Source organism: Micromys minutus, assembly GCF_963924665.1.
Source record: "Micromys minutus genome assembly, chromosome: 21".
In the NCBI taxonomy this organism is placed as follows: domain Eukaryota; kingdom Metazoa; phylum Chordata; class Mammalia; order Rodentia; family Muridae; genus Micromys; species Micromys minutus.
Genome location: NC_137956.1, coordinates 22028098 through 22100186, shown reverse-complemented (window position 1 = coordinate 22100186; position 72089 = coordinate 22028098). Strand labels below are relative to the sequence as shown.

The following is a 72089-nucleotide window of genomic DNA, read 5'->3' as shown; positions in this document are numbered from 1 at the left end:
GTCTTTGTGGTCAGGTTGTGGGTCCTGATGGCAGTGGGATTGCTATAGTTCTCTCTGTCACATATTATAAAGAAGGTGTCAAAACACAATGAAAAGAAACAATATTAAAAAATGATTCCACTTACAAAGTCAAAACATAAGAGCAGATCTTTTGTAAGCAACATGAAAAGCCTAGAAAACATGGAATGATGTGTTTTAGCTGAAAATAAATAGCTGCCAACTATGATGGCTGTATTCAACAAATCTCTTTCAAAGCTGATAAAAATAAGGATTCTATAAGCAACTACAGAGTGAGTCAGCCTGTGACCATCAAGTAAGCCCTAAAGAAGATATTTAAAGCAATGCTTCATATAGGGGAAAAAGAAGGACAACCTCAATCCAAATAGCATAGAATAGAATAAAATTTGGAGTGTGTTAGATGAACAAATTATGACCAAAGTGAGAGAGAGAGAAAGAGAGAGAGAGAGAGAGAGAGAGAGAGAGAGAGAGAGAGAGAGAGAGAGAGAAAGAGAGAGAGAGAGAGAGAGGAAACCCCTCAACTTATAATTCTAATAGGAAAGAACAAAACAATAAACTAATCCAAGGCAAATAGAAGCATTATTAATAAAATATTTCTATCTGTATATATTAAATGTATATATTTTGCAAACTTCTCTTGTTAGTAAACTTAAATGTAAATGGCCTCAAGTCACCAATAAATTGATGTAGACTTTCTGAATAGATTTAAAAGCATGATATGGTTTAGCAGTTAAGAGTACAAACTGCTCATCCAGAGGACTAAATTTTTGTTCCCAGCACCCATCTAATATGGCTTATGTCTACTGACAATGCTAGTTTTAGGGGGTCTGTTGCCTTTCTTCTGGTCTCTGTGAGTACCTGCAGTCATGTATAGATACATACATATACACACACACACTCTCTCTCTTTAAAAATAAAATAAAAATTTTAATAAAGTCCAAGATCTAGCTGTCTATTGCCTTCAGGAAACAAATCTCATTGGCAAAGACACCCACAGGCTGACAGTCACAAGATAAAAGTAAATCTGTTAAGTTAATAGAAGCTGAAAATAAGCTGGCATAGCTATTTTGATATTTGATAAAGTATACTTTGAATCAAAATTAGTTAGGAAAGAGAAAATCACTACATACTAATAAAAGCAACAGTTTATAAATAAGGAAAAGCAATTATAAAAATGCATCGAACATATGTTTAGACTTGTAGTTTGGTAAAACATACACTGTTGGGTGTAGTATGTCAGGTCTGATAAAGAATAGTGGATAACCTAAATACCTCACTTCATCTTTAGAAAATTCATACCAACTAAAATCCAACAAAGAAGCTTCAGGGTTATACTTTACTAAAGATGATTGAACTTGACAGATAACTTTAAAATATTCCATTTGAGATATACTGAATACCATTCTCATCAACCTATAGAACTTTCTCTAAAACAGATGACAGTTTAGACTACAAGTAAAGTCTTAACAAATACAAGCCATCAAAATAACCTCTGGTATATCTTATCAGACCATATTAGAATAAAATGTCAAGTCAATACCAAGAGAAACTACACAATACAAAGATTTGAATGGCCAGTGAATATTAATAAAATCAGGGGGATTTAAATCCCCCCAATTCAACAGATATTAGAGAACAATTTGTAAAAAGTGTTGAGGATACAAGTCAGTTCTAAGTAAAAATTGTGTGGCATTCAGAGATTACATTAAAAATTCAGTGACAGGAGAGATGTATAACTCAGCTGCTGTGACCAAAAGTACTTCCTGCATAAACCTGACAACCTGAGTTTGAACCTTGAATCCTATGGTGGAAGGAGGGTACTTTCAAGTTGTCTTCTGACCTGCACACACACATGTGGCATACTCACACATACACACATGAACACGCATGCACACACACACACAGTGAGAGAGATGCATGAGCATCTCTAAAGTATGTAAGTAAATAAATAATTTATTTAATTCAGAGATATCTCAAACAAATAACCTAATGATGCATTAGAAGAATAAGACAAGCCCAAAGTCATGGAAAACAATAAATAACAAATAGGAAATAATAAATATCATTATATTTATATTATATATTATAAAGTAAGTTAATGAAATGGAGACACAAATAATAATATATAGAGTCAGTCAAACAAAGAGTCGGTTCTTTGAAAAAGAAAAACCTAGCCAAAATAGTGAAAAAAATATGACAAGACTCAAATTAATAAAATTAGAGATGAAGAAAGGGAGTTCTAATATGGTCCAGTGTAATCTAGATGATCATTAAGCAATATTTTAGGAATTTGTATTTTCCTAAACTAGAAAATCTAACATGCATGGATTCCTAGATGCATATGATCTATCAAAACCAAATGAATAGAATCTAAACAACCTAGATAGATCCACAGCAAGCAACATTTCTGGAAATAGTAACGAAAGGACCAGCTAGATTCACTGAAAAATTCTACCAAACCTCTAAAGAAGAGCCACTGCCAACATTCCCCCAATTGTTTCATGGAATACAAGGAGAAGGAACTCTCCAAATTTCTACCAAACTTGCATTACACTGATGCTCAAGCTAAATAAGAACATAACAAAAATGAAAACTACAATTTAACTTCCCAATGAACAAAAATGCAAACATTTTAAAGAAAATTCTTGGAAACATGTTAAGAAGATTATGTACCATGACAAAATTTCTTCCTTCCAAGGATGGAAGAATATTGAATATATATAAATCAATAAAAGCAATATAACACACAAATAGACTCAAAGACAGAAATCACATGACAGTCCTAAAACACAGAAGAGGTTTCTGGCAAAGTTCTTTATTCTTTCACATTGACAGTCTAAAGGAAACAAAGACTAGAAGAAACATATTTTGACATAATAAAAATTAGGCACAAGAAACTTATAAGCAAGATTGTAGTAGCTGGGGAAAAAAAACTGAAACAATTTTCTCTAAAATCAAGAATAAGACAAGAGTATGTTGAGTCTCTCCATTCTTGTTTAGTTTTCTCAAAATCTTAGAAGAACAAGAAGAAAAATAAACAAGAAGGATACAAATAGGAAATGACAACATGAAATTATCTCTGCTGGTAGATTATTCTACACTCAAACTATCCTGATAATTCCATCAGAAAATCTATAGATTTAATAAACAATTTGAGTAAAATATCAGGATTCAAAATCAACATACAAAAATTAAAGCACACTGGAGAGATGGCTCAGTGCTTGAGAGCACTGAATTTCCAGCATCCTCATGGATGCTCATAATCCTTGGGGAATGGAGAAGAGAAAGCAGTAGCAGCAGCAGTAGCAGCAAAGTCAACAGCTTTTCTGAATTTCAGTATTGAACATACTAAGAAAGACATCAAGAAAATGACACTATTCAAAACACCCTTCTTATCTAGGAATTGGGCCAGGGAGCTGGCTTAGGGAGTAGGACACTTAATGCCAAGTCTGACATCCTGAGTTCATCCCCAGATCCTCATGGTAGAATGAGAGAACACGTTTCTGCAAGTTATTCTCTGGCATCTACATGTGCTAAACAAATATACATATAGAATAAATAAATGTTTAAAATGTTACATAAGAATGAGATCTATAATACACCTTTAAGACAATGAAGAAATTAGAGAAGACCCTAGAAGACACGACGACTTTCCTTTATCTTGGGGTGGCAGAATTCATACTGTTGTGTAGCTGTATTATTTAAAGAAGTCTGTAGATTTGTTGAAACTCTAATGGCATCTGACAAAGCAGTCTCAAAGTTCATAGTGAAACACCTCAAATAGCCAAGACAATCCTAAACAGAAAGAGTAGTGAGAGATACATCGCAATACCTATTCACCAATTATATTACAGAGCCACAGTAAACATCATGGCACAAAACTAGATGCATATAAAAGTGGAATAAGATGATGGCCAGAAATAAACCTATGCAGCCACGGGCACCTAATCCTGGAGAAAAGAGTTGAAACAGCATAGGAAAAAGATGTAACAAATTGTGTTGGAAAAAGAAGAACATCCACATAGAAAGGTATGAGGTACAATGTAGATCTTTCATCCTGCATAAATGTCAATTCAAAGTGTCTTCTAAAACCTGAAATTATAAAACTTCTAGAGGAAAGCAGGCATGACATATCAAGATATAGGCACAGTCTATAGGGCTCAAAGAGCACACAGTGGGGAAAATATAAGAATTGATAGGCCTACTAGTCTAATGGTTTTGGCTGGATGGAACCAGCAATATGTATTATTAAATTTTTATTGCTTTTATTAGTAATTAATTTTGAAACATTGTTGTTGCTGTTGTAATTAATCAAGTGAGTCCAGTACAAAGGGTTCATGTATAAGGAAGTGGCTGAATTATTTACTGACAAGCAGACTTAGAGTAAGTAGTTTGCAAAGAGTCTTTGCTTCCACTTGTTGATTCTTAATCTTAGAGCATAAGTCACTGGTGTTCTGATCAGGAAATTTTCCCCTCTGCCTATGTGTTCTAAGCTCTTCCCCCACTTTCTCTTCTATCAGTTTCAGTGTACCTGGTTTTATGTAAAGACCTTTGATCCACTTGGACTTGAGCTTTGTACAAGGAGATAAGAAAGATCCATTTTCATTCTTCTGCATGCTGATTGCCAGTTGAACCAACACCATTTGTTGAAAAGGCTGTCCTTTTTCCATTGAATGTTTTTAGCTCCTTTGTCAAAAATCAAGTGACCATAACCATGTGGGTTTATTTCTGGATATTCAATTCTATTCTATTGATCTACCTGCCTATCTCTGTACCAATATCACAATTGATTTGTAACATAGTTTGAGGTCAGGAATGGTGATTCCCCAAAAGTTCTTTTATTGTTGAGAATAGTTTTTACTATACTAGGTTTTTTTGTTATTCCAGATGAATTTGCAAATTGCTCTTTCCAACACTATGAAGAATTGAGTTGGAATTTTGATGGGGATTGTACTGAATCTGTAGATTGCTTTTGGCAAGATGGCCATTTTTACAATGTTGATTTTTCAAATCCATGAGCATGGGAGATCTTTCTATCTTCTGAGATTTTCTTCAATTCTTTCTTCAGAGAGTTAAAGTTCTTGTCATACAGATCTTTTACTTACTTGGTTAGGGTCACACTAAGGTATTTTATATTGTTTGTGACTATTGTGACAGGTGTCTTTTCCCTAATTGCTTTCTTAGCATGTATATCTTTTGAGTAGAGGAATGCTACTGATTTATTTGAGTTAATTTTATAACCAGCCACTTTGCTGAAGTTGTTTATCAGCTGTAGAAGTTATCTGGTAGAATTTTTGGGGTCACTTAAGTATACTATCATATCATCTGCAAATAGTGATATTTTGACTTTTGCCTTTTGGACTTGTATCCCTTTGACTTCTTTTTGTTGTCTAATTGTTCTGGCCAGGTCTTCCAGTACTATATTGAATAGGTAGGGGGATAGTGGACAGCCTTGTCTAGTCCCTGATTTTAGTGGGAATGCTTCAAGTTTCTCACCATTTAGTTTGATGTTGTCTACCAGCTTTGTATGTTGCTTTTACTATGTGTAGGTATGGGCTTTGAATTCCTGATCTTTCCAAGACTTTTAACATGAAGGAATGTTGCATTTTGTCAAATGCTTTTTCAACATCTAATGAGATGATCAACTGATTTTTTTTCTTTTTTTGATTTTTTTCTTTAAGTTTGTTTATATAATTGCAAAGTTTCTGAAAGGCTAAAGACACTGTCAAAAAGACAAAATGGTAGCCAACAGATTGGGAAAGGATCTTTACTAATCCTACATCTGATAGAAGGCTAATATCCAATATATACCAAGAACTCAAGAACTTAGACTACAGAGAATCAAACAATCCTATTAAAGAATTATCAACTGAGAAATACCAGATGGTTGAGAAGCACCTAAAGAAATGCTCAATATCCCTAGTCATCAGGGAAATGCTGGGATTGAAGAAAAGATCATTCAGAGGCTGCTTCACTTTGAGATCCACCCCATATGCAGCTACTAAACTCAAGCACTATTACTGATGCCAAGAAGTACTTATTGGCAGGAACCAAATAGAGATGCCTCCTCAGGGTCTCTGCCAGAGCCATATAGATACAGCTGAGCATGCTTGCAGCTAACCATTGTACTGAACATGGGGAGCCCAATGAATGTGCTAAAGAAAGGACTGTAGGAGCTGAAAGGGTTTGCAACCTCATGGGAAGAACAACATTATCAACCAACCAAACCCTCCCTGGCTCCCATGGACTAAAACACCAGCCATTGAGCACACATTGAGAGACCTATGGCTCCAGCTGCATATGTGGCAGAGGATGGCAGTGTCCGATGAGGGTGTGATATAATGCCAGATGCCAATGTGGTCCAGTGAGGGCACGTTTTCCCAGTATATTGGAATGCCAAAGCACTGAGGTGGAGAGGGTGATTATGAGGGAGTGCACCTTTGTGGAGACAAGTGGAGCAGGAGGAGGGATGGGAATGGGGTTGGGGAAGGGAGTAATACTACATATGTAAATACAGAGAGTATCTAATAAAAAGATCCTTTGCTTCATACTGACACATATGACATTGACAGCAGAGAAGAACCTACATACATACACATGTGTGTGGGAAGACAGACAGAGAGAGACTCTTAGAAAGATGGGAAATATAGGAGTGACTAAACATACGTTTATGGGGGGGATGGGATTCTATAAACAGAACTCAATATCTTCAGCAGGTACTGTAAAAGCAGACAATATATTTGTATTTTTCATAGCTGAATCTGAGCATCCCAAAGAGGGCAAATGAGGTCACTATATCCCAGATTCAATAATTTTTTTGCAAGAAAAATCTTTCAAATATGCTGGGATACTATTTTTAAATTTTTATTTTAAAATATGAATAGATTAAATTCTAACATAAATACTATTAGATACATAAATGCAGTAATTTACCCTGTTTTATACAACAGGAAACTGGGGCATGAAGAAGTTCAGTGTTTTGTGTTTTTTTTTTTTTTTTCACCAGAGATCTCATTGTCGGTAAGAATAGAACTGGGATTCAGATGAAGGCACTTTGTCTCCTTGATATGTGCTCTAAATCAATAGGCCAATGCCTTAAGGTGCATAACAAAAATATAAAGGATAACATAAAATGCTACTTTTTCATTGACACTTAGGGAAAATGCTTATTGAACATTATTGAAATGATCACATAAGTTGACTATAAAATGGAAACTATGTAAGTCATACAATTCAACAACAGTCAAATAACATTAGTTACAAGTAGCAAAGATTAGTAATGATGAAAAGGGACAAAAGATTCAGTTCAAAGATGAGTAACAACTTGTGACTAAAACTAAAATTTGAAAATATGAAAGACATGGTCTATCTTTCCTAAGCAAATACACACTACTCAAAATTGACTCAGTCAAGGTAAAAATAAGAATCATCTGTCCTTTAAAAACCCACGAAGGACAGATGGTTTTTGAGGGTCACCTAAGGAACTCACAATGAATAGATAACCATGTCAATAATTGAAATATCTCTAAGGGGAAAACTATGTTGGCAAAATGATCCTTTTAGGTAGGTATCTCTCAGTGAATGACCAGCTATCTCTAACAGACACTGTTTTATTATTATTAGGAGTGGAATAAACTGCCCTTACATAAATAAACAACCTGAATGCAGCAGTATGTTTGCACAGTAAGAACAGACAAGGAGAGTCTGCAGACCCTAGTCCCAACCCCTAACCCTACAGCAGCACTGTCAGAGGTAGGGTTTTAAATCAGGGGATAGAGGAATAGATTTTTCAGACGTGGTGTGGAACAGTTGGCTTCTAACCTCTGGTTCATCTTCCTTGCCTTACTCCTTTGCACAAATATAATAGCTAAAAAACATGGACACATTTCGGGAAAGAAACATTGTTGAGATTCTGTGGATAGAAAGCCTTTCTTAGTAAGACAAGAAATGTAGGAGTGACCATGCAGACTTTTGCTGCGGTGGAGGGGACTCCATAAACAGAACTCAAGTCATTAAAACTCATGGGGGCTGAATGGAAACTTCCACATGTGGTACTATGGAACTACCGACTAATAATGGCACAGTAAGAAATAATATTGATACATTTTAAAAATTGATAGCCACTTAGTAAAAATAAGTAAAAGAGAAGTGATAGAAAATGCCAACAGAAAGTATTGGAAAGCAAACAGGATTTTCTTGTAACAGTGTCATAGACATCCATCCATTCATTCATCCTTCCATCCATCCATCCACCCATCCACCCATACATCCATCCATATATACATACATACATACATACATACATACATACATACATACATACATACATACATACAAACAAACTAAAAATGGTAAGGCAACACTTTGAAACTTTGTGCTGGAACATTGAACATATAAATGAGACAATTTTCAAAGAATATAGAAACTACTAAAATTGACTCAAGAAGTAGGACATTTTTGGGATAGGATAAATAAATGCTATGTGTGCATGTATATTTAGAAGAAAATTCAACTTACCTCTGGGAAGCTGACTAGTGAGAAAGGACGCTACAGGGCTCAGAGGAAGGAGGCACCAACTTCCTGAAAAGGCACTCTGCTCTCAATGATATTCAGAGGCCATGGATTAATTTAGTTAACAGATAACAAAAATTGTTAGTGATGACTTCACGGAAAGTCATAGGAGTGGGAGGTGGGTAAAGGATTGGAGTCGATGCAATCCAGAAGTAGCCATGTGGGAGCCATCATAAAAAAATCAGATTCTCACATTGTGGACTGCTATCCTGAGATCTCGAGGAGTTAATTAAGGAAATCTGAAATAGGCAGAGCCACAGGAAAAGCAAAACAGGAGAGTTTGAATCCCTACCAGTGGCAGACTTTGGAAAGGTCTGTTCAAGTCTCCAGACCTCAAGGTCTACACCCCCACTTGAACAAGTACACCAGGGGGCTCTAAGGCTTCTGCCAAGTTGTTGAGCAAGTCGGCTTCCAACTAGAACTGCAACAAGGGGGCGGGGCAGTGGCTCCTTTCCCCACAGGGGCAGGTAGGCACCTCCCCCACCTCCACTGCCCCCCTCCTTCCAGCTTCCTTGCTCACACCCACCCACACAGCCCTCTCTGTTCCCGGCTGGAGAGCCTTTCTCGGGCGCCAGCGGGCAGCAGTGGAGCCAGGCAGCAGAAGCCAAGCTGCAGGACTGGGCTGCGCAGAACCTCTGCAGCTAGAAGCTGCAAGCTGGGGAGCATTCTCACGTTTCTTTAATATTTCGTTCTCTTATTAAACACGTCTCTCTTTTTGGCCGCCGCAAGTTGGAAGAGCAGGGTGATTCGAATAATTGGTACAGAGGTTTGATCTGTGGCCCTTGAAGAAGTTCGGAGCAAGTCATTCAAAGGCAGAGCTAGTTTAGCTTCTGGCTCTGCTTCAGACAGGCAGAGCCCTTTTGGAGCCAACCTGAAGCCGCAGGAGGAGGTGCTGTGGAAGTGATGGCACTATCCAAGTCCTGGACCAAGGTAGCATCTCTGGGTAAGCAGGTAAGCATCCCCACTGGGTAAGTGCATCTCAAGGGTTTTCTGCTGGTCACCTAGGTGAGGCTAGAGTCTCCCCAGAAGTAAGTCTGCCTTTTCTAGCCAGGGCAGGAGGCGGGGCTGGTAGGAGAGAGCCTGCTTTTATCACAGGAAATTGTGGGAGACTGGAATGGAAGGATTTAATTTAAAAATATATATATTTGCATTAACGCGTGGGGATGACATGTATAGGAGCCAGGGACTTTTGTAGGAAATGGTTGCAAACTGGGACTGGCTTTTGGGCGTCTGGATTTTTTTACAGGAACTAAAACTAGAGCAAAGCCTTACGTTTTTGACAAGGTGTGATTCTAAAAATGTGCACAAAATCGTAAAGTGTATGTGTCTGAGAATTTCTGAGAAATGTCGGGAAGACCATTTACAGCTCTGACTTCAAGTAAGTCCCCCACCCCCACATATATTCAGTCCTCAGGAAGGTGCCCAAAGTCACCAATAGCAATGGACGCCCATACACCAGGCGCAGCCGCACCCCGGATTTCAGCACTTCGGACAGAGCCCTTTCCCACCTCTATCCCCGCAGCTTAGAGCTCCGTTCAGCTCCTCCGCAGCTACCTCTCTGTCCTGGTGGGCGGTGACTCCCTGGGTTTGGTGAGACAGGGCTCTTGAACGGCAAAGAAAAATATTTGTGAAGTTCAGTGTTTTAATTGGCTTCCGACTGCTTCCTGTGACTACAGAAGGAAGGGGCGGAGTGCAAAGGTATCCTTTTAAGGTTCTGCAAAGACTGCAGCTCTGAAGTGGCCTCCTCAGTTGGGGGAGGTGGGTGTATCCAAACTTTCCCAAGTGCTTATCTTTTGTAAGTCGCTTGCCACGTGCCAACACCCGGTGCCAAACGCTCTGTATAGATTGTATAATTTTATATACCATGATAGTTCTATTTGTATGTTATTTTTATTCCCATTTTTCAGACGAGAAAAACTGAAGCCAGAGTAAGTGAGAAGCTTGTCCAAGTTTATAGAAACAAGGACTGTTACAGCAGACTGAATCTTAAACTCCACCCTAACCTGAATACGTGGAACCACAAGCCTGAGCCTAACTCCCTTTGTGAAACAGCTTTGAACTGGGGGCTAGAGGAGACAGAACAGGATCAGAGTTGTAGCACTATGCCTTTGGACAAAGTTACGGCATGGGTTTGAATTAAGGATCAGGGTTTGGGGCTGCAGCTCAGTTGGTAGGATGTTTGCCCAGGATGCTGAAAGCCCTGGGTAAGACCCTCAGAATCTGTAAAACTAGGCACGGAGGCAGCATGACTTTGATTTAATACTCTAGAGGGGAAGGCAGGAGGACCAGAAGTTCAAGGCCACCCTCCATTACATGTGATTTTGAGGATACATTGAGATATATAAGATCCTTTTTTAAAAATACATAAATAATGAATTTAAAATGTTAACATTATGATAATGCTTCACTGGCAGAAACTCTTTCTCCCCCCCCCCCGTGTGTATATGTACACATTTGTTGAGCTTTAGTTGTGGTTGGTGTAATTAGTGAGAAAGGAGCAGGTAGGTATAAAAGCTATAAGGCAGTCATGCACAGTACTGTTATACTTGGGTTCAAAGCAGGGCAGAGCCCCATGGAGGAGATGCTAGACAAAAATAATTCAGTGTAATAACCATTTAGAATTTTTAAAGCAGAATTTCTTACAGGACATCCACATATTGCCTATAATTTGATCCTAAACAATATTGTGAAGTAGGCAGGGCTTGGGGTTATTCTACTCATTTGGCAGAAGGATTTTCAATTCCTTATTTACCTACCTAGCAACAGAGCTGAAATTCTAAACAGCTCTTTGGCATCTTTGTTTTGCAGCCCTCCTGCCTTGGACTGGCACTGCCTTGGAAGCTTGGACTTTGGCAATTTTAGCACTGAACATATTTAGGTAGATAGCATTAACATGTGACTTCTAAACTACCTTTGGATCAACTTAATAAATGAGTATTAATTATATTTTCTTTGTTCAAATGATCTCAAAACAATCTTTAAAAAGTCACTAGATACCAGGTTTATTATATTCAGTAGTAGTTGAAAAAGTAGAGGGGAAACAAGATGAAACTTATCCAGAAACAAAAGATTATAAAATGTTTATTAGAAAGTCCTAGAAGCATGCTTTGGGTAAGTAAGAGCAAAATCTACCTAAGCCTTTTCAGTAAGGCGTTGATAAGTGTGACGATATTCACAATAGACCTTTCTCTTTTGTATAATAATGTCTTTCAGATTATTGAAATATCTGCTTATGTGACAAATGAGAAATGTTAACTGAAAATGTGTTGAACCTGAGACTGAAGAGAGTAGCCATAAAGTAAATGATATTATGACATTTCATCTTTACCAAAGTAGTTGCTACTTACATAATTTATGATAGGTCACGTGACCACAGGCACGTTAAAGTTTCTGGGAAAGAAAGCCTCTACACGTATTGTTTTATTTGAGAATTCTAACAACTTTGAAGTGGTCAGCAGTAGGAAGAGAGAGAAATGGCAAAGCAACTGCATGAAGGCTTTTTGCTTTTGTGCAAACCCCTGACCCTATATGACCCAGATAAGTAACAAATATATGAATGACGCTAGTTGTAAGACTGTAGAGAATGATAGGGTTTTCTCATGCTGAGCAATGAGTAATCCTCCTTAACATATTCAAGTACAATAACCAAAATATGCTGAAGAGATGGCTCAGCAGTTAAGAACACATTTTCGTGCAGAAGACCCAGGTTTTATTCTCAGACCTTATATGCCAGCTCATACCCATTCCACACCGTCTTCTAACCTTCTTAGGTGCCTGGTACACAAATGGTATAAAGGCATATATTTAAGCAAAATATTCATGCACAGAATATAAACAAATCTAAATACATTTCAAATGATCTGCCAGTCAAACTGGGCATGACTGTGGTCTACGTGGTTCTCAGGCCTTTAATTTGTGGACATGGTCTGAAATACTCAAACCAAAGATTTGGAAAGATGTGGTAATGAAAATAAAATGGCTCAAAGACTGTCATTTTTAGTTCCTACTTTTAAAACCTGAAGACTGAACAAGATGACACTTACAAAGGATATAAAACTTCTATAGTTTTAAGGACAACAAAACAAAATGGCTTCAAGACAAAGATGGTGCAATGAAATAACAGAAAAACTTCAAGACAAGGATGGTGCACACTATTCCTCTGTTCTGCCAATCAAAAAGTACATGATTTAACTTTTGGATGTCGGTGGTATTTAGTCTTCAGCATTTATTTTGTAGCCCTGGTGCCTTGAAAGTCATGTTAGTCATCATTATTTTTATGGTAAATACATTTCAATCTAAAGGATCATTGAGAGGTGTGTGTGGTGGGCAAGTCAAGAGATAGCATCTGTCTTTGGCCTGAAACTCCTGAAATGGGCTAGCCTGGATGTTCTGGGAGCACCAGAGATCTTCCTGTCTCTGCCTCCCCAGCACTGGGTTGCTAAGTGTGTTCTGCTACACCCTTTCTTTTCCCAGGCATTTTGGGTCTCAAATTCAGGTCTTCATTTTTGCAGGGCAAGTGATTTACTGACCCAGCATGGGGTGAAGTTTTAAAGATAAAATAATGACCCATAGAGCAGTCAAGGTGGTAGGATTTCAAATTCAGATGCATCAGCTGTTTCCAGTGAGAGATGCAAGTTTAGAGACCACAGTAAGGTATCCCATCTTTTCAGCATTATGTCTGCTTAGCATTCCCATTGGGGGGCACAATGGAAGACAAATTTAAAATAAAAAAATACCCTAGGTTTTGGTTGAGTCTACCATCCAATGCATCACTGGCCAGTTCTGCATTCCTGACCTTTCCCCAGCTTCACTCATCCTCAGCCTCTGTACGGTGGTAACCCTCAATTCCCTTTAGTTCCACAGGCTCTTACAGGGCCCCCTGGCTTCCAATCCATTCCTACCCCCCACCAGTGACTATGTCATCTTCTCACCTTTTCCTTTACATCTCTCCACTCTTTGACGTTTCCACATACCAGCATCCACTTTCAGGACAACAGTCTAAAGGGTGTTGCTGGTCCCACTAGTTAGCTCACCAACAATGCCTGTGTCCCTTTATTTCTGACCATCTGCCACAAAGCTCTCTAAGTTTCTGTGCTATGCTACCCTTTCCTTTATAACTCTAGGTGTAATGTCTTCCATATTTTGGTTCCAGAAAAATTTACCCCCCGACTTTTCAAGGGTTATCCCAATTGTGTGCTCATGAACAGTCCTTTCTTAATCTTTACCTTTATTTCCTCACGGTATTCATCTCCCCCTGCTGTACATTCGTCCTCTAGTCTTGGAATTACTATATCAAACTAATTGTTTTACACAGAGGCCGAGAACATGGACTGTGAACCGAGACTGCCAGATTCTAATTCTAACTCTGCAACCCGCTACTTGGCTGATTTTAGACAAGTAGCTTTCTCTCTGAGATGATGCCCAGTTTAAAACTCAACTTAAGAAAGGAATAATATATATCACTGTCCATCTCATGTTTATGTTGTAAGGATTGAGTGGCAATGATGTTAAAATTATTATCACCTTTCTTCTGCATTGTAAATGCCTGCATTTCATAATCTCTTTATCTTCATTCCTGAAATGAGTACATAGACTATGTCTGATGATGAATAAACAAATAAGCAGATATCTCTGACACTTTAGTCAGAAACTTAATTATAAACACCGGAAATTTTAACTCACACAATTAGAGGCAAAATCATACTAATTAACCAAAGGTCTTCCAAGAGTGCCTTTTATTGTACTTTAAAGACCAAAAGCAAAAAAAAAAAAAACTTCAGAAGAGATAATTCTTTCTCCGACTCTCCTCCTAGCTTATTGGTTGACTTACTCAGTTGCAATTATCTGGGAGGAAGTTGTAGTTAGACAGAAGAAATGGTCTCATCTACCCTCAAGAAGTTAGCTGAAGGTCTTATCTGACCTTTCTGGTAGGATATCCCAATCTTCCTCATAAAGCAGCTGAGTTCCCAGGGAACTATACAGGGACTATGAAGGCTTTGCTCAGAAGTGACAGTGTTATTTTGCCCATTTTACTGGACAACTCTTCACACATATACCAGGACAAGAGAATTTTGTAGCTATGATTTATTGTTTACTACAAGTATCAACCTAGGCATGGGATGGCTGGGTGAGAATGTAAGTTTTAACTTAGTATAGTGGTAGCTACTTATACTCCAGCAGGTTCTTGATGTGTTCTGACTTCCTGAATCCTTTGGGTTACTATTCTGTGCAACATTGAGTGGTACCTTGTGCTTTGATTTGATTTTCTTTGAGTAGTAATGAGGCTGAGTACCTTTGGTGATCATGTAAAGCTCATGGGTCGTTTGTGTATCCTCTTTTGGAGGAAGTGATTTGGAGGAGTTCTTTATATAGTCTCTGTATGAGTCATTTTTACTCAACTTTCTCTCTTGGATCTTGATTGATTTTTCTCTTGATTACAAAGGAAGTAGCATTTGGGCTGATGTTTGGAGGATGATGAATAATTAAAGAAGAGCAGGGAGTCCTTATAGTTAGAAACAAGAGCAGTGCCAGGAGGGGGAAAAGTGGGCGTATTTAAGAAACAGTGACATTTTAAGATAGGCAGAATATGAGAAGAGCTGACGTTGCAGGGGATGATTCTGGAAGGTGAGCTGAGGTTAGAGGGCTTCTGTGATAAAATGAGAAGTGTTTCCATTGGTTAATGCTTGGAAATTCTGCTTTTGGTCTCCAGAGCATGGAAACTAGGAAGTTTTTTGAATGTTGAATAATTCAAGGCTTTAACATAGCCATCATAAGTATCACATCATTAAGGAGATCTTTGTAATAGCAGGAGAGTGAGAGAAACATACACACACACACACACACACACACACACACACACACACACACACATGCACGTACAAGCACACACAGAGTGGGGGTCTAAGGAATGAGATAAAGATAGGACATTGAAGAAAAAGGGGATGAGATGAGGAAGAAGATGGAGATATAGATATGTTGATATATCAGTATTTCCTAGAAACATAAGCACAGTGGCAGCAGGTTAGACTCAGTGTCTTCTGTATGATGCATCCAAAGCAGTGATGATGCACTGAAGCAGGGAGATGCAGATACAGCTGTTGCTGTTGTTACTTTTAAAGGAGAGCACTTTCAGGAGTTAGGGTGGATGAATGAAATCTCTTCCTTTTAGTATCGTCTGATGTGGTGATGATTGATGAGGATGGTGTGTTTGTGTGTGTGTGTCCACATGTGTGCATGAGTTTGGAGAAGCCATGAGTAAGTGTTGGGTGTTATTCCTAAGGAGACATCCACTTTTTTTTTTTTTTTTTTGAGGCAAGGTGTCTTGCTAGGGCTTGAGGTTCAACAGTTAGGCTAGAATGACTGGCCACCAAGTCTTGGAGATCCTTCTGTTGTTATCTCCCCATTTCTAGGCTTACAAGTGTGCTTTACCCTGTCTATCTTTTTAAATGGGTTATGGTAATTAAATTCAGGTCCTCCTGCTTGCATGACTGAGACCTGTATGACTTATGAACTAAAGTTTTTTAATGTGCATCTATGTTTCAACTTGAGCCAAGAAAGCTTTGTCTTCTAATTCCGTAAACAAACAAACAAACAAACAAGTAAACAAACAAAACAGAAGCTGAGTGGTACTGGAAGAGAAATAATGCTGTGGGTCAATAAGGAGGAAACCACAGGTCACCAGTTCAGTAGGAGCTGGATACCCTGAATGTCCACATGGAGAGGTCATTCTTGCAGACATTAGTTAATGTAACTGGTAGTAGTCAATGTAATAGGCTGGCCAGGGAATAGATGCCCATCCCTCCCATTTTGTAAAATGCATCTCAAGCACCCAGTGTGGAAGTTCTGAATTCACAGATTAGATAACTCACATAAAGGGAAAACGACAGAAACCTTGGTTGTGACAAATTTTGGTGGAAAAAATTGGTTCTCCCCCCCCCCCTTTCGTGAACAAAATACAACACTAGTCTCCATTCTCTGACATATAGCGTTTCAACAAGAAGGATGGCATGGTGGAAGCTGCTGTAAATTAGGCAAATGAGAGTTTTGACATCTGTTGGGAAAGTGGGGACTACAGCCTGGAAAAGGGTAGTTTTAGTGACTTTATTTTTATATTTGTTGCAGCTTTCTTTCGATGATCATAGTGATACATATTTATTTTAGGAACACAACCAAAATAAAAAAATGAATCCCTCCCTAGGCTTATCATGAAGTTAATAGAATAACAATGGACATGCTCATGTATTTTTTCTACTGTCTTTTGGATGCACATCAATAACAATGCCTTTAATAATTATTTGTGCAGTAGCCTACTCATTATATGTGAATCACTGCTAAATGCCAAGCTTCCAACAGTGAAAAATAAAACAGATATGAATGTTTATTTCCTAAAGGAACTTAGATTTCTTTCTTTCTTTCTTTTTTTTTTTTTTTTTTTTTGTTAGCAGAGTAATCAACACAACCATATCTTGCATTTTAAAAATAGTTACTGTGTGCTTGGCTCTTTGCTAATTGCCTTTCATATGGCCAGGTGGTTGTGTGTTTGTGTGTGTTTTACCTATGTTTTGGACTTATTCATTCTATTTTATGTGTGTATCTTTATGTGTGTATCTTTACTTGTGTCTTTATGTGTATATCTGTTTCGGGTGTGTGTCTAGTTTCCATGGTATTGGGCTCCATAAAACTGGACTTATGGATTATTGTGAGCTACCAGATAGGTTCTGGGATTCAAACCAGGTTTCTCTGAAAAAGTAGCACATGTTCTTAACCACTGAGCAAATGACCTGGCCCCCTGGCCAGGTGTTTTGTATATACGATCTGAAGAACTCTTCAGAATAGCCCCAGAACATAAGTCACTATTATTTAACACCCCCATTCTAGATGAGGAAACTCACTCACAGGCACTATATAACCTAGTTCAGGCAACACAGCTTAGAATCAGGCTGGGACATGATCGTCCCTATACTTTGAAATAATCCTGTTGCCTAGAAATGGCAGTAAGTTAATGCTTTCCTTTTTTCTTCTCTTGCTAGGTCTGATTACCCCTGTGGCTCAGAGATCCTAAGTTATAGCCACCATGATGAATGATGACACCGAGCTGAGGACTGATGGAAACTCGCTTTTAAAAGCTGTGTGGTTAGGGAGGCTTCGGTTGACCAGACTCCTCTTAGAAGGGGGAGCTTACATCAACGAAAGCAATGACAAAGGAGAAACAGCTCTCATGGTGGCATGCATTACTAAACATGTGGACCAGCAAAGCATTAGCAAGTCTAAGATGGTGAAATATCTGTTGGACAACAGGGCAGACCCCAATATCCAGGATAAGTCTGGTAAGACCGCGCTCATTCATGCTTGCATCAGAAGGGCAGGGGGAGAAGTGGTGTCCTTACTGCTGGAGAATGGAGCAGACCCCAGTCTTGAGGATCGAACTGGGGCCTCAGCTCTGGTTTATGCAATAAATGCAGATGACAAGGATGCACTGAAGCATCTCCTTGATGCCTGCAAAGCCAAAGGTAAGGAAGTGATTATTATAACAACAGACAAATCATCTTCAGGCACCAAAACCACCAAGCAGTATCTCAATGTCCCTCCATCACCGAAAGTGGAAGATAGACAGTCACCACCACTGTGTGCAACTCCTTCTGATGTTGAACTGAAGGCTTCTGGCCTGGGTTCTCCACCCAGTGAGAAGGATGATGACTTCTTCATCCTGCAAACAGGGCACCAAAGTGGCGGCAGTACTTCTAAGGTCCTTAATGAGCCTGGATCACCCACCAGGAAAGTGTCTAGTCTCAAAAGGGCTCGTTTGCCCCAACTGAAGCGACTCCAGTCTGAACCCTGGGGCTTGATTGCTCCTTCAGTGCTGGCTGCTGCGGCCACACGCCAGGATGAAACCCATGCCACAAGCACTGACAACGAGGTCATCAGGAGCATCAATGACCTGTCCTTCCCTAAAAGGGGGCCCCTCTCCAGAACCAACAGCATTGACAGTAAAGACTCTACCCTTTTCCCCACGGTCCAGGAACAAGTTCTGAAGGTTTCAGCTTCAACACCAGTTTCCTGGAAAGCAGCTTATGAGAAAGGCCAGGCTCCCCACCCACGCCTGGCCAGGAGAGGAACACTTCCTGTTGACCAAGAGAAGGTTGGGGTGTGTCCATCAGCACCCTCAACTCTGAAAGATCCGGCATCTCTCAAACTGTTGGAAAATGACCTCTATGACTTAGACATACAGCCAGGGGGCGACCCACCCAACTCTATGCCCCTTGAGTTAGGCAAAGGACCTTTAGATCGAAAGAAGCTCAACAGCTCCCATTTGTCCCTTTTCCATGGTTCACGGGAGTCCCTGGATGCTGTGCCAAGCACATCTCCCAGCTCAGTTCGCCGCAGACCACCTCATCTTCTAGAAAGAAGAGGTTCTGGAACTCTCTTACTAGACCGAATTGCTCACACAAGGCCTGGCTTTCTGCCCCCTTTAAATGTGAATTTAAACCCACCTATCCCAGATATTAGGTCCAACAGCAAGCCAGCTTCCCCACTTGCTAGTGGCCTAAAATCTATGGTTCCTGTTGCTCCAAATTCACCAAAGAGAGTGGACTTGAGAAGTAAAAAGAAACTCCTCCGAAGGCATTCTATGCAGATTGAGCAGATGAAGCAGCTGTCTGACTTTGAAGAAATCATGGCCTAGAACCCTTTACAAACAGTTCCCTGACTCTTAATGTATAGAATAAGGAAAGAACCTAATCTAGAGCAACACATCCCCATAGTCCCCCTTTACCTCAATCATGATGTGTGGCAACATCAGAAAACATGGTGAACGTGTAAGTTCACTTCTGAGTCAAATGCAAGGGTTATTTCTGAGCGTCGCTTCTGAGATGACCTCTGGGTGTCACTGCTGTTGCCGTGCACACTAAAAAAAGCTCAGGTTAAGTGGATTTTGGAGACAAAGTCACAGGAATAAAATAAATTCCACAAAGGAAATAGACCTTTGCAGTTGGAAAGTAACCATGCAATTTTAATGGTTAGTACTTTCTGCCAGAAAAGCAGAGGACATAGATTGAAAACATGAGGTCGTATTTGGAATATGTCATTTGTAGTCTATAAAGTAAAACATGAGGTCGTATTTGGAATATGTCATTTGTAGTCTATAAAGTAAAACATGAGGTCGTATTTGGAATAATGTCATTTGTAGTCTATAAAGTACCTAAGAAGAAAATGAAGTTTTCATATTTTCTGGACTGTGGAAAAACTCAAAACAGCCCAAACTACTATATCTGATCACCCTGGTTCTTTATGAAGAAGGAGAAGCAAAGTACCCCCTCATAGAAGAGGTTTTAGCATGCAGGTCCCACCTCTTGCTGTGCTGTGAGTATTGCCAAGAAGTAGGGACCGCTCAGATTCCTTATTTAAATGTTTTATTCACATACTAATCTGGATGTGCCATATAAATTCATAAATACCACATTTATGTGGCTCTCCTCTGATGTACCACAGTAGTTGGTAACTCAGAGATGAGCCTTCCTCGAGAAATAAAATAGACTCCATGATAAAACAGTGTAGGGCAGGCACCCCCTTAGGGATAAAAGCACCTATAATTTGAGTTGGACTCAAACATTGACCCAACTGACCTTTACAGATGTGTCCTGATGGTATTGAAAACAGTCTGGGAAGATTTATGGAAAGCATGATGTTAAGTGACCATGAGATGTGCAGAGATTAAACAGAACAGAGTGTGACTCTCCAGCTGAATGCAGCAGGAACCAGTCCTATTTTTTAAGCCTAAGCATTTAATGGGGGAGGGGAGAGGGGTGCAAACCATCATTCTGCTTCAATGTTCTGAGTAATTTTAGAACAAGCTGGTTTCCTCCTTACCTGTATCGTCTAGGTGATAGATGATTTATATAAAGAGGACTCTTCTATAGTTCTTTCAGGGCATGAGCAAAACCCAGAGAAGAGGGGGTGCGGCACATTTGGGGTAACGTAGATACACTGTAAGTAAGATTTCTGGTCTTCCCCCACTTTTTTTTCCCTCTCATGCTGCAGAGGTGCCTTCGTTCAGCGCTTAAGAAGCTTAGGTGTCCGCAGATAGCATTGTGCAGAGGAAGAATCAGGCTTCCGGTCTCACATGTGAGCTCACATCCCAACCTTTTCATTTTCTAATATTTGATTTTAGGGAAGTCACAATACTACATCAAGTTCCCATTACATCAGCTGTGAAAGGTGATTCACAGTGCCCATGAAGTTGTGCTAAGGATTTAATGATGAAGTTTGTAGAAGTGTCAGGTTATGTGTCTGGCATGGGTATAAGTCATCAGATAGCAGGTAACAACTACTCGCTAAGTTATTTCTTGAGCTCCTGGAAATCTCAAGAATCTTAAGTGGTGATTGATGCCCAGATGAAACAGTCAAGCTCAGACAAAAGATTGCAGTGTCTCCATGTTACTAATATTTATAAACAAAATGAGATGCTTATTTTTAGAAAAATAAATTCCTTTAAGACAACTGCTTACTGGATCGTAGAGCTTTTGGCTCACTGGGCTGGTTACTGTTGGGAATGTATGCCCTAGGCATTGTGGAATAAATAAAAACATCCCTGGAACTACTCAGTAGATGTACAGTTTGACCCTCCTTCCACAAAAAATTGTGACAACCAGAAAGACTCTAGATATGTTCAGATGTCTTTTGGCAGCATCATTGACCTGGTTGCTCACCAATGCTTCTGAGAAATATAGTATATAATAGAAATATGCCATGAGCCACAAAGCAAATTGGAGATGTGGACTTCAGAATTCTTAGCAGATGCACACTAACATAAGTATTAAAGATTTTGTATTTTGCAGAAAGGAAGCATATTAGAAGCAGAGTGCACTAGTGTAGGTCAGGGGCTATATGAACTTGGTTCAGTGTGGAAACCTTTAAGCTTTCCAGAACTGTTCAGTAGTTCTCACAAAGTAGACATGGTCACAGGGACATAACAACTCTGAATGCATTCAAGAAAGAATTCTAGAAATAACAACTGGTTTCATCATATCAACACACACACACACACATACACACATGCCACAGCACATTTCAAGTATATGTTAAGCTATGATTAATGCTAATTGGAATTGTCCTCTGCTAGTTGTATCTAGCTGTGAGACTATGAAAACACTACATTAGAAATTTTCCATACCTTCAGCTAAAGATTGGGAAGCCTAATTTTTCCTAAGTAGTAACTGTGGTACATTCATATTAATTAGCTTAGGTGAAATGCCAAATGAGAAACTTCATATTCAGAAGAGTCAGTCCATTGCACAAAAATGTAAGATCAGATATTTTCATGCTGGTGTTATCCAGCTGTGGTCTTTCCATCAGCCTTCTAGATAGTCATCAGGGTAGCAGCTTCTCTCATCCCTTCCTGGTGATGTTTTAATCGAGTTAGACTGTCCTAAGGTAGCATGGTAGCCAAATTACTGCATCACTGGTCATGCCTAAATAAGTAGTCTTGTCCATGTTAATGAACTTCACAGAACTGCTTCTTAAAAATATCCACACATGTGTTCTAGTCAGGTTAGCATTTCCCTTTGGAATGTAGTTGCTCTATATATCAGCTTCAAATGTCGGTTTTAATAATCTAGCTCCTTAAGTGTCTGAATTGTCTCTAAATGTAATTTAGAAAGTGAGCCTGAAAGTTTAAAGTCCAGAACTTTGGTCAATTTCTAGACACTCCAAAGCCTGTGTTTTTGTTTTGTTTTTAAGACAAATTACTATCGATTCTCTTAGAACTTTGTCAGTAGATGATACCTTGCCTTTGCAGGTCGTATGTGACCTTAGATGGCTCCTTGCGCATGTAGGTTGTGTGTGACTTTTCATGGCATCTTGCACATGCGGGTTGTGTGTGACTTTTTTGTTTTATGTCTGTTGGAGCTTCTGAGGTAGCCAACACTGCCTGATCCGTTCTCTGCAGTACTGTGTCCTAGTCTCAAGCAGAGAATCATGTAAACATGTATCCAAATCAATGCAATGAAACCATTTAAATGTTTCTAAGATGTCAATAAAAGTTGTATTACAGTCCTTTGATGCAAATGACTTTTTCACTTTCTTTTTCCTCAGAGACATTTTAAGGGTAGGTATTATCTTTGAACATTTAATTTCTTATTTTTATTTTTTAAAGACAGAATCTCACTATGCTTTGGCTGGTACATAGTCTTTTAGATGATATTGCCGGGATCTTCTAGTAATGTTAACTTCCACAGATCCTCAATATTTCACAGTCACACATGTGAAAAACAAACTTCAAGTTTTGTGAACATTATGATTGGTTGCTCTCCTGAGAGAGAAGAATTCAATTAATGAGAATGTGCATTGCCACGTTTGAAGATAAAGACTTGTCCCTGTTGCTTAAGACTCTCAGGATTGCTTGCATTTCTTCATGGTAGCAGAGACTTACATAGTCACTGCATACTCTTCCCTGGGTTCTGTAAGCTTTTATTCCTGATAGCTCTCATTCAGGATTAGGCAGAAGTATAAAATGAACTACTTGTGATATTTCCCTTATCCTGTAAATATTAATGTTTGGTGATTCTCTAGACATTGGCAGACTTTGCCAAGATTACCATCCATGACACAAAAATAAAGTGAGTCAACAAATAAAGGGTGGAGAGAGGAAGCTGTGTATGTTACACCATTTTTATAATGACAAATGATGGGAATTTGTCTAATCCTTGAAAGAGTTGTTAGTAATATTTATAAACAAAACAAAATGCTTATTAAAATCTAATCATTTAACGCAAGTGGATGCTGGATTTCAGGCTAGTTTTAACCTGTCTTTTCTCCAGTTCTGCATTGAAGAAAGGGAACCCAATATTGCTTACAAATCCTTTGGGAAGAGAGATTATGAGTGACAGGTCTGGAGGAGGAGAAAACCCTGGGGGATGTAGAAGAAGCACTGAGAATCAAGGCTAAACTGGCTAACCATGGAGGCAAGGTGCATTCCTGAGACATTAAAAGCTTGGGACCCAAAGAGAAGCTTGGGTCCAATGAATGCAAACTGCTCCTTTCCAGAGTGACATTGTAGAGAGAAATGGCTACATAGTCAATCTTGTTGGGAAGAAATCTCTGATGGCTAATCATGATTGTCAACTTGATGATATTATGAAGCACCCAAGAGATTACTAAGGCTCATTTTTAGGTATGTCTGGGAGGACTTTTCCAGGGAGGGTCAGACACAGACAAGCTGCTCTGAATGTGGGTGGTGCCATTCCCATAGGTTTTGGCCAAGGATACAAGATGAGGTAAAAGGCGATGCTGGGATGTGACTGCTGTGTTCTACCATGCCCTCCCTACTGCAATCTCGAGAACTATGTGTCAAAACAAACTCTTCTTCCCTTAACTTGTTTTCTTAGATATTTGGTCATCATGACCTAGGCAATCCCTCCAAAGAGACTTTCATTTCAGTTGACTCTAAGCTGGGTCAAGTTGACAATCAAAGCTGATTAGGAGAGCCTAGGAGGATGGGATCTTTACTTACTGCTTAAATTACCTGGTATCCATGTTTACAGAGAATGGACCCGAGGAAACAAAAGCAAGTAAATACCGCAGCAGAGTCTGTCTGAGAGCATTCGTGGAGCTCCTTAGCAGAATGTGAGAATGTGATTATGTCAGCTTGTGTGTGTGTGTGTGTGTGTGTGTCGGTGGGGTATGAGAAATATCAGAGAGAAGTGATTTATAGGGGAAAGATTAATTTTGGCTGATGTTTTCACTATATGGCTGCCTGGCTCCATTATTTTAGAATATGATGAGACACAGCAACATGATGGGGAGCACATGGTGGAGCACAGCTGCTTACCTTGTGATAACAGAATGATGGGGAGCACATGGTGGAGCACAGCTGCTTACCTTGTGAGACACAACAGCATGATGGGGAGCACATGGTGGAGCACAGCTGCTTACCTTGTGATAAACAACAGAATGATGGGGAGCACATGGTGGAGCACAGCTGCTCACCTTGTGGCAGCCAGGAAGCAAAGAGGAATGGGAGTAGACCATGAACAACACATTCCCTTCAAAGGCCTGTCACCCAACAACCTACTTCCTCTAGATACTCCTCACCTCCTAAATGTTCCACCACCTCTAAATAGCTTCAGCAGCTGAGGATCAAGCTTTCAACACATGAAGCTACTCAGGGAAGCACTTTAAATCCAATCCATGACAGGAATCCTATGGCCGAGTCCCAGAAGATTGACTGTGGAAGCTATTTGGAAATTACAGAGATAAATTTTAGTGTCAGCCTATTGGGAAAAAAAAAGAGTAGTAAATGTGGGTGAGACTTGAAGGAATGTGGGAAGAAAATGCAAGGTATGAAAATGTCAGAGAGGGTCAGGTAGTGTTCAGGTATACCAATCCAGGTGGTCATCCTGATGAAAGAGGCCCTGATCTCCTTTCAGAGTCCTCTGACTTCTCTTGTCTGATGTGCTCAGAATCAGAGACACTTCTAGGGAAGAGGTAGTGCTCTCCTCATAGGGGTACAGGACCTAAGTTAACTTTAAAAGTATTTCCATTGTAGCTTCATATCTTTAACCCCATCTCCACTGCATTACTAGCTAGTTGGTTGTCCACTGCATTTGAATCCTCCTTTCTTCTTCCTGTAAGATCCTACCTAATAAGTTTGTTCATGCAGCCAGCCTATTTTCTAAGAGCTACTTTGACTGAAAGAAGCTGAGCCAGTCTTCTAAGAGGAAAGTGCTGATTGGGATGAATTCCTACAGGATCCAGCACAAACCAAAGGTCACGTGGCTTTTCCTTCGTCAGCGCTTTAGATTGGAGATGAATGAGTCCATGGCCTAAGCTGGACCAGCCTCCCTGAAGAAGAGGACTTTTGTTCTGTGCATGAGGGAAAGATTTTGTTGTTGTTGTTAATTCCTTTTAGCAAAGATTTTGTTGTTGTTGTTAGTTCCTTTTAGCAGTCATAATTAATAAATTATATTGTCTTAAACAGATTGTTTGGTTGGTTTGATAACTTTCATTTGATAATATGGGAACAGAGCCAAAGGGTAAAACAAACAACGCAGAGGGGAGTAATGCCAAGAGAAAAGGAAGGGAGGGGAGAGGAGCAAAAGGAGGAGGTGAGAGGAGGAAAAGGAGAAGGGTTGATAGGAGAGAGAAGAAATGGATCCAGAGCCTGGATAATTCTATGCCCAGAGTCCATATCATTTTCAAGGTTTATGCTATGTGAGAGAATATATTCTTGATTCATATGACATAGTCACTACACATATACCATAGAGTTCCTATATAGATGAGTTCATACATACTCTCTTTTATTCAATTACATTTCATGGGTGTATTTGTCTCTCAATGCCCATATTACAGCCCACTCTGTCAATCATCCTAGGGTTTTGATTCACTTTCAAAAAGCATGGGAAAAGTCCACTCTTCCTGTTAGACAAATTCTTCCTTACACACAGCTCATTAAATGTTAAAATCATAAGTGAGATTATGAATAAGAGTCTATGAGAATATTAGTTATACTTGTTCTAGTTAACATCTTTAAAGATTAAGTCTTGCAATCCAGAGACATAGATTGCTACTCTAAAACTTCAAGTCTTCACTGTCATTATCCTATAGTGAAATACTCAGCTTTTCTTTCATAGAGATCTTAACACATCTCTTTTTAATCCTGTTACTGATTATTTAATACTTCTTTTGGGAGTATGATCATGACATGTTTCTCATACCAGCAGATATTGTAGGCCTGTAGAAAAGTCTAGAATTTCTTTTCTAAAAAATGATTTAGGGCATTAAAATGTGTGAGTGGGTGTATATGAGTGTGTATGTATGTGTGTGCATGCATGTGTATGTACATATGTGTATACACACATGTGTGCACATGTATGTGTGTGCACATGGATATGTGTGTGTGTGTGTGTGTGTGTGTGTGTGTGTGTGTGTGTGTGTGTGATGTACATGAGTGTGCCTGTATGTATACATGTTCAGGACAGAGCAGGAGTTGGTTTTCTCTCTCCCACCATATGAATCCAAGGCACAGAGCTCAGGTCATCCAGCTTGACAGCAGGTGCTTTTTCCCACGAAGCCACTTCACCAGCTCTCGGTTTCCTTTAATGTGAGAACTGTGAGGATGCCAGCAGGATTTTTCTTTCTCTTTAAAAATAACAAAATGATCCCAGAATTCATATCGAGTAGAGATGTGCTAGAAATAGCTAAACTAGTTTTGAAGAACAATAATAAGGAAGATCATGGTACCAGATGATGAGATTTATAAGGCCGCAGTCATTAAAGCAGTGTAACAAACTTCAGTAATACATAAGTGACCCAGAAACCCAGAAACTTTGTATAGGTAAAAAAAAAAAATTAGGTGTGATAGAGATAACTTTTCTGGCCAATAAATAATGCGGGAATAATTTGTTTTTCATGTAAAATAAAACATAAAGATGAAATTGGATCTTTATTTTATAGCGTAGTGTTAAAATGTGAATAAAATAGACAAATTTTCGTTTTTGTATTTACAAATGAGATTGACTCATACTTTCCCCTTTAACACTCTTTATCTGTGGATTTGAAGTCTAATAAAAAGTTATATGTTGAAAACATGGTCCTAGTGCTATTGGGAGATGGGGCTTGGTGGAAGTTAGTTGTTGACAGTGGAAGGAGGAAAGGATTCTCTCTCTGTCTTTATGTCTCTGTCTCTTTCCCTTTCTGCTACCACGAGGTAAGCAGTTTAGCGTTCATGAGTGACAGAGTATTTGTTCTTTCCTCGGTGTCATGTCCCAGCAGAAGCACTAGGACAGTTGAATTCTAATAGCAGGAATATTCTTTCCTCTTTATATCCCTCTGGGCAGGTTTATCTAATAGGATTAAAATGATTCTTCATCATGTGCTCACTCACAGGACTTTTAAGATGTAGACCTTGCTGGTAACTGTCTCAGCCAGGTGACACGGCCTGTGCAACCATGGATGCACACAGGTACAGAGACATCCTACTCTTATAAAGATAAAGAAATCAAAGTATAGTAAGGTCAGGTGAGTTTCCTAAGGCCTCCCCACTGGGAAATGCTAAACTAGGATTAGAACTCAGGCACTTCCTTCTTTCCTTCCTTCCTTCCTTCCTTTCCTCCCTCCTGTCCCCTCCCGCCCTTTCTTCCTTTCTTAATTTATCAGGTACTTGAACATTAAGCTTTTAAGTACCAACCGTTTTATTTTTAATGCTATGACATAAGAAAACACTGAGTCCAAGTGATAACGAAGTGAGACTCATTTGGGCACACGTTTGTGGCGATGGGATGGTTTTAGGGCCTGGTGATGAGATGGGCCCCACGCTGCTTCATTTCAACACAGAAATCAGGGGATCAAAAGGCTCATGTGCAAAGGAAGAATGCTCACAGGGAGTGGATGGCTTTCAGCAGCCAATCTCCTGGGCACACACAAATCCTTTCAAGAGGGCAGAGCCCTGCTATCCAAAGATCTTAAAGGTCCCACACCCTCTCTGTGGGTTACATTGGCAGCTAGATTTCTTACATGAGTTTGGGTGAGGACAACCCACTTCTCAACTGTAGCATACTCAGCGGATATGGGGTTTCTTAGATTGGGCTCATGAAATTCAGGGCAGCAATTCGGGCTGTTGTGATTTACTGAATGCCCTAAAGAAGGTGGGGAAACAGAAATGAGAAAGGGAAAGGCCCCAGGAAGGATATTGAAGGCACCCTGTGTGTTCAAGTATGCTCCCCTCGGGATCCAGGATTCGGCATAGATCACTCAAACACCAATTTCCTAACACAAACCAAATACAAATAGATTCTTTATTAAGCAGGGTGGCTGAATCTGAATTGGGCAGAAATAACAGCACATAGTTTTGCAAGTGTGAATTTTAAGCGTAGGGGGAAGAGGGAGTTGTATTAGAATGAGCTAAGATAGGTTGGTAGGTTCTGATTGGGTATTTTCATTAGGGTAGCTAAATGGGAAACCTTACTAAACCTTGATGTTTTTATAGCTGGACCTGGGTGACCAGCCTCAGGACTGAGTTGTGTATAATACAGTGGCCAAATTAAAGAATAGACTTTGATGACTGGCTTAAAGAATGTATCTAATGGTTTAGCAAGAGAAAGGGAGGGGAGAGGGGAGAGGGGAAGGGGAAGACCTGCTGGTTCCGTGTTTGCTATGCTTGCCTCTGTTAGAGCCCTTTGGAGATGACCTCACAGTTGATTGTCAGAGAGGTGCTGTAGAAATAATAACAATAATAAAAATATATACATATCGATATTTTAAAATGATATTATTTCTTTGCAGTGCAAGGGACTCAGAGCTGTCATTCCAGCTTCTGACAATGATAGATGTAGACCAAGAGAACAGGCACTTTTCCTCTTATTAATCTGGGAGTAATTCTAGGGCAAAATATAGACGTGTACAAACTGAGTGGTGAGCACAGCTGGGCAAGTGAGGGGTAAAAACATTTTGGACAAGACCCTTAAACAGCACCAGACACTCAGGGCCAATCTCCTCAGCCTCTTCCTGAGTCAGTTTTTTAAAAGTTCCATCTTTCTAAGAAATTACTCGTTTCCCTTCTAAGTTCATCATTTTTGGGCTTAACATTATTCATGATAATGTTTTGAATAAGATTTCCAAAGCTGCTGTTTGTTTTGGACTTTCTTTAGTTCTCTTGAGTCTTGTGTACTATGAACAATTTTGGCTTGGTAAAGTCCAGTTTATCAATTTGATCTCATTACAGGTTGTGATTTGGGTTTTCTAAGAATTCTCTACCAACTCCAAGTCATAAAAGCTTTGTCTTATGTTTTCTCCTAAAGACTTTGTGGTTTTGTGCTTTACGTTTAGATGCACAATTCACTTGAATTAAGTTGTGCATATGATGTACGATACAGATCTATAGTCACATTTTTGGCATATGGATAACCAACTTTTCTGGCCTTGCTTACTAATAGATGCCCATTTTGCAAGTTATCAAAAGGCAGTTGTCCATATACTTGGGTCACGTTCAGGTATACATATATTTTCTAGAAATTAATCAATTAATTTTAAATTTGCTTGGGAATGAAGCAAACAGCCTTCAAAAGCCAATGTTAAAAAAGAAAAACAGAGCTGGAAGGCTAACTTTACATGCTTTCATATCTTATTAACAATCTCTAATAAACATGAAAATGCAGGGTTGGCAAAGAGATAGACAGACAATAGTACAGATTAGACAGACTGGGGAAAGATATATATATGCACAAGAAATGAAAAAAAAACAGAACTATTTGCATACAATAGAACATGGATGATTTTAAAATAATCAAGTTGTTTTAGAAGGCATGCTAAAATGTGTTATATATGATTCTATTTGTTCAGTATTCTAGAAAATTCTCACATTCTTCTGAGAGTGAAGTGAAGGTGGAGAAGGCTTATGAAAGCATGAGCTGGCTTTAGAGTTGGTGCACATGCTCATTTCATGATTGTGATAGTAGTTTTGCAGGCACACATATTCCGAAAGCTTGCCTAATTAAACATTTTAAACATATTTATGTTGTTGTATATAAATTACATACATACATCATATGTATATGAATTTTTACCAAAGTCTCTTCATAAGTCGCCCTTTGTGGATGGTCCATTAAGGCTGATTTTCAACTTAAGAGGATCTAGAATCACCCAAGAGGCAAGCCTTAAGACGCATCTGTTGGGATTATTTAGGTTAAATTAGACTCTGGGGATTATTTTGTTTAGGTATAATGAAGACACACCATCAACAAGGGCAGCACCATTCCCTGGGCTTGAGTCTTGGGCTGAAGAAAAAGGAAAAAGCTAGCTTTAAAGAACGCTTCATTGCTCTTTCTCCTGGCTATGGATGTGATGTGACCAGCTACTTTGAAGTTCCTGCTGCCTTGACTTTACTACAGTGTACTGTGCCTACAACAGGAAGTCAAAATAAATCTCTTTCTCAAGCTGCTATTGTCAGTGTGCTTTGTAACCACAGTAGAAGAGTGACCAAGACACTAGATTCAGAAGGAAGAATCCAATAATGAATGTATAGAAGGAGCGATTAAGTTTATGTCAAGTGTGGATGAGAGGGGAGGAGTTTAGAGAGGCTGTAACAATGGGTCTCAAAGTTGGGTAGACAGACGCTCTGGTCCACGAAGCAATGGCCACAGAGTCATGGAGTTGAAAGTCACAAATGACAAAAAAACATAACAATGCAAAACAAACAAACAAAATAACCCCCCCAAACTGAAGCCCCAAACAAAACAAAAACTAAAAGAGAAGGACACCATGACTGCTCCTAGGATGTGAGGAAATGGAAGGGAGACCAGGAGGCCAGGAAGGCAAAGGGGAAAAAGAACCAGTGTAAGCAAAATGGAGGGATTATCTAGGGATGAATCACTGGAGGAAGAATAATCCAGCCCCTAGCCTGGAGAGTTAAGGATGGGGGTGTGGTAGGACAACCATACCCTGTAACATGTAGGGACCGAGGGATGCTGAGAGAACCTGGCATCTTAGTTTCCCTTTTGTCTCAGGGGTGGGGTGGGGGTTGAGACCTAATAGTCACTCTCAAAGCCCTGAAGCCCAAAGGAACCTTGTTAGGACAGAGGGGATGGCAGGAGTGGGGTGGGGCTAGGAAGAAAGCATGTTCGAGGGAGTCAGGAGTTGATGACCATGATTGTCATCGTTAAGCAGGAGAGTGGTATGCTGAGGCTCTTCGCTGTTTCCTCCAACCCTGATTCTTGTTCATTGTCCCTGCAAAGCTGTCAGAATAAATATCCCAGAATATCCAGGACCGGGAAACAGACTGATGGAGAAAGTTACCTCAGGGCAGCTCCATTTCTGGAATGTCATTGTCCATTCGGTTTTGTCTTCATGATTCTTTGCTGCTTGCTAGGCTGGCTGATGGTCCAGAAAGTAGCTTTAAAATAGCATTTTTACTTCTTCTCAGGAAGAATTTAGGTTCGAATAATTAGCCTGCCTTTTCCTGACAATTCAAGCATTTGTTCTGTTTATCAGCAGCAGCATTCTCATTATGCCTAATTTTACTGAAGCAGGCTAGAGATGGACCATGTACTGATTATTTTTGTGTCAACTTGACATAAACTACAGCCATTTTTGAAGACAGACATCAGTTAAGAAAACTGCCCCACTAGACTGGCCTCTGGGAAAGCCTGTGACCCATTTTCTTGATTGAATATTGATGTAGGAGGTTCCAGTTCGTATGGGCAGTGTCATGGTTGGGCTGATGGTCATGGATAGTCTAAGAAATCAAGGTAAATGAGCCAATAAGCACCACCAATAAGCACCCTGGCTTCTGCTCCAGTTCCTGCCTCTAGTTCCTGCCTCCAGGTTCCTTTCCTGGCTTCCTCCAGTGATGACTTATAAACTATAAATGAGATAAACCCTTTCCTTCCGAAGCTGCTTTTGGTCATTTTATTTTATCATAGCAACAGAAATCCTAATCAATTTGGACTTAATTAAATAAAACCTGGGTTCTGTCAGCCTGGGTATTTGAGTGATGGTATGGAAAAGTCTTTGCTCCCCAACCTGTAAGAACTATATATAACAACTGAGGATAAACCTTATTTTTCTGAGCCATAAGATTTTGAGGGTTGATTTTTATGTTAGCATAGCCTTTCCTATAATTACCAATATGCAGAGTGGAAGCTCTGTCTCTCTGTCTCTCTGTCTCTGTCTCTGTCTCTCTCTCATTTATTTATATTGCAGATGTTGCCCCTCCCAGTTCTCCCTCCCATAGTCTTCACCCTATCCCTATCCTCTTTCCCCTTTACCTCTGAGAGGGTGTTCCCTCCCTGGGCATCCCTCTTTTATGGGGCGTCTAGTCCCTACAGGATTAAGTGCATTCTCTCCCAGTGAGGGCAGACAAGGCAGTCCTCGGCTACATACATGCCAGAGGGTCCTTGGACAAGACTGCGTATGCTCTTTGGTTGGTGGCTTGGTCTCTGGGAGCTCGAAGGGGCCCAGGTTAGTTGATACTGTTGGTCTTTCTATGGGTTTGCCATTCCCTTCAGTTCCTTCAATCCTTCTAACTCGTTCATAGGCATCTCTAACCTTAGTCCAATGGTTAGCTGTAAGTATGTGGGTCTGTCTCAGTCATCTGCTTATAGAGTGGGTCTCTCAGGGGACAGCCATGCTGTAAGTGTGTCTGTAAGCACAACATAACAACAGTAATAGTAAGAGGGATTGGTGCCTCTCTATGGAATGTAATTTGTCTGGTCACTGGATGGCCATTCCTTCTGCCTCTGCTGTTTCTGACCCTGCATTCTATTAGACAGGAACAATTCTGGGTCAAAAATTTAGAAGGTGGGTTGGTGACCTCATTCTTCCACTGGGGACCTGTCTATCTACTGGAGGTGGTCTCTTCGGGCTCCCCGCTGTTGGGCATTTCAGCTAAGGTCATCTGAAGTGGAAACCTCTGGTTTCTTTGGAAAGTCAGTTTTGTCAAAGGATGCTTTCCTGAAGCAGACACAGGTGAAAGGATATTTTGCTAAAGCAGATACTTGAAGGACTGTTTTGCTGAAATGACACATGATGAAGGACTCTTCGCTACAACCTGTGTGCATTGGTTCGCCTTACATTACAGTACTGATTTCCAGTTGTAACTTCCTAGAAGGAAGCACACCAAAAAAACTTCTGGCAGTGTCTGGCAGCTTCCTGCCACTTCCATAGACTCAGTGATGTCAGCTGATACAGACTCACTTGGAGTTTTGAAAAGACAGACTCACGTGGTTAGGCAAGACCCATGGTAGGACATGTGACACTTGGAAGGAGCATAAATAGGACCCATAGTTTTGCAATCTTCTATGACCTAAACTTGTTGAGAGAGGCACATCCAAGAACTTCTCCTGACATCCCTGGTTGCTCCTACTAACTTGTCTTAATCTGTAGGGGCCTGGCTGTTTCTGCTAGGTCATGCTGCTGATTCATGTTTGCTATCCTGATGCTACTGACCTTGACTGCTGGTATATTCGTGAAGTATTTGGTTTGCAGATGGATTGAGCTGCTGCTGCTGGTTCCTGCAACTGAACTGCTGACTTCCTGACTACACAGATTGGATTTCCTACAAAGAACAATTTCTAAACAGGTCCACTTCACCTGTATCCTAATCTTTCTTTTCTACTACCTCTTGTGGGTAATGGGCTAGAAGAAAGGTTAAAGCATTTAAAAATCCATATTAAAAGTAGGATTTGTCAAAACAACCCTGAGATTCCACCTCACACCAGTCAGATTGGCCAAGATCCAAAAATCAGATGACAGCAGATGCTGGCGAGGCTGCAGAGAAAGAGGAACACTTCTCCACTGTTGGTGGGGTTGCAAACTAATACAACCACTTTGGAAATCAGTCTGGCAATACCTCATAAAATTGGATATAGTACTACCTGAAGACCCAGCTATTCCACTTCTGGGCATATACCCCAGAGACACTTTAATACACAACAAAGATATATGCACCACAATGTTCATAGCGGCTCTATTTATAATAGCCAGAAGCTGGAAAGAACCCAGATGTCCTTCAGAAGATGAATGGATACAAATATTGTGATACATTTACACAATGGAATACTACTCAGCCACCAGAAACAATGACTTAACCAAATTCTTAAGAAAATGGCTGCATCTAGAGAATATCATCCTGAGTGAGATAACCCAGTCACAAAAGAACAGACATAATATGCAGTCACTGATATTGGGATGCTAACCCCAGAGGCTTGCACTCCCCCAGAAACAACTCACAGACTGTATGAAGTCCAAGAAATAAAGAAAACAAAAAAAAATATATTTACAAAACAAGAAGACTTTGACTATTTCCATGTTGCGATTTGTTTTGCATGTACTTTATGCTCATGGTAACTATTAGGTTTTCAATGCATACTGTCAAGCCCTTGAAAAAATCAAGTACTGACTAAAAAATATATTCACATAGTTTTATGTAAAAATTATTTCAATGTCTGAAAAAACAGTACTGACAAAAATGTATAATTTTAAGCAAAAAAATGTTTAAAATCTGTACATTTATCTTTGTTTTGTAAAATAAAGTCGTTTAAAAAAATAAAAAAAAGAAAAACAACAAACAAGCAAACAAAGCCAATGGTGGAGGTGATTGCCTTTAATCCCAGGACTCTGGAGACAGAGGCAGGATGATTAAGTTAGAGGCCACTCTGTTATACAGAGCAGGACAACCAGAGCTATACAGAGAAGTCCTTTCACAAACAAGCAAATAGAATAAAAAGAAATAAACCAAAAAAAAAAAAAAAAAAGTAGGATTTGAACAATCTAAGCCTACAGTCACCTAAATTGAGTCCTGGGAGCCTCCCACACCCCAGCTCTCTGGGACTTCATAGAGGTTCCCCTCACCTCCGCCCTCTACTACTGCATATATCCATTCATTCTCCTGGCCCTCTGGACTTCTCTTCTGTCTCCCCCTTCATACCTGATTCTGCTCTCTTTTCTGCTCCCCTTTTCATTTCCAACCAAGGCCCATTCCTCCCTCTGCCTCCTGTGATTACTTTGTCCCCCCCCTTCTAAGTGGGATTGAAGCGTCTTCACTTGGACCTATCTTGTTAAAATTCTGAGTGTCTATGGGACATTTCCTGGGTATTCTGTACTTTTTGTCTAATATTCACTCATGGGTGAGTATACATCATGCATGTCCTTTTGGGTCTGGATTATCTCTCTAAGGATATTTTCTAGTTCTATCGATTTGCCTGCAAAATTCACAATGTCCTCATTTTAATAGCTGAATAGTATTCCATTGTGTAAATAAACCATATTTTCTGTATCCATTCTTTGGTTTAGGGATATCTAGGTTGCTTCCAGTTTCTGGCTATTACGAATAAGGCTGCTATGAGCAAAGTGGAGCACGGGAACATACACTTTTAAGATAGAATCTCTCAGCTAAATAATGACATATACTGGGTCATGTAACAATAAATCAATGCCAAAGATCCACTCTGTGTTTCCTAGAATCTGTAAGAATGTCAGGAAATGAGCAAAGATCCATTGGGGGCATGGCAGCTGCAGGGCAGAGGTGACCCCAGTAAACTGAAAGGGTTTGTGGAGACTTTGGAACTGTGATATGTGAACTATTATGTTTGAACTATTTATGACTTATTTGGTGTTTATTAGTCTTTTGGGTCCTTTACATATGTTACTGATAAAGTTTTGTATTCAAATATGTGCTATCAACACAAAATGCTTGAGGAAATCCATGCAATGGAGCCTCTTGCTTCTGTTCTTTGAGAAACAGTTGGATTTTATCAAAGGCTTTTTCATCATCTAATGAGAAGATCATGTAATTTTTTGCTTTCCCTTTATTTATATGGTGGACTATATTGGTGGATGAAGAATTCTGATCTTGGTGAATGATGTTTTTGATGAGTTTTTGGATTTTGTTTGTTAGAATTTTATTGAGTATTTTTACGTCAAAGTTCATAAACAAAATTGGTCTGAAATGCTTTTTCTCTGTTGAGTCTTTGTGTGGTTTAGGTATCGGGGTTACTATTGCCTCATAGAATGAACTAGGTATTGTTCCTTCTGCTTCTGTTTTTTGGAATACTTTAAGGAGTATTGGTATTAGTTCTTTGAAAGTCTGGTAGCATTCTGCACTAAAACCATCTGGCCCTGGGCTTATTTTAGTTGACCCCAGTGGAGGGATAAGGATACCAACCCACCTATAAAGCTCTTGGCTCAAAATTTGTCATTTCTAAAAGCAATGCAGGGGCAAAGATGGAGAAGTGAAGGAATGACCAACCAATAACTGGCCCAACTTGAGACTCATCCATGGGAAAACACCAATCCCTGACACTATTAATGATATTCCATTATGCTTGCAGACAGAAGCCTAACATAACTGTCCCCTGAGAGGCTCCACCCAGCAGCTTACTGAAAAAGATGTGGATACGCATAGCCAAACATTAGATGAAGGTTGGAGACTTTTATGGAAGAGTTGCAGGAAGGATTGAAGGGCCTGAAGGGGATAGAAACTTCACAGGAAGTCCAACAGAGTCAACTAACCGGGACCCTTGGAAGCTCTCATAGACTGAGTTACTGGCCAAACAGCATACACAGGCTGGACCTAGACTTCCCCACACACATGTATCAGATGGGTCTCAATTAAAGTGTGTGTGGGGCTATCCCAAAAGCTGTAGCCTGATTTTTCTGTTTTCTAACAAGGCTGCCCTGTCTGGCCTCAGTAGGAAAGGATGATCTTAATCCTGAAGAGACATACTAGAATGAGGGGAATGGATATCCAGAGGTGGGGCACCCTCTCAGAGGAGAAGGGGAGAAGGGATGGGGACCTTGTGAAGGGGAACTGAGGGGGGACAGCATTTGGGATGTAAAAAAACAAAGAAACAAACAAATAAAAACATAAGAGAAACTGTTGACTAGAGATAGTGAGCTATAATAGTAAAAGAACCCACTTTGCTGTGAGGATCACCTTCATAAGTGCTCTGTAGAATCTCTCTGTCCCATCTCTTTCTGATATTTTGAGCAAATGCACAGCTTTAGAGCTATTTTGGATGATGGGACTCCATTTCTAATGGATGTTTTACTCTCAGTGTTGGGGATTAAACCAAAAGCCTTGTACACACTAGGCAATCACTTACTGCAGAGACTTCAAGCTGCATCTCAGTGAACAAGGTTAAATTGCACTGGACGAATGGGAACAAATAGAAACAGTCTCACAGAGGAGCATGGATTAAGAAAGGTAAGTAACCAAGTTCATTGCTAAAATCATGCCATAGTGGCCACCTCCCCAGGAAGCACTGCTGACATTGGCTCTCATAACCTCGAGCCTCTCAATCTTCATCTCTGACATGCTCCAGAGTCTGAACTACTTTATGATTCATAGGCAAAAGCAACCAGTTGGCAGAGCCTTTGACACACACTCATATGTGTTGGGACCAGGGACCAGGGGTAAGAAATATCCCCTTCCTTGGTTCAGTGGTAAAAAGCAGGATCATTTCTTCTACTACAAAGGATGTTTAAGGGGCTGGAGATATGGTTCAGAAGTTAAGAGCACTTGTTGCTCTTGCAGAGGACCCAGGTTCTGTTCCCAGTACCCATGTGGTGGTTAATCAGTATCTGTACCACCAGTTCTAAGGAATCTGAGGCCCTCTTCTGACCACGCACACATGCGGTGCACATACTTGCAGGCAAAACATTCGTACACATAAAATAAAAAAGAATTTGCAAGGATATTTAAAATGCTTTGCTACTCCCAGAAGAATTGTTCTGTAGAAGCTGATAAGTCCTAGGAGAACAGCATTGGCACCAACATACTCTACGATTTCATTTGCAAACACTTTCTACTTCCTCTATTTAGTCTTAATGGTATTGCTTATAATTTCATGCTAATGCTAAGTTATTGGTGAATTTTCTATTGGCTTTAGTTAATCTCTATATAGCGACTACATGGATTTATTTCTTTTTGTTGCTTTACCAGTTGATATTTAAAGAAAATGAATGCACAACGGGTCAGGTGTTCTTACTATATTTTCATAATGTTTAATCTTGGTCAATGCTTCCTCCCCAGGCTTTCTTTTCTCTCCCTCATCTCCCTGCCCACTATTCAAGCTCAAACCCTTCCACCTCCAGGATTCTTCTTTCCTCTTTTGAATCACATGAGTTCTATTACAGAATGCAGACCCACACCCACCCTCCTTCAAAATCTCTTTCTTCTATTTCATGGGCTCCTTTCTAGTTTTGTGGTGTGGAGTGTTTGAATAGGTATGGCCCCATAGACTCGTGTGTGTGAATGCTTGACCCATCGGGAGTGACACTATTAGGAGGCGTGGTCTTGATGGAGTACGTATGGCATGATTGAGGAAGTGAGTCACTGAGGGGGTGGCCATTGAAGTTTCTTATATGCTCAGGCTACTCCCAATGCAGCACACAGTCTTCTGATACCTTTGGATCAAGATGTTGAACTTTCAGCTCTCTCTCCAGCACACCACCATGTCTCCTACCATGACAATAATGGACTCAACTTCTGAAACTGTAAGCCAACCCCATTAAGTGTTTTCTTTTATCAGATTTGCCATGATCATGTTGTCTCATCACAGCAACAAAACCTTAACCAAGACACACGACCTCTACCTACACCCAATTCCACATAAATGCACACATGTAAAAATTAGAAGCTGGGATCTGCATTTGAAGGCCAACATACAGTGCTTACTTTCTGAGCCTGGTTCTCTTCACTCACTATAATGACTTTCAGATCCATCCATATTTCTTTATCATCAGTTGCATGTATGGATAAATGCTGATTTCATTTTAGACTCCTAGCAGTATAAGGGAGAGTGCTCCTGCTCCGTGGGGTAAGGATCAAATGGCACAGACAGATCATCTTGTATTGCCTGCCTCACTTTAGCACGCTTATTTACCTTTTAAATGTTTATGACTGTGAGATCAGAAACAAGCATGGAACTATAGAATATTAGTGAATGATTCCACAAAAGTTCATAGTGTGAATCCCTAAGAATCCTTGGTAACAGTTTCTGGCTTCTTCTGCTTAGTGGTACCCCAATTTTGTTTTTTATTCTTCTAATGTCCATCCCTGTCTTTCTTTCCCTTGCCTTCTCCTCTTGGTTGAAACTGAATGAAAATCTCAATTGTAATAGGAGCCTCTTATGCTGTAACCCCAACTTCACAGGAAAGATTTTGTGAGTGTGAGTGTGTGTGTGTGTGTGTGTGTGTGTGTGTGTGTGTATTTATGTATGGTGTACACATGTTTGTGGTATATGCTCACATCATGTCCATGTGTGCAAGCTTCTCTGTGTGGGTGAATGACAAAAAAGGACATTAGTGTCCAGATCTGTCACTGTCCATCTTATTCCTTTGACCCTGGAGATGGGGTGGCAGTCAGTAAACCCCATGGATCCTCCTGTTCCTGTCCTCGACAGTGATGCTACAGGCGTGCACATAACCATTCCCAGCTATCTCTATGTGGGTGCTGGGATCTGAAGTCAGAACCTCATAATTGCAAACAAGCGTTTACACCCACCGAGGCATTTCTCAAGCTCCAAAAAGAAATATTTAAGTGTTGATCATCATCCATGAAGTTTGGAAATCCATCCAGTTTTAATGGATGTTAATGGCAATAAGGAAATTATCAGTTATTCTTGGGCCACTAAGAGTTTGTATCCTGAACCGCTAATAAATTTTTCTCATATGATTCTTGTGCATCTATTAAGATACTAACTCTTAGAAAGGATTTCCCGAGTCACCTCAGGAATAGGACAGGCAGATGTTTTATTTTTCTTTCAGATTTTCTTAATTTAAAAACTTTTCACATCTGATAAAATATAAAAATTCAAGGGCACTTTAGAGGTTTTCTAACATTACAATTAGCCCATGCATCTTCTCTGCAGCCTCTTCAGAATATGGCTGTTCATCTGTCTCTGCTCTAGTTTATGCAGGGGTGGAGATTGTGCTGCCCGTTAATTCTCTTCTGGATAGTTACTGCTTATGTTGAGCTGAGCTCCACCTCAGTGTCATTCGTGCTTAGCACCCACCTTTCCCACATGGAACATGGAGAATTAATGATCTCAAGGGATCTGTAGAGGCAGTGTGCTTCTTGGGGTTCATGTAGCCCACAGGACTGTGCAGATCTCAGTTCACCTTCTGGCTTAGCTACTGATGAGGCAGGTGAGTACTGCAGAATTTGAGTACTGCAGAAGATTATTTAACAGTCGCAAAATGCCTTCCACCTCAACGGCTCCCCCTTTACAACAAGGTTTGACAACTTGTCACCTTAGAGGTGGAGTCTATTTCTCCCTCTTCTTATATTTAGACTAGCTTTGGGCTTGATTGGCCAGTAAAATGTATAGAAAGTGATCTTGGAGAACATTGCTATCTGTGCCTGGGTCCTTTGGGGATGCTTCTCTGAGTATGTCACTGTCTTAGTCAGGGTTTCTATTCCTGCACAAACATCATGACCAAGAAAAAAGTTGGAGAGGAAAGGGTTTATTCAGCTCACACTTCCACATTGCTGTTCATCACCAGAGGAAGTCAGGACTGGAACTCAAGCAGGTCAGGAAGCAGGTGCTGATGCAGAGGCCATGGAGGGATGTTGCTTACTGGCTTGCTTCCCATGGCTTGCTCAGCCTGCTTTCTTATAGAACCCAGGTCTACCAGCCCAGGGATGGCACCACCCACAATGGGCTGGGCCCTTCCCCCTTGATTGAGAAAATGCCTTACAACTGGATTTCATGGAGTCATTTCCTCAACTGAGGTTCCTTTCTCTGTGATTAACTCCAGCTTGTGTCAAGTTGACACAAAACCAGCCAGTACAGTCACATAAGAAAGATAGCCTAGTCCTATACTGGTCCTGCCAGTAGAAGACCAGCAGTCCTCTGAAGTGGGATTATAGGAAAGATGGAAAAGAAGACTCAGAGAAAAGGGTTAGCAAATGGGAGGGCTGTCCTGTCAATACTTCAGCAGCCTGGAGTTTAATTTTCTTAGGCTTAATATACTTTACAGTATCATTGGAAACAAAGTCACAAACCAGCAGAGACAAGGACTGATGTACATTCATTATCTGTATCCATCTGGAAGCCTCCCTATTCCTGCTTGCTCCTTCCTCCAAAATTAACAGAACATTCAGCCCCTATCCTTGAGCTTTAAGTGTATCCCCTCTTATTGTAGACCCTGGCCTGACTTGACTCTGCCTGACAGGCAGACTTTCACAGAAGCAGGCAAAATGGCTCCAGATACTAGCCTACTGGTGGTTAGAGAATGCTTGGAAGAGAAAAAGGCATCAGAGCCAATGACCTGTGTCTGCCTCAGACAGGACAGTGGGGTTGTCTTGCACAGCCCAGTCCAGATGGACTCTAGATGAATGTAGCTTCTTGGACAAATCCAGGGAAGGCTGCCTGGTTCAACTGCCCAGCTGACCCACAAAATCATGAGGATTATAAATCGCTGCTGGCTCAAGCTGCTGACACACAGAAAAGGTGAACAAAGACAGGTGGTACTGAATTAAACATCCGGGGCTCCTTACCAAACTTAGAAAAAGACATTAATTAATTAATTGCTAGTTACAATTAATTAACATAAATTATGTTGGCTGGATAGCTGGCTGGCACTGTGTCGGGTTCATTGTTAATACTAAATGAATGGCTGCTGTTATGTACATTTTTAAAGCAACATAACCTATTGGTTTTTAGTTTCCACGTTAAGTCCTTTTTTTTTCTTGGGCATTCCCTGTTTGTGCCAGTTTCCTGGCAATGCCTATGCTGGCTTCCTCCTAGTCATATTCCCTTGACTGGTGCCCCATATTGGTAATCCCTCACCTAAAATCGTACAATAGGAGCCACCTGATCATTGTCTACTAAGCAAGAATTTACTTTGTAAGAAACCCAGGCATTTTCACTTGTCTTATATGTAGTTTGATGCTGATTTTAATTCTGCCTGCTCCAACTTAAAGAGCTGTGAAATCAGACCTCCTGCTTTGAACTTATGTAGGTTTCTCCTCCGACCCCAGGCCCCTCCCCATCCGGAACTTAAATGTAACAAACACTTCATATTTAACACTTTCAAGAAGTTAAAGGGGATGACAGATTTTCCCTGAAAGAATTTTCAATATGACCCGAATTAAAAAGCATAATTGAAATTCTTTAGATTTTTTTTTTTCCAGAAGGAAGTCTGGGTGCAAGAGAACCTGTTTTCTTCCAGAGCGGGTGTAGCCATGGGGTTTAATTTATTGAACACTTCTTCACCTTAGGTAGGAGAGAGTTCATTGCCTTCCTTCCCTGCATTTCCTTTTTAGTTCATCTAGCCCTCCTAACTGCTGGATGTGTTCTCTACGTCCCGGATTTCTCGGGAGACTTGGTAGACACTAAGTGACAGCACATCACAGACTAGAAGCCCAAGGGTTACCGACTACAAGAGCTGGGGAACGCAAGGCGAAGCACGGGCATCCAAAAGTGGCAGCGCTTAAACTCAGGGACGCGCAGGCGCAGTGGGAGGAAAGGTTCCCCCGCCCACCTCTCCGGCGTGCGGCTGCGCACTGAGTCGCCCGGAACCGCTGTGCTGAGCTCGCGCCACGTCTCTTCAGGGGACCCCTCCCGGCTCCCTGCTGTCGCCGCGCCGGAGCCTAGAGAGGACCAGGCCCAGAGCATCATGGGCAACGAGGCTCCGCGCGCTTCATCCTTCCAGATGCTGCTGCTCCTGCTGCTGCTCCTGCTCCGGGCCGAGCGACTGCGGAGCGCTGAGCTCACCTTCGAGCTGCCGGACAACGCCAAGCAGTGCTTCCACGAAGAGGTGGAGCAGGGCGTGAAGTTCTCTCTGGATTACCAGGTGCGGCCCTAGCCGCCTCTCACAGGGCCACTGGTGCGCCGCCATCCGGAGAGGCCAAGATTAGCCACCAAAAGCTGAAATGGGGTAGGGGATAACCCTAGACCACTGGTTGATTCCTCCCTGAAAAGGAACGTTTGTACCTGCCAGAGCCCTCCCAAAGTGGGCCAGGGGGGTTGGGGAGTTAGGCAGTTACAGGTGAGCGCCCAGTTTGGGGAGGCCTGTCGGCGCCCCCTGTCGCCCCCTGCAGAATCGACCAGAATGACCTCCCCAGGTGCCTTATGGACACAGGTATTAATTAGCTGGACACAGGCTGGCAGTCTGTGTCAACTGTCTCTTGGACTGCATCATTTTTCAGCTGGAGTTGGGATGAGGTAGTTGGAGTCATTAAGGGGGTTTTGGACAGGAGGGTTCAACACAGACTTTAAACCCTGGCAGTGTATTATGAGGACAGTCACACACACTCCCCAATGGTGTGGTTATGCGGATTGCCACTTTGCTTACCATATGGCTCAGCAAAGTCAGGTCCTGCACTTTTGTCTCCATGGACAGACTTCATATCTAACAGTTGTTTTGGTAAAGGCGCTATCCCCTAGGTTTAATGAGCGGGGCTAGGCTCAGAGGGATGAGTCCGCACAGTAAAGCAAGACTTTTAGAAATGAGGCGAAATAGGAAGCCCAGCTGTGGACAGTGAGCAGCACTTCTATGGCAGAAGCTCTGAAGGTTGCTTCTGTTCGAAGACAATTCCATGTAAGATGGAGTCACTGATGAGACCCCTCTCACATCTATGGACAACATGCAGAGTGTGTGTTGTCCTGCCTCAGCACAGGCAGCCTAAGAAGAACCGTGTTCTTGATATGGGCAGTGAGTCTCCAGAAGCCAGTGGGGGAAATCTATAATCACCAAGGAGATAATCCTCTGGGCATTTCTGTGAAGGGGTTTCTAGATTAGATTGAAGTGGGAAGAGCCACCTGAAGTGGGAGTACCATCATTCCTTGGGCTGGGGTCCTAGGCTGAATAAAAAGGAGGAAACCAGCTGAATGCTAGCATTCATCTTTCTCTGCTTCCTGACTCTGGATGCCGTGTAACCAGTTCCCCGCAGCCTTTGTGCTCTACTCACCATGGCTTCTCCGTGATGAACTATGCCCTCACGTTTGTTTGCCAGCCAAAAAAAGAAACCTACCTTTCCTTGCTTTTGTCAGATGTTCTGTCACAGTATCAAGGAAAGAATTGAGTTCAGTGGTCACTGCCTCTTACTTAACTGCTCAAACTCAGCAGGATGGGAAGTGAGTGTCATGGCATCTGTGTTGGGAAATGGCGAAGGCTGAATTATAGAAATGCTTTGCGTGGTCCCTGTTACGGTCAGCATTTCGAAGTAATGGTTGCCTCCCAGTAACTGCACGCTTTCTGTGGTTGTCAGGTTATCACTGGAGGTCACTACGATGTGGACTGTTATGTGGAAGACCCCACGGGCAACGTCATTTACAGGGAGACCAAGAAGCAGTATGACAGCTTCACGTACAAGACAGAGGTCAAGGGCGTTTACCAGTTTTGCTTCAGTAATGAGTTCTCCACCTTCTCTCACAAGACTGTCTACTTTGATTTCCAAGTGGGTGACGAGCCCCCCATTCTCCCAGATATGGGGAACAGGGTCACAGCTCTCACTCAGGTGAGTGGACGTGACAGGACTGGGGGACCCTGCTCTGTATGTTTCTGCTTTTTTTTCTTGTCCTAGCTGATGAACCAGAATCAACATGTAGCTGTAAGAGACTCCATTTCATTTCTGTTTCTAGCCAGAGCCCTCTCATGTCTCACGGCTGACGAGTTTCCTCTTTACCCTTTCAACTGTCTTTTTCTGGCATAGCACCTTTTTCAAACGTCTGTCGTGTACCTGTCTGCTGTGTGATATGCTCAGATCACGAAGACCAAAGTCCTGCTTCAGGAGTGTGTTGGTTAGGGTAAGACAAGCTGCTGTAACAAACCCATATGTCAGTGCCTAGCACACTGGGAGTCTGTTCTCAGGATAGTTAGGAAAAGGTTGGGTGATGACTTGGGAATCCAGGCTCTGTTTTTGTTTGTTTTTTTAAATTCTCACTTCCTCTTCATTTTTTTTTCTTCCCCTCCCTTCCCCCTTTCTTGTTATCTCCCTATCTCTAACTCTTTCCCTTTCTTTCTCTGAACGTGGGGCCTTGTGCTTGCTGAGCACATGCTCTACTACAGAACGATGTCCTGAGCCTCAAGGCTCCTCCTCACCATCCTTCTCCCTTCCCTCAGACTTCAGAGTTCTCTGCCTCTGGATACCAAAGGAGGGAGAAACGAGAAAGGCCCAGCTGTCCCCTCAAAGCCTTGGCCTGTAGTAACATACACTTCCACTCATGTCCCTTTGGTGAGTCACGAGAGGGTGGCTCTGAACAACAAATCCCCACTGTAGAAGAGAAGTCCAGGCAGTTTTGGAGGATGAACAGTTTCCAGTGACCCCCATGGGACCTCCATGGCTCTCAAGATTATTGACTAACCCCAGCCTCTATCTGGAGTTTTCCCTCTTTCTATATAAGCTCTTCCTTCCTCCTACACATAGGCTGGGCTTCCCAAGGGTCAGGACTCTGATATCTAGCTACCTTTATATGCTTAATACCTCGGTGTAGGAGGTATCACTCCCAAAGGAGTTCACCAAACATTTGTCTTATGACTGATCACCATGGCCTGGGGAACCTGTAAGACAGGAATAACCATCTTATTTCACGACCAAAGCCAGAATGTCTCAAATCTCTAAAGAGGCCGTTCCTTCCTCCTGTGTGCTCTCTGTTCTTTTTCTCTGTGGCTTAGGCCAAGTCGTTCACCGTCTCTGGACAGTTAGAGAATAGAGATGCATTGCCCAGTACAATACCCACTATGTACATTTGGCTATTTAAATAGAAGTTAGACGATCCAGCTGAAGGTACAGATTGTTCTGTTGGTCACTGATGAAACCATGGAAGTTTAAGGAATTGTACCAGTGAAATTGTACTCTATTGTACCTGTGAAAGGCAGCGAGGGAGAAAAGGTTAATGAGTTAGAGCAACAGAGAAAGCCTTTCATTTTCAGTGTGATTCTGTTGCAGTGAGGAAGGCAGGTGGAATTTATAAAGTTCCTCTTTCACCAGTCTGTTTTACTCAGTATCATATGGTTCCTCTTTTACCCAATGCCTACTTTTCACATTCTCTGAAGCAACTAACTGAAATGTGGTCACCAGCTGAAGAGCTATGTCGTAGATTAGAACCAGGGGAGACCCGGTGGAGAGGGCTCATGTTCCTGATCATGTGCTATAGTTGATTATGATTCTCCCCACCCCAGGTGTTCATGTGCCAGAGGCTTGTCTCTGGCTAGCAGTGTAGAGTTGTTGCAGTAAATATTAAAAAGATGTCTTACCTGTTATTGGTCCCCTGTGGTCTCACCGAGGACACTGCTCTAGTGTGGAGCCGAGCGCACGGACTCAGTCACATGGTCTGCAAGCTTCACTCTCCACAAGGTTCCCTTCCCAGGTGGTTCACTCTGCCCGCCCTGCTTCTGTCCTGGGAGGATGCGACCACCCAGCGATTTCCGTTCCTTCACTGCCTGGCACAGACATTACTCCAAAACCCAGTAGCCTTTCAAGCAGGTTTATATGTTAAATTTTCAAACCACAAACTCTCTACACACAAGCTTACATCCAGATGAAAAAGATACAAACTGCCCTTCTATATGAGATAAAAGACCTATAGAATCCCTTAAAAATATTCATATCTAGCTATCGCCAATTAAGTCCACCTAGACCAGATCATCCTTCTCCAGCTCCATCTTGATTGCTCCTGGAATCCCTTTCTCTCCTCCTCCTCCCTTTTTCTAGCCCGCCCCCCTCCGCCAACCTCTCCACTGTTCAATCATGTATCACCTTAACATCAACCCACATGGAGAAGTGGTGGACCCATGCTGAAGTGTCTGGCTAGGGCCAAGGGTCAGAGGAATTTCCCCTCTGTGAATCCAGGGACCACCAGGTTTCTGAGTGTGCTATGAACTTAAAGAGTGGATTTCTAACTCGGAGAACCAAAGGAGCCATTCCTGGGGGCTTAAAAACAAAATACCCATGGACTTATATAAATGAAATCATGTGTGTGTTTACATGTATTTATATGTATTCATACATATATGTACATACAAAGCCTATGCCTGCACACACACATGTCTGTGTTTATCTACTTTTCTTTCTATTCCTCTCCCTTGTTCCTAAGTTCTCTGACTTTAACCCATCCTCTCCCAAGCCCAGTCCCACCCAGCACAGGGTCCTTAATGGAGGTCATCTTCTTCTGCCAGTGTCCAATGTAGGGCTCTCTGGAAGTAGAGAGGAGCAGCAAGTCCCTGTAAACTGCCCTGGTCTCCAGGAACTAAAGGCCTCTTCTGCTAGTTGATGACAGCGGAGGTGTCTTTTGCAATCACTTTCCTTTTTTGGCCATGTGTAACTTGTAATTAATGTATTTTTTTTTCTGTGAGGACGTTTTTAAGTTTATTCTTTCTGTATTTATTTGGCTTGTTCAACCTAGCACATGACACTACTTCTTATCCCTTCATTATTTTAACTTCTACAACTCACTCATAGTGCATCCTGTTACACTGCGTCCAGCAGAGCTCCAGGCACTTGGACCCGACTGGGATGGTGAGGCACTGATCAGGTGGTCTGGGCTCACTGGTGGAGAAGCCTCAGCACCCTGAAAGGTCAAGGTGTTTGTTATGTACTGTTAAACAGAGAGGTGAGATTGTTGCATATAGCTGTACAAGGAAGCTCAGTTATTAATCAGATAAACAAGGAGGCAGGGTTGTTTTATACAGCTCAACAAGGAGGCAGACTTAGTTAATCTTGATTGGAACAGTCTCTGTAAGGCACAAACTTTAGGCTGTAAAATCTGACTGAGACAGCTACAATGGATATTTTTGACTATCAACACTTGAACTAGGACCATGAAGGAAGGCTTTGTCATTTCTCTGAGCATAGCCTATTTTCTCATGGGTCTAAGGCAGTAGTTTTCAACCTTCCTAATGCTTTAGTTTGGTTCTCATGATATGATAACCCCCAACCACACACTTTTTTTTCATTGCTACTTTATAACTGTAATTTTGCCAGGGTTACGAATCATAATGTAAATATCTGATACTTCTGATGGTTTGAGGCGACCCCTGTGTAAAGGTCCTTTGACCACCACAGGGGTTGGGACACACAGGTTGAGAACCACTGGCCTAAGGCATTGGCATCCTTGAAATGGCTACACCCATGTCAACAGAGCTCACTCACTCAGAACGTTTTTACTCAGGGCTTCCTCCACTATACCATTAACATTAATCATTTCTATTTTGCATTTCTATTTTAAAAGATTTATTATTTTATGTGTATGAGTGTTTGCCTATATTGGACCAAAGAGCAGCCAGAGCCTTTAAGGATAGGTTTCTCTATGTGCCATTTGTCCAGCCCCATTATTGTTTTTTGTGAGCCAACGGGTTTAGTTAGTTAAGATTATTTCTAATTATTGTTAAGAGCACATGCAAAGGAACATGAATTACTTACCATTTACTGTTTCTCTCTCAGCAACAATTAATTAACTACTGTAGATCCTCAGGAAGAGGCTGGGCCTTGTGACTCTTTCCTCAGTGACAATGGTGACTAGCCCAATCTTGTGCAGAGAATCACAGTGCTAGAGTAAGGACTCATGCTGTTCAGGTAATGGCTGCATTAGCTGTCTGTTACCACAGACTTGGTTGCTGAATGCCACACCCATCTCTTGCCTCACAACTCTGGGTGCTGAGAGTCTGAAGCAGGCTCTGTGGTTCTCTCCTCATAGTCTCAGAGCTAAGATTCGGTTGTTGGCCAGCTTGAGTGTTTACCTAGAAGAGGAAGCGTCTGCATTCTTGTTAGTCAGTTACTGGCTAGATTCCCTTAGCCATATGGCCAAGGACTCTGTTTCATTTTGTTTCATTTTGCTGAATTTTGTAGGGTTTTCTTCTTTGTTCCAGCTAAAGAGAATCTCTGCTGTAAGGGCTTGTGTGAGTAGATCCGGCCACAGCATCCTCTGTTCCAAGTAACATTGTAACTGCAGGAATAGTGGCTCCCCATGACTTAAATTTCTGGGTAGGGATCAAGGACTGGTGGTGGTGGTGCTGCAGACATTTGCAGAGAGCTGTCTATGACATAAACTGTTTTAGTAGGCATGAGATATTGTGAGTTAGGTGGGAATGTATGTGTGTATATACAAGGTTGTATGTTCACACATCCTTTCATTTACACATGAAGCTATAGGCATCCATTATACAGTAGAATAGGCAGTGGATTCAGAGTCCAGCATAATTGAGTCTAGTTGGCTTGTTAGTTGTGTACCTCAAGAAGTTCATCTAGCCTCTTTTAGCTCAACTTCCTCATCAGTAAGGAGAAGTAAGCTATGATCTGGCTTTCCTTGACGGGAGGTGGTGGTGATCGAGTCAGTCATGGCATTATGAGGATTAAGTAAGAGACACCGAGTAGGGCTTGCACACATAGGCTGGTTCTGTCACATAGTAAACTTGTGTGATTGAATAAGTTGCTTTCTCTGAGCCCCGCCCCAGCCCAGGTTATCTGTGGAATTGTGAAACCCGTAAAGTGCTTAACACAGACCTCTCAGAGGCACCAGTAGTTGATACCTAGGATTTCACAGTAATCCTTGGCTACTGGATTCTACCCTAACTTAGGGTTAGCAACTGACTACTTTTTTTCTTCCTTCCTAGATGGAATCTGCCTGTGTAACTATTCATGAGGCTCTGAAGACTGTGATTGACTCCCAGACACACTATCGACTGCGGGAGGCTCAGGACCGAGCCCGAGCTGAAGACCTTAATAGTCGAGTGTCTTACTGGTCTGTAGGCGAGACTATTGCCCTGTTTGTGGTCAGCTTCAGCCAGGTGCTACTGCTGAAAAGCTTCTTTACAGAAAAGCGACCCATTAACAGAGCGGTCCACTCTTAGCCCTGCAGTCCCACCCCACAGCTGGTCTCCGACTTCTGCAGGAATGGCAGTGTGACAAGGGGTAAAGGGAGAGCTGCAGGGAGACCAGAGGCCACACTTTGTTGTTTGTGCTCATATCTGGTCCTTGCACTCCAGCAACTGAAGCTCACAGAGCCCAGTAATCTGATTGTATTGTGTGTAACATTGGCCAAAAGTGTTTTTGGGTCAACCTAGGGATTGGCCACTATGGGAGGGTAGTGACCCAGCATCCATTCTGTGGGAGAACTCCAAGTACCTGGGCCTGCAGGGCAGCTTAGGGTTCTGCCACTACTCCACGGTACATGGGATGTTAGGTTGCTGTATCTTCTTCCATCTTGAGAAGAAAGGAACCCTGTGTTCTTACCTTCCCTTTGTGGGCCTCTCTATACCCGAGGAAAGCAGGTCTAACCTGGAAGCAGTAGGGTCAGACATACAACCAGGACCCAAATAGAGAGTGAGTGAGTGCCCTTGGTGATCTGTGCCTCCTGGAGGCAGAACTAATAAAAACCAAGATTGAGCACTCTGGACTGGTGGCCTCTGTTCATTTTTCTTAATGGAGCTTCTAGCTTGATGGAGAGCATGGGTGTGTATGTAAACAGCGTGAGAGAAACTGGATGAGATGTGGAGAGGAGCAAGCGAACCATGCCTGCCCCTCCCGAGGGAATGGCAACAGGAAGACCCCTTCCCATTCCTGTCACTCAGCAGTCTGCACATACATGGTTTCCTGTGACAACGACCAAGCCCCGTGTGCATGATCTTCTGCCTCATTTTCTGTTAGTCAGATGCCACCTGTCAATTTAGGGTGGCACCGTCATATTTTCCCCAGTGTCCTTCGGTTAGGGAGGAACTAACGTACATGGATGGAGTATGGTGAGTCTGGGGGCGAGGGAGATAAGATGTCCATCTAAGGGAAAGCTAGCAAGGAATGTGGCAATCGAGCTGACAGGAACACTGGGAAAGAACAATCCTTTGAGAAGCTGGGTTGGAAACCTTACTCCTTAGCTTGATTGAAGGTAGGTTTGTTCTCTGTGTGCTTTCAGTGGTATTTTGTCTTTTCTTTTGACAATGTATCTAAAAGATTGTTTATTAAACTATAGGGCAGAGTGAGAAACACTGAACTTTCATGTATTTGCTACCTAGATCGACAGCACATGTGGGCACCTCTGCCCAGATTGACAGAACACATTCCAGCTGCTACTTTTTGGTTGTTTTGGGGTAGCTCTTGCTACGTAGCTCAGGTTAGCCTCCAACTCTCAGTTCTCCTGAGACCTGTTTTACCTGATGTATACCACCACACCTAGTTCTAATCTGTACTTCTTTTATGTTCCCTAGCTGCATGCCCCTTGCCAGCCTCAGCTTCTGACCAAGTTGAACATACTGTCTTTTAGTCACTGAGGAGTCTGAGGAGTCAAGGCCATTACTGTAACACAATCTCTCATATCATATTTTATTGAGAGAAGGTTCTCTTTTAGAAAAAAAGAGAATTATTAGTACTCCCTGCTTTATTAACATAACCTCATTTAATTATCAAGAACAGACTAAAAGAGACACTGCCCCATTCTTTCAATTTTGGATAATTTTTGTGATGAAACTTACTGTCTTTTCATTGTTTGCCAAATATTTTTTAAGCACTTACATACTAATAACAGATTTAGTAATTGCCTGGTCCCAAAGACATAATTTTTAACCTGTTGGGTTAGACATTATCGATGAAGCAACATTTAAAATGAAAGACCCGTCAGTAGAGACATCTAGTAGGATACTGCAAATAGGAATGTCAAACATAGAGATGGTGTGGAAAGATGAATGGGAATGTGAGTTTAGGGAGGAAAAGGAAAGATGGAAAATCTGAGCACACACTGGGTCCCATGTCCTTTGGTACCTTTTGAGGTATCCAATAGTCATAACCACTGACAAATTAATGCCTAGACAGTGTGTTTCAGAGCCCTGTATTCCTTATGAAAAGTTTTAGATACAAACTTCCAAACGTTGGGAGACCTTATGGTTTCTCCAGCTTTCTTTGGCTATTCAAGAAAAAAAGAAGGTACTTCCTCACTTCAAGCCCAGGCTCCCTGGGTGAGACTCCTATTTCACATGGAAAAGATGCTCAGTGTTGCCCTTGTGTAAGAAATGCTCAGTTGATTTGACCCATTGGGATTTGAACCCAGGTCTACCCTGCATCATTGTGTTATCCAGGACAAGGTGATAAGCCGCTTGCTCTGAACTGTCACTGGTGATGTGGACATGAGAGCGTTCTGATTGGACAGGGAGTTCAGCCATATGCATCATTACTGAGCAGAATTCACTCTCTTCTAGCAAAATGGAGTTTAAACTTGGATGCTGCTGGCAGGTGGATCTTAAAGGCACAGCTGTAATCAGCTTACCCAGGAGACTGAGAATCCCTATGGGAAGAGAAAGATGTCTGACTTCCTTTGATGGTTAGTGTTCTCAAGGAAGGAGAGGCTTTTCAAAACTGAGGGTTGGGTACACAGACTGTATGAATAAGGTTGGCACTTCCAGGAGCTTGTGTCTTAAGTCCCACAGTGGAGGGAGGAGAATGGGGAGTGAGAGAAACAGGGGAGAGGAATCCAGTGAAATATGATGTGCTTCATACCATGGGTTTCAGAAACAAGTAGAGCTTCAGCAGGGGCATCTCTAAAGTCCTTATGAATTTGGACAGTCTGGGACTGGCCCCTATGGTGCTGATTCTGGCTGCCCTGGGACACAGCCCTGTGCCAGTCAGACTACTGTAATGTGATGAAAGAGCTGTAACACTTGAGGCTCAAGTATTGTTGCCATTAGACACCCTCCACAGGACCATCTGAGTAGACATTTGTTAAAATACAGTTTTTTTTTCTAAACAGAGTCAAATTATACACCTCCTGCCAGTTATTAAATTAATATATATGTCTTAGTTAGGGTTTTCATTGCTGTGAAGAGACACAATGACCAAGCAACTCTTATAAAGGAAAACATCTAATTGGGGGGCTAGCTTACAGTATCAGAGTTTCAGTCTCTTACCATCATGGTAGGAAGCATGGCATTGTGCAGGCAGTCGTGGTGCTGGATGAGCTGAGAGTTTTATATCTTGATTAGAAGGTAGTCAGAAGAAGACTATCTTTTGCAGGTAGCCAGGAGGAGTGTAGACCTTAAGCCTAGGAACCCTCCAAGGCCCACCTTCACAGTGACACTTCCTCCAACAAGGCCACAATTCCTATGCCATTTCCCATGGGTCATACTAGCAGTCAGACTACCACAGTATGTTAAAGGTGTTATTGTATTCCTGAATCAGTAGGGGGTCTGGTTTCATAACGGTTCATAGGAGAACTCAAAGAACAGACATTGATTCAGAGCTGTGAAGTAGCTTTAAGACATCGAGACAAACTAGTCAGTAGCCCAGGAAGATGTGCTGTATGGAGAAGACAGTCTTTGCAAAAATGGCTCAAGGCTAGTAGGTCAAGGCTTGGAGTTCAATGGTCTGGAGGAGTATACAGAAGTCTAGGTTTTATTTTTGTTGTTTGCTTTAAACATGCTCTTCCCATCTCAAAATCATTGAATTAGGGGTCACTGAATTATCACCACACATTTCCCCAAACAACTGATGGCCTTCTATTTTCTAAGAAGATCCCATGTGTTTGAGGGTTGAATAAAACTTCTAAGCTGTAATAATATTGTAAATGGTTTACAAAGCTTTATTATTTATTTATTTATTTATTTATTTATTTATTTATTTCTACCTTTCTGACATTCAAAGACAATGAAACAGCTCCTGCTGCATCTCTCTAGTGAATGCCAATCAAAGTATGCTGCTTCCTTTGGGGTTTGCTTCAATAGCAGCTTTAAAAAGTCATGTTTTTTGGGTTGTCAAGATGGTTCACTAGATAAAAGTGCTTGCTACCAAACCTGAGAAACCTAGTTCAATCCCTGGGACCCACATGGTAGAGAAAACAGACTCCTGTAGGTTGTCCTCTGACCTCCACATGTGTGTCATGACATGGTTTTACCCCACCCCTGTGCACACACGCTCCCACTCTCTTCCCTCCTTTCTTCCCTTCCTCCCCATCTTCTTTTCCCCCTCTCATTTCAGCACACACTCTTAAAAACAAAGTATATAAATGATGTAAAAGTTATCTCAGCAATTGTTTCCATAGCAGAGCAGAACAGGTTGGAGTGGGGTGGGTGTGTAGTGTAATACAAGAGGCAGGAAAAGTCACGACCCTCTCTAGGATCATTATGTAACTTTCTGAATATAACCTGGCTTATTATACAGATTGCCTTCAAGAAGAGAAGAACTAACTGCATTTCATTTCTTTTTAAATGTCACCTCATTGTATGAAGTTATGTTTCTGGTAATTAAGATACTGTAATCTCTTGTCCTGATTCCAGACAAGATCTTTCCCTCTGGGGTCTTGTGACTTACCAAATGACAGGGATTGAAATCCTGAACTCAGATAGCTATTTCCTCCTGTAGATTGATTCTCTGAGGGGTTTTTGTCAGTGATGAAAAATTACCTAACAAAGAAGCACCGCTAGTAGTGGTGGGTATGGAGCCTGAGCCAACCCTCCTCTGTAACCAGCCAGCTTAGAGTGGAGGGACTGGACAGCAACACAGCTGCAAGACCTTCAACCTACAATTTGTCCTGCCTACAAGATGTGCTGAGGTAACTGGCTCAGAACTTGTGGGAGTGGCCAGCCAGTGAATAGTCCAACTTGAGGCCCAGCCAGGAGAGGGAGCCCATGCTTGACACTGCCTGGAGGGCCAAGAACCAGAGACTTGATAGCCCAGAGACCTAGGACAGAACCAAACATGACTGACAAAACCCGAAACAAACGAGCACCCAGTTACACTTCTAGCCCAGAGCCCAGCATAACTGCCTTCAAAGGGGTTTCATCCAGCAGTTGATAGGAGCAGATACAGAAGCCCACAACCAAACATTGGGTGAAGCTCAATGAACCCTGAGGAGGATGGGATGAAGGGTTGTAGGAATGGTAGGGGTCAAGGACACAAGAAGAGAATGTCTCACAGAATCAATCAAGCAGGGTTCATAGGGGCTCACAGAGAGGGAAGTGACAATCAGGGAGACCGTATGGGTCTGACCTAGCTGCTCTGCATATTTGTCATGATTCTGTAGCTTGGTGTTCTTGTGAGACTCCTAACAGGGAATAGGGGCTGTCTCTAACTCGCTGGCCTGCTTTTGCGACCCTTCTACTGGAGTGCCTTGTCCAGCCTTGATATGAGGACATGTGCCTAGTCTTGTTGCAATTTGTTATGCCATGTTTGGCTGATATGCCAGGAAAGGCTGCTATTTTCTGAAGAGAAATGGTTGGGGAACGCATCTGGGGAAGAGGGAGGTGAGTCAGGGGAGGGACTGGAAGGACAGACAGGAAACTGTAGTCAGGACATGAGAGAAGAGTAAATGAATACATGAAAAGCACAGGCATGTTGCAAATAAGATGAGAAGACTTCAGAAAATATCAACTAAACAAAAAGAGAAAAAAATGATTGTGACATCTGGTGAACAGAACTCAAAGCAAATGATCACATCAGGCTCTAATGTTACACATTTGCATCCCAGGAGCTTATGAAAGGCACGGTAGGTCAATAGTTGTAACTGAGAAACAGTACAATGCATGAAGAGCCACAGAGGGAGGGGCCTCAGTGATTCATGTGTGTTTCCTGCCAGAGCCTCAGACATTCAGAGGCATCAAGTGTATGGGTCAGGGGGTCAGGTAGCAGCTTCTCTCTTACTTCAAATGATACAGATGAGTTGGAAATGGGATGGAGAGACATTGGGGCACATTTGGGGTTTGTGACACTTAAATTGGATTTTGGCCAGCATGATGGCTTGGTGCCGAGGAGTTTTATGGTCCTCAGTTCAGTGCATAAAACATACTCCCACAAATAATTTTCTCATTTCCACACATGCATTTTAGATGCATGTGCTAGCTTACACACACACACAATAAATAAATATATAAATAAGTGAATATTTAAAACTTCAAAAATTTTGTGTTTCAAACAACTCTAACCCAGCAATAGTCAAATTGTTTATGATAATCAACAGTTCTAAACAATATGATAAGTGTTGGGGGTGAGTTAGGTAATGTCTGAGAAGTCAAACTCATGGCCCCATTCTCACAACGATTTCCACTTAACTCTGTGATGCTCAAAGTTACCTGTTCTAGTCCAGGAACCTGGTTGCTATTTCCCACTGACTATGGGCTCTCTCCTAGAACACAGCTGGGCAAGGCTCTGAAGGGCATTTTGATCTCTGTTCCATTGTTTTGGGGGCTTTAAGGCTGTATGACATTTACCTTGGAGTCTAGTAATTTATTTCTCTAATTCAGCAGTTAAGAGCACTTGTTGCTCTTGAAGACACCCAGGCTTAATTTCCAGCATCTACACAGTAGCTAATGACCAGCCATAACTCCAGTTCTAAGGGATCTGATGTCCTCTTCTAATCTCTGTGGACCAGCTGTGCACCTGGTACAAAGACATTCATGTAGCCAAAGCACTCATACACATAAAATAGAATGGAGAATCTTTTGTTGTGTTGTGTTGTTTTTTAAGGAGTCTTTGAATCTCAGATGTGATGTGAACGAGGCATACTTCCTTGCAGAAATGATAGTCAGATTGAAGATGGCAGAGGAGAAGCTGAGCCACTGGTCACAGAAGGGACATCACACAGAAACCCAAGGAGTCTGCCCAGAATAGACCAGGAGAGGGGCAGAAAGATTTGCACATTAAGACCATCTACCCATTATACAGATAACTTGTGTTCCTAAAGTAAACAGCACACGTTTTAATGAAATCAGAGACATCAATTCTTGGTTTCAGTGGGCACTTTGCACTTTGAGAAACAGTGACCTGGACAGAGTAAAACTATGTCTTCAGGGAATGATAAAGAAATCATCATCGTCATCACCATCATCATCATCATCAACAACAACAACAAAAGAATTGTGTCCTCTACTGAGGAAAAATTGTGGAAACTCAATGCTCTCTTGGACATTTGTTGAGAGAACCCCTTGAGATACCAACTTAGAGAAACTCAGCCTATTAACAGACCTAAATCTTTTCCTTTGTTTTTGATTAGACAGAGTATCACTCTGTTCCTGGTTGTCCAGGGATTCACTAGTTAGGTCAGACTGACTCTGAACTTGCCATAATCCTGCCTCTTCCTCCCAAGTACTGGGATTACAGGCATGCACTACCAGGCCAGACCCACAGACAAATCATCATGTAGTTTAAGTGCAAAATTTATGGGCAGCCAGCCTAAATTTTGAAAAAATGTGTGCATAGAATACACAAAACATATTCTTAAATGAACTTTCCCATAAAAAATCAATATTGAGTCAGGGTAAGCCATTATATTAAATGTGGTAGATAGATCCTGGAGTGCATATGTATGTATGTAATTATGTATGCAACCATCATATATATATATATATGTATGTATATGTATATATGTGTGTGTGAGACTAAATATATTTTCTAGGTATATATAAAGTTTCTCTCGCGCGCTCTCTCTCTATATATGTATATTATGACATGATTTTAGAAGTAGTACTATCTGGGAAAATGGGAATTATGCATGGCAGGGGAGGATGCTTAGAGATGAATATGATCCAGGTATATGACATAATTAAATGAAAATGTCTGTATGAAACCCATCACCTGTTAGTGACTGTAAGCCAATAAGAAAAGGGCAGCTGTTGAGCAAGCATCTCACCTACTCATTTCTATAGACAACAGTGGAAGAAGCCACTAAGAATAAATTTTGTAAACCTTAGTAATTTGAGCAGAGCAAAATAGAGAAGGAGTGAGGAAAGATAGGAGAATTATATATGCTAATCTTATTTTTACCAAGAATTTGGGGGCACTGCTAACTCTAATAACTAGGGAAATCAGAACCCCTTCCTGCTCTGTGCAAACTCTTGCTCTACAGCTTCGTGTGTAGCATCTGGCTCGCCAAAGCTCCCTGACGCAGATTCTAAACATTCCCTTTCTATGGATGAAGAGAGCACAGCACAGAGAACTCCATCAACTTTGAGAAAAACTATTTACTTATCTTTCTAGTAAGTCAGTAAGATTAGCTGCGGGCACTTCCAATGCCACCCAATAAAGGAAGTTAAGTTAAGGATGAGGGCAGACACAACATTGTCTGCTCTGTCCTTTTCTAAGTCTTGCGCCACTGTGATGGCCACTTTTAAGCCTTGGATAGAAAAGTCCCATCTTCTAACTATGACAGGATCAGGCAAATGTTCAAACACTCAAAAGATAGGGATCTGGGGCTGGGGTGATAGCTCAGGTGGTAAAGTGTTTACAAACACACCGCGCACAAGCATCAACACACAAGTTTAGAACCTTAGAACCAATACAACAGCCAGGTGTCATGGTACACACCTGCATGCCTAGAGTTGGTCAGCTAGTCTAGCTGACTTGGTGTGCTCCAGGCCAATGAGAGCATGTGTATATGCATGAGCATACACAACAGAACATCACTAACCCACTTTCTCACAGCTCTAGAGACCGGGAGCCTGGGGTCTCTGTCTGTGACTTATAGATGATTCTCTTCTCCCTGTGTCCGTATGTGGTCTCTTGAACTATCCGCACCTCTGACACAAACACAGCTCAGCTTGTGATCAGTGGTACTGAGTAGATACCATCCAATTCTCAGTCTATGTTGCTTTAAAATTTAATTATATTCTACTCAGAATCACCATTTTATCATGTCTGGGTATTTCACAGCTTGGGTTAGTTATCATTGCTCCCTCTTGTATCCTTTATGAAATATTGGCCTGTGCAAATATGCCTAGAGGATGTTGTAGTTTGATAATGATCCAGTTTTGACTGTCATTTGAGAGCTGTGTGAAGATGGGAAAATCATATAGTCCCTCCTTTCTGAGCCTCAGTTTCCTCCTTTGTAATTAAATATGATATTAAGGGACATACATAACGATGTTCATTGCAGCACAGTGTGTGGAATTAAACATTGGGTACGATCCAAATGCCCATCAGATAGGGTCTGGATAAACAAACTGTGGATGACTTACATGTGGGGATACTTTATTATGGTTAGAAATGAATGGAATGCTCCCAACACAGCCATATGAAATGATATTGAAAGCATATTGAAGAGTGAAAAAAACATTGCAAAGTGTTTTAGTGTGATACCCTACATTTTTCACTAAAAGCACGCAGAGCACTTTATTCTTAGGAGAAAGATATGCTTGTGTGTATACATAAAATACACTATAAATACATATTAAAAAGATGAAAACAGATTGTACACAATTGTATCAAATGGAAAGTTATCATTGAGAAGTAAGATGAGAAACAGTGGCAGGGAGAGCTACAAAGGACATGTCCATTCAAAGTGGAACATTACCCTCTTTCTCCAAAGAACTGAGACCTGTCTGACAAAATATTATTACCTGTCAGTTCTCGGTGGCAAGTATGTGGGTGTTTGTTATGCGCCGTTTGTTTTTCTTTGTATGAATATCCCCCAAACAAAGCAAACACAAAGGTGGAAACTACTTTGTCTCATCTCTTAGGGTTGTTGTGGGGCTTTGATAATAACAAGGAATGTTTCCATTTTCTTAGCAAAGTAAAATCTCTCATACAAATGATAGTTTTGTAGATAATCTGTTCTGCTTGCTGTTGATTCTGTTAACTTCCGTTCCTAAAGTCCCCGTTGTCTGGTACCTTCAAATTTGGGGTGATGTTGGGCATGGGAGTAGTGGTGAAAGTGATGGATAGAGGTGGTGGAGGAGTTGGTAGTGATAATTGGGATGGAAGTATTCACAATAAACTGAGCAGTGATGCCACATACCCTTAATCCTGGCGTGTGGAGACAGAGGCTGGTGAGTCTCTGTGGGTTCAATGCCAGCCTGATCTACAGAGAGAGTTTTGGGACAATCAGGGCTACACATGGAGACTACATCTCAAAAGACAATCAATCAATCAATCAATCAATCAATCATAAGTGGTGGTGGTATGATGATGGGGCAGTGATGATGATGGTGTCTTGTGTGATGGCAATGGTGGTAATGGTAGTTATGATGGTCATACTGGTGATGGTTATGGTATTCCTGGTGAGATGGTAGCAGTAATGCTGGTGATGGTGGTAAGGATAAATGAGGGTGGTGATGGTGTGTGATGACTATGGTCATGGAGGAAGATATGGTGGTGACAATGGTGGTAGCAACAGTAGTGGTGGTGATGGTGACAGTGGTGATGGTGACAGTGGTGATGGTGATGGTGACAGTGGTAATGGTGATGATGACAGTGGTAATGGTGACAGTGGTGATGGTGACAGTGGTGATGGTGATGATGACAGTGGTGATGGTGACAGTGGTGATGGTGACGGTGGTGATGGTGATGATGACAGTGGTGATGGTGACAGTGGTGATGGTGACAGTGGTGATGGTGACAGTGGTGATGGTGATGATGACAGTGGTGATGGTGATGATGACAGTGGTGATGGTGACGGAGGTGGTGATGGTGAAAGTGATTGTTGTGAGTAGAGGTAGACTTCTGATTTACTACTGTGCCATATCGTGTACTACAGAATTCAGTAGTTTGGGGGGCTAAGACCTAACTTTTCAAAGCCTGAATGGCTGTGTATCTACCACGGTTCCTAGGTTCCTAGTAAACACCCTTCAGAACTCTGCATTTAGGGCTAAAATTAGGCTTTTCTGTAAATACTTGTTGAATTTTATCATTTTCTTAGAACTGCAACAATATGAGAGATAACCACAAGAGGACAGTAGAGAAGCACCAATAAAGCACAGCTGTGTCTGAAGACGGATGGGTGCAGAGAATTTTCTCCACTCTGGTAGCTGCAGAGAGAGCATGTCCCTCCAGGGACTCATAATGTGGGAATCTCAGGACTATTTGAGGTGTCACAGAGTGTCAAAGAATTTAAGAGCTGTTTAGAGCCATCTTTTCGATGTCCTCAGCCTTATCCAGTAGCACCTTGACTGACTTAATGGTGAACCTTGAGTCAGAACCATCCAGATGTGTCCCTTATGAATTTCCAATCCCTTTCCCCAAACCAATTGTAAGAAATGTTTTTTTTTAATTATGTGCTGCTGACCTTGAGAAAAGTTTTTGTTGTAGCAAAAAAACAAAAAACAAAACAAAAAAACAACAACAACAAAAAACCCACCACCACCACCACCACCACCACCAACAAAAAAACCCTCTGGCATACAACAGTCAGTTTGTGTTAACTTTAATTGCTATTCTGATTACTCTTAAATATAAAGTCTCCCCCATGACCCCAGTTTTCTTTCATTAAATGCAATCATTTGTTCTCATTCATCTTTTTTTCTTAAAACTTTATTTTAAAAAAACAAAGATACATGTACAGATTATTAAAAGCATTTTTGTGTAAATATATATGAATATATTTTTCACGGTACTTGATTTTTTAAAGTTTTGATAGTATGCATTGAAATCTTACTATTTACAGAGATCATAAAGTATATGTAAAACAAAACATAACATGGAAATAGTTAAAGTCTTTTTGGTGTGTAACGATTAAACATAATGATTTTTAACTACCAAAAATTGCCACAAAGCTATCTTCTTAGTTCTTGAGTTATTAATGATTTAAGGTATAGGTGTACCACACTCTGGTTCTCATTCATCTTAATTATGTGATTTTTAAGTGATAACATTCATTCATGTATTTTCAATATACTAAAATGCTGTATAGAATGACACCAGCAAGAAAAAAAAAAAAACCCAAACCATCCATTTATAGACTCATTGAATACTTGATGTAGATTCATTATGTATGTAGGATGATAAAAGTCCAAGTTCAAGGCAGAGCATGATTATTGAGCCAGGAGGGTTAAAAAAGGCTGCTTAGAAGAGGTAGCTTTCAAGATGAGACTTGAAGTAGGGAGTCTTGTGACGAACTCTCAGTGGGAACAAGGCACAGTTTTCCAGAGGTGTTTGGGGCTGGAAACAAGGACTTGCATAGGCTAGACCAGCAGGAGAGTACAATGGGAACAGTTATGTGATGGACAGTAAAAATGCAGAAGAGGCAAGACAAGTGGAAGAGTTTCAGCACAATGCTAACAGGGAGCTTGGGCTCGATCTCTTGGAAGGGTTTCAGTAGGTGAGCATGGCCAGGGATAGTTGTCAGAGCACTGATGCTGCTCTTAGGGAGACAGAAGAGGCGAGAGCATGTAGGGGAAAATTTTCATGATCTGACAAGCTGAGAAGTTTGAGAGCAATAAAAGATACTAGACTTCATTTATTCCTGTACTGTTCCCTTAGGAGCATGGGTTTATCCCCTAGCTAAAGATGAGTAACCAAAAGAAATAGAATGGTTCTCATCCAGGAATGCTGTTGCCTTTTAGGGAATGTCCAGCAATGTCTGGAGATATTTTGGGTTGTCACAAGTGAGGAGGAGGAAGAGGCATTAGTAGGTAGAGTCATTAGTAGGGGTGGAAGGTGGCAGTGTTGAACATCCTATAATAGGTGGAACAACCAACAACAAAGATACTTATGATCAAAACATCTTCAATACCTAGTTCAAAAAGTTGAACATCCTATTATAGGTGGAACAGCCAACAACAAAGATGCTTATGATCAAAACATCTTCAATACCTAGTTCAAAAAGTGTGTAGAAAAGTAAAACCAAATAAAAGGAAGAAAGAGCAGGGAGAAACCACTTAACACTTGCTGAGCTTGTAAGAATCACAACCAAACATAACTTTAAAGAAGTATATGTGTCAGCAGAGAACTATGATCCAATGTATAATATTGTGGTGGTTTGAATACGCTTGGCCCATGGAAAGCGGCACTATTAGGAGGTGTGGCCTTGTTGGAGTAGGGTGTGTGAGTCTGGAGGGAGGGTCACTTGTAGTGGAAGAACTTTGTGACAGGTTAGGGGATAACCTGATTGAGGAGACAGAAGTCTGTGGGAAAAAAAATGCTATACCGCTTACGTGAGTGGCAGACAGAAAGATGCTTAGAATCCTGGAAAACCAGTGATACACCAAAGGCAGAGATTTAGTTCTAAGAGTGCTGGGGTTTTAAACCAGATAACTGCCATAACCAGTTATCTAATGTCAGTTGGCTACATTAAGTATCTTCTCTTGGCTTGGCAAACATGCTGTGATACCAGTCTTGCAGGTAGGAGGAAGAAGGTCTTGGGTTCTCACTCCTTTCTTTGTGCAGGACTCAGGGCTTTGGGTGGAAATGTGAGCAGGTGTGAGGCCTTGACAAACCCTGTTCAGAGAGTTAGCTTCAACCCTTCCCTGTGTGGCAGGCCCTCCCTCTCTCTCAGCCCTTTCTGAACCTTTCCCATCTGTGGCTTCCTGAGTGGCATATGTTGCCCATGGTGCAGCTAGTTTTTAACTGGATTAAGTGATAATGTTCAAAAAAAAGTTTTTAAGTGAGAGGTTTAATTTTAGACGTCTGGGCCTCAGTAAACATCATTATTACAAGTTAAAGGTCAGAGATGTCAGGGAAATAACATGTCTCTTCGAGCATCTTTTCATTAGTAGGAAGAAGTGGCCTTCGAGCAACATTCTGATGAGCTGTGTTCCCTGCGTGGCTTGGGCAGCCACATGTACCAGAATAAACTGCCTTTCCACCCAGGATCGATCCAGAAACACGATGAAAAAAATTGACCAAGATGTTGTTAGATGTAAGAGCACGTGGAGTAGGCTTCGAAGTGACTAAACCACAAGACTACCCCACCTGGGTTAGCAACCAGAATTCTCTACAGAAGTAGGAAGAATAAAATTGGTAATGAGGGTGTTATTAGACCTACTCACAGGGTTAGCACAGGTAATCCAACAATGGCTAACAAAGGAGAGATTGAGGATCCAGTAGCTTCTCAGTCCACGAGGCTGGATATCTTAGACGTTATAATCTGGTGCTGGACTCCAGGAGGATATCTGGAGAGCTGCTGTTCTTCAGTCTGTGCTGGGATACCAGCTGCAAAAACAGGGTATAGATAAACTTGCCAGTGAGATTAGAGCAAACTGATTTTAAAAAAGAAAAAAAAAGAAAGAAAAAAAGCAAAGCTTCCTTCTTCCATGTCCTTTTATGTGGGCTGTCACTAGACGGTGTGGTCCAGATTTAGGCTGCATTTTCCCACCTCAAATAATTTGGTTATTTCAGATGTAGCTAAGTTGACAAGCAAGACTAGCTGTCACACCACTCAGAACAAATCCGACTAGAGGTTTTGTCTAGTAGTTTTAGTATTGCACCCCCAGAATTTAGATCTGTTGACCTGAAATAGGCGCTCGGTGTAAACTTCATAAATAGGCAAAGGAATGAGTAAATGACAAATGTTTATTTAGTTAATAGGCACTGGTTTCAGTGCAGTGAAATGGTTTAGTGGTGATGGGGCTTGCTGCTAAGTGTCAGAACCTGAGTTCTATGCCTGAGACCCACATGGCAGAGGAAAGAACTGACACCATGAACTGTCCTCTGACTACCACACAGCATATCTTGTGTACACATACATGATTACACACACACACACACACACACACACACACACACACGGGTGTGCACTCGCTACGTAAATGGAACCACTTGATGATGAGATTATGACAGTGAACCAGTAGTCAAAGTTACTGTGTTCATGGAAAAATGAACAATTAGCAAATAAAGATCTGCTCTCTGTGACATGGAGAGCATTCAAAGAATAAAGACCTGTGTAAGAGTCAGAGAACAGAGGGGTGTGAAGTTCTTAAATGAGAAGGTCAGGAGTGACCATTCTAAAGATGAGTTTAATGTGCTCATTGGCTTTCATTTGTTCCCTTGGTAATTAATTGTTCTATTAATCCATTGAGAGTTTATATAATGTATTTTGATGATATTCTCCCCCACTCCTCCTGCTAACTCCTCCCAGACCCATGTCTATCTCCTTACTATCCTCATTTGTGAATTTAACCTACTAGAGCTCAGCAATGCGTGGCGACCTGTGTGGAGATGTTTGCTGCAGTGTTACTATGAGTTTCCAAACTAAACACAACATAACACTCAGAAACAAGTTCAATAAGGTATGTTACGTCAACTGAGAAATTCTAGACAAGCATTAAAGAGGAAGAACATTTACGTGTATCCATGTAAGTACAAGTGTGTATTTATTCACATAAATACAAATTCCTATGAATCACACAAATGTGATCAACCTGACACATGAACAAAGAAAACAAAATTGCAAAGCAGAATATGTAGTGAGGTTCATGTGTACCTGTGTGCCTGTGTGTGTGTGTGTGTGTGATGTGCGTGATGAGCACATGTATGTGTAGGTGTTCCTACCTGTGCATCTGCACAAAGAAGCTGGAGGTTGTCTTTGGGTATCTTCCTCCTGGGCCCTGAATGTAATTTTCAGAAACCGAGTCTATTGTTGAGCCTGGAGCTCACCAGTTATCTACAGTGGGTGGCCAACAAGCTCTGGAGATCCAGTTGTCTTTGCCTCCCTAGTACTGGGATCACAAGTGCATATCACAAGTCTGGCATTTTACATGGTTGTTGGGAGGTTTGAACTCAGGTCCACATCCTTGCACTGCAAGGACTTCACTCCTTGAGCCACCCCCTCAGCCCATGGGCCAATTTTTAATGAGAAACGTGTATAGAATATGTATAAGAATATGCCTTGTATGTAGTGGCTTGATGTCCCACTGAATCTCCCGATATGTTTGTTTCATTTTTAATGCAGATCAGTAATTAGTAGTTGGGGGAAGAAACCTTCAAGGGAGAGGAGATTAAAAAAAAAAGAAAAACCAGTTGAGTGGATATTATCATGAATAAAGGAACAGAAAGGTTTAAATTAGGGTAGAGGACAAGAGAACAGGGTAGAGTTCTCTGGATCTATGGCAGCGAGTGACCATAGGTGGCTCTAGAATCCAGTCTACTGACTGGCCTCTGACAGCTGTCAAATTCCAGGGTTATTCTCAGTTGGTGAGATCTGGTCAGCTGCCTCCAAGGCAGAGGAGGGGGCTACCTCTCCTGCACTTCCTGGCTCGAGTCTACCCTCCTCTGCCTGCAGCTCTACCTTCCACTAACTCTCTGGACATTCTCTCTCACCTTGGGGTTGTAGCTAAACTATCTGAGGCTTCTCAGCCTTTGGATCTTATCGACTTCTCAGGCCTCTGATGTAACTTAGCTTAATTTTTAAAAAAACATAATAGTATACTTTAGATGGCATAAGCTGACTCATAGAACAAGACAAAATAAATAAATAAATTTAAAAAAGAGCTTTCTCCCTACCATTAACTTGTCCGATAGAGGATCTTTAACCCATTAAAATCTACATCTAGCTTTTAGGATTGTGATTCTGAAAGCTTATTCTGAAAGCAGGGCTGTCTGGCTTATACTCTGGACATGGCTTTTGTTTTCTTTACTCTCCACTAGAGAACTGCCCTGGTGGCTGGGAATAGTTGGTAGATTTCTGTGGTAGCCACCTTTCCCTCTGTGTGTTTCCAGGACCTTTGTACTTTCTCCCCCATCTTAGAATACAGTCTATATATCTATCTCTAAATGTCTGTGTCTACATCATCTATATCTATAACATCTATATATCTACAGTGTCTATCTCTATCTTTCTATAAACTTTTAATTGAAAAATATTGTCAGACAATATATTCTGATCACTGTCTCCTATCTCCAGACTCCTCTCAGATCCTCTTCATCTCCCTACTTGCCCAACTCATGCCCTTTCTTTCTTTCCTTCTCTTCTGAAAACCAACAAGCAGACAAAAATTCAGATTCTTCACTAGTTCACCCAGAGATCGGCCTCTTGTATACCAGCTCACACAGAAACCTGTATTAGTTTGTAATGCTAGGACTATATACTCAACAAAAGCAATCTGAAGTAGAGGATATGGTTTCAGGAGGTTCCAGTCTGACCAGGTGGAGTGGATCTGACCATGGTAACTAGAGTGTAAGGCAGAAGCTCTTTCATGGCTGTGGGTTAAGAAACACAGCTGGAATCTGGGATGGGGGTGCAGACTATAGCCTCAAAAGCCGACCCAAAGTGGCCAATTTCTACCTTCCAAGCTCCACTTTCTAGAAGTTGCACATAATCTCTAAACTCACTATGACTTGAAGAAGAGGAGCTCAAAACATGAGCCTGTGGGGAAACATCTTAAATCCAAGCCCTAACATTGTCCATTTGCTTAGGTCAGGCAAGATGCATATTTCCATGGTCATCTTTTTACAATGATGACCGAAGTCCAATCATGATGCCTGGCAGTAGACTGGAAGTTGAATGTGAAATGTTTGTGGCCAAAGAACAGTAACACCTGAGGCTGAAAATTTGGGGCTTAGTAGCTGCCTGGAGAAAGTTTGTACAGTTCAGGGGGCATTCTCTTAGTAGGAAAGTGTTATGTTAGAAAGAGGGTCTAGGGCAGCTGTGTTAGGTGATTTGGGGAATACTTATTTTTAAGATTTATTTATTTATTATATATAAGTGCACTGTAGCTATCAACAGACACACTAGAAGAGGGCATCAGATCTCATTACAGATGGTTGTGAGCCTCCCTATGGTTGCTGGGATTTGAACTCAGGATCTCTGGAAAAGGAGTCAGGTACCTGGAAATGCTAGATGAGTGCCCTCCACTGGACTATGTGCTGTTCACCAGAATTCTCCTTTCTTGACCATTACTTTAACTTTTACACATTGTACCTGTAGTGTGTTTCCATTAGGTCTGCCTTTATATACTATTTGGTCTCTTCTTTCTTGAAGCTTTTTATACTCTTTCTTAGTTCTGTCTTTTTAGTGCTCTGATTATTATGTATTGTGGAGAATTTCTTTTCTGATCCATTCTATTTGGTTTTCTGTACAATTCTTTTACCGTCTTCTGTAGGCTGTGGAAATTATCTTCTATATTTTTGTTAAAAAACATCTTTGTGTGTGTGTTGTTAGCCTGGGTTTCTTCTTTTTCCTCTCTTCCTATTATTTGTAGATTTTGTCTTTTCATAGTGACCCAGATTTTTTGTATGTTTTATACATGGATTTTTAAAAGATTTAACATTTTCTTTGGCTGAGGTATCCATTTCTTTTATGTTGTCTTCAATGCCTGAGATTCTCTTTCATTTCTTGTATTCTCTTGGTGAGGCTTACCTCTGAATATTTTGAGTTCCTGAATTTTTCACTTACAGTTTTCCCTCAGTTTGGGTTTTCTATTTCTACTTTCATGTCTTAAATATAACTTTTTCGTTTCATTCTACTGTTTGTTTCTGTTTTTATAGATTTTCTTAATGAATTTGTTCATTTCTTCCTTAAGTTTCTCAAACATATTAATAACTATTTTGAAGTCATTGTCTTGTGTTTCGGTCACATTGCATTTCTTAGGTTCTACTGTACTAGGGTTATTGAGTTCTAGTGAAGGTGTATGGTCTTGGTTGGTTATTAATTATGTGTTTGGGATGATGTCTAAGAATTTGGGGGTTGTGATGATAGTAATTTTAAATGTTGATATATGCTCTTGTGTTTGCTGAGTGGGTGTTTGTTTCTTAGTTTCTATTGCCCTTTCTGGATATTAGGATATTAGGATATATGGTGGCTGTGGGTTTCCTAGTAGGGAGTGCTTCTGAGTACCTACCTATACTGTTGGTCGCAGGTAAAACACATTTCTAGGTACTGGAGACTGACACAAAGGAATGGTGATACTAGATGAGCTAAAAGGGTCTCTAGGAAGGAGGAGACTGCGTCTGCCATGAGGTTTAGCAGTCTTCATGAGATAGAGTCAGACAGCAAGGACAGGACCCTGAAAGTGGCCTGCCACAGGGGTAAAACTGGAAACTGGAACTGGAGGCCAGGAAGAGGGTGAATATTGCTTACCTGATCCCCAGGCCAGAGGAGGGGAAGCTAGTCCAACAAGAGCAGCATGCTATTTTGATAAGGACTCTCTTATCAAAGCTATTTTGATTAGCTTTTAGGATCTAGGATAACTCAAACTGCAGAGAGAGAAGAGGCTATTTGGAGATAGGAATTTTTCATTACTCTGCATATCCTATTATTGGTTATTCTGAACACTGGCTGCACAATTTTGTCAACTTGACAATTAGAATCAGAGCCCTTCCCACTACAGTACAATTCTGTAACTACCTATGCCTTTCATGATGAAATGGGGGGCAGGTAAATGGTGTGGGGTTCAGGAAGCATCAGTTTATTAGAGCTGTTCACACAGTGTGGTAACCAGGACAGAACACATTGCCAAAGTCACTATCTGACCAGTTCAGAGATTAAAACCCTTCACAGTTTTGACCCTAGTGCTAAGCTTTCCTCGACATGTCAAGACAGCTCACTGCTAGTGGTTTCTGACCTGCTGACACAGCAATTAATGTCAATAATATTAATATAACTCACACGTATCCTTTTGGTTAGGATTTTATTATTGTTTTCTTGGTTTTTGAAGTGTATATAGTTTGTTCCCATTTGGCATCATTCAGCCAGCCATTTTATAGTTCTTATATAGAACTCTAAGACCCAAATGGCTTCTGGCTACTTGGTCAGTCTGGGTATATGCTGTGCTCAGTGACTCCTCTAAACAATATGAGGTGGGCTCTTTTAAAGCTGAGGATATCTGGGATTTTCTATAGGCACGTCCATGTTGGAAAGAACTGGAAAAATTTCTGTGAGAATAGATTATAGTTATTCTACAGAATGCCAAAATAACTAGTTATCTTTTTTTCAATATATAAATTGAACATTTTCTTTTTAACATAAATCTGTTTTTTTTTTTTTTGGGTGGGGTAAATTTTTATTCTAGGTTTTCAGAAGAGCAAAAGTGTGTGTGTGTGTGTGTGTGTGTGTGTGTGTGTATGTGTGTGTGTGTGTGTGTGTGTGTGTGTGTGAGAGAGAGAGAGAGAGAGAGAGAGAGAGAGAGAGAGAGAGAGAGAGAGAACAAAGGAGATGTATTCATTCAACATGGCCACACTGGGAAAAGAAACAAAGAGATTATGACCAGCTCCTCCCAAGTCTATCTTCATGAGATTTAGGTTTAATCAGAGACCAAGCGGTACTCATAGCTAAATAGTCCTGGTCAAGATGTGGTACCGTAAAGCAGCAAAACCACATCATCCAGGCTCTAGCTTCTTCTACAAGGTCCTTTAACATGTTAGAAGGTGTGAAATCTTTCTGAGAATCAAGGTCATTCTCTGGCTGGCAACAGGCTTCAGCCTTTTCCTTCTTCCAGCAGGAGGCTCTTGGAGGGAAATTAGTTTGTTCCCACAGCTCCACAGTCACAGGGAGAGGCACATGTTACTGGGATGCCAGAGCGGACACAGTAATCAAGTCTTACATCTATGCTTTGCTCGGGAAGCTGGCAATCCAAGAAAACAAACTCACAGCATCCCAACTGCTCTGCCTTTCCTGAACCATCTCAGCACATTTATATTTACAGGGAGTTAGAAGAAAGGCATGTCAGTGATTCTAAAACTGAGTACTGCCTCTCTAGTCCAGTAGTCAACATTCCCCCAGAGTTATTTTATGTCCTTGCTTCTTTTCTTCCTCCTACACTTCTTCATTAATACTCCCGAGTAGGGGTTCACAGTTACCTAGGCTACTGAGTTTCACATTCCCCACAAGAAACCATATAATAAAGTCAGAGGTTGTCTCAGAACAAGCAAACTTTTACAACTGTGCACATGCGGAGCTATTTACAATATTTATGTATCTAGATTTCTTTTTTACAGCATGAAGTGTAAATGTGTCATTATGATATAAGAATAAGTACCTCTATTTGACCCTCTGTGCCCTGTCATTCCCCACTGTCAGCAGTGACTTTTCTATCTGTAAAGTCTGCATCATATGCAAGATGGCAGCTTCCCACTATGGGCCCCATCCCATCAATGGTTGGTATGGCTTCTCACCAGCAGTGCAGCTTTGTCATAGAGCTGTGTGCTTCAGAGCACACCATATGCAACAGAAAACAGCTATGCTGACAATAAATAATACGAGTGAGAAGGACGATTCTTTTTCGTATCAGAAGTTCAGAAAAGATGCATCAGAAGTGAAGAAATTTCTCTCCCTGAGATAATTTTATGAATATTCCTAACATTTCATTAAATCTAAACAAATTCTAGTACATCCTATAAGAGCAATGCAATTTTTAGCAAATGAGAAACGTGTCACATCTCTTTCTCTTTCACAGTGTTTGCATATGATCAAAGCATTATAACAGGGGCCAGCACAGGAAGGCTCCACCTCACCTCAGCATCACAGTAATTTCTCCGATACTTGAAGAGCAGAGCCTTAGATGAAACTATTTGGTGCCTTTATTAAAGAACTCATTTTTCATGATGTTATTTCAAATTTTTCTTTTGTTTGGCACCTTGGATGGGGTTCGATGTTCTCTCTCTCTCTCTCTCTCTCTCTCTCTCTCTCTCTCTCCCTGTGTGTGTGTGTGTGTGTGTGTTTCCTTCCTGTGTGTATCAATAAAGTGATCAAGAAAACACCAAAGGAGATGATCTGTATGATCTTTTTAAGCAGTTGTCCGGGCCGACTGGAAGGCGGTGGGTGAGGCCTTTCCTTAGCCTTGCAAAGTTCTAATTCCTGCGAAAGACAGTTCTCACCACCAGGTGGCAGCATATCTAAAACTCTGGCTAGTTGGTGCGCCCAGTCTTGCATAGCTAGCTGAGCAAAGGCACAGGGACCCCACAAACCAGAAGTAAAAAATCCTGTAATGGACAGAAGCTAATGAGACTGTCTGGGCCTTGCTTTCTGCTAACCTCAGCGAGGACGGTCTGGGACATGCACACTCAGCAGAACAATAAGCGGCAGTAGGTGGATCCATAGAACAGTCCTAACCCACCCCTTGTGAGGACCGCTTTGTATAGGTAGCACCAGAGCATCACCTTGGGTGTCCTTGGTCTAGAGCAAGTGCCGAATGTCATGGAGGTCATTCCCTGGCCCCAGGGTGCCCAGGCTGAGAGGCCAGGCTTGGAGCTTCATCGGGATGCCTCCTGGGGTACAAGAGTTTCTGCAGCTGGTATTTTGATTCTTTTGCAGTACCTCAAAGGGGCCTGGTATGGTGCTGTGTGGTTGTAGAATCGGTCCAGCAGTGCTCACAGGCTCAGCTTTACCACCGGGCAACTTTCTGACTTCCTCGTGCTGTCTCTAAAATACCTCTCTCCTTCCTCAGAGAGCGCACCAAAATCCTAATGCTATCAGACACCATGTCCCTTGGGACACCACACTGCTCAC

General features: G+C 41.3%; 2 protein-coding genes across 2 annotated transcripts; both read left to right on the top strand.

The window, feature by feature from the left end:
- Positions 1 to 17662: 17662 nt before the first annotated feature.
- On the top strand, positions 17663 to 19270 carry ANKRD34C (ankyrin repeat domain 34C; the record flags this gene model as incomplete). Its single annotated transcript, XM_080934183.1, has 1 exon — positions 17663 to 19270. The coding sequence occupies one exon, from the start codon at positions 17663 to 17665 to the stop codon at positions 19268 to 19270; it is 1608 nt and encodes a 535-aa protein (XP_080790309.1).
- A 23335-nt stretch (positions 19271 to 42605) lies between these two features.
- Positions 42606 to 50368, top strand: TMED3 (transmembrane p24 trafficking protein 3). Its single transcript, XM_080934305.1, has 3 exons — positions 42606 to 42879; positions 44297 to 44545; positions 49639 to 50368. The coding sequence occupies exons 1-3, from the start codon at positions 42703 to 42705 to the stop codon at positions 49873 to 49875; spliced, it is 663 nt and encodes a 220-aa protein (XP_080790431.1). The 5' UTR covers positions 42606 to 42702; the 3' UTR covers positions 49876 to 50368.
- The last annotated feature ends 21721 nt before the right edge of the window (positions 50369 to 72089 follow it).

Bases quoted from the DNA above. Each gene is read 5' to 3' on its own strand.
- TMED3 (XM_080934305.1), top strand. From the start codon at position 42,703: ATGGGCAACGAGGCTCCGCGCGCTTCATCCTTCCAGATGCTGCTGCTC. The intron at 42,880-44,296 runs GTGCGGCCCTAG...TGTGGTTGTCAG, and splicing joins AGTTCTCTCTGGATTACCAG to GTTATCACTGGAGGTCACTA. The intron at 44,546-49,638 runs GTGAGTGGACGT...CTTCCTTCCTAG, and splicing joins GGGTCACAGCTCTCACTCAG to ATGGAATCTGCCTGTGTAAC.